The sequence below is a fragment of the Eubalaena glacialis genome, chromosome X (genome assembly GCF_028564815.1).
Source record: "Eubalaena glacialis isolate mEubGla1 chromosome X, mEubGla1.1.hap2.+ XY, whole genome shotgun sequence".
NCBI lineage: Eukaryota > Metazoa > Chordata > Mammalia > Artiodactyla > Balaenidae > Eubalaena > Eubalaena glacialis.
In genome coordinates, this window is record NC_083736.1 from 59630732 (window position 1) to 59702820 (window position 72089).

Sequence of the window (72089 nt, forward strand, 5' to 3'; positions counted from 1 at the left end):
ATTTGAGAACTCTGAGCTTCATTTTTTTCATTTGTGGAAAGGGAAGAACAACTGCTACCTCCTAGAATAGTTGTGAAGGTTACATGAGAGGATGTGCATAAAGCATCCAGCACAGTGCCTGGGACATAGTAGCCATTAGCCAACTGTTGGCACAGTTCCCCCACTTCCTGTATCCCTAGTCCTATCAACACAGTGTGCTGGAGTCTCCAGACGCCAACCCCCTTTTTTCTCCCTGTTTACACTTAATAGATAATGAGAATATGGGAAAACCTGTGGATGCTGGGAATCCATGCCACAATGTCCAAGAGCTGACCATCTCCTGGATAGGGTCAAGTTGTCCAGAGGGGCCCACAAAGTACCCCTCATCCTACCTCCTTTATCAAGCATTGAGACAAGCCAAGCTGCTTTCCAGGATGTCTGATAGCATCAGTGAGTCAGAGAAGTGGGCTTAATATGTAGTTAGGGACACTCTCAGGCTCCAAAACAGGTCTTTGTTTGTCAGAGACAGATGGTATTTGCTTCACACTACTAAAAGGAGCAGCAGATCCCCCTATGAGTCTCAGGTTCAGGCTCAGGTTCAGCCTCAAAGGGTCCTGGAGTAAAAGCCACCCACGAAGTTCCAAACAGGTCCAGAGAAATCCCCAGCCACATGAAAAAAGTTATCCCTCACATTCATATTATCATTTTATAGTTTAGAAAACTTTTCTCACACATGTTAGGTTAGGATTTATATGAATATGTTTGTGTTTAACATAATATAAATATAGTTTATAATAAAATTATAAATTGTATAATAAATATTATATATAATAATAAAGAATATATAATATATAAACATGATATAATTAATATTAATATTATATATATATATTATATATATATATATATATATATATATATATATATATATATATAATATATATATTAAAGAACCAAGGCTCAGAGAACTTTACTTAGTCTGGATCATCATTCAGATGTCAGTTTTAGGCCGTTTGGAAGAAAGACTTACCTAAACTCTTATACAAGATTAGATTTACTATTATTTTCTCTCATAACACCCTATATTTATCCTACAAAACCTTGTATTTTTACCGTGAGATTGTTTGGTGAGTGCCTTTTTCTCTCATTAGAGCATGAGTTCTGGGAGGGTAGGGTTCTGGTCAGTTGCATTATCTTTGGTATCTCTATCACCCAAACCATTTGAAAAATTCTTAAATGGGAGAAGGGGGTTCTTAAAGACCATATAGTCCACCACATTTATAAAGAAGAGCAAAGAAGGAAATTTCCCAAGTTCATACTACAAGCCATGGCATAGCTGGGCCTGGAACTCAGTCTCTTGCCACTGTGTCTAGGGCTTTCTTTAATGAATCTCCAATCTCAATTAATTCTGGGTCCTCAGTCATTAGGCACCAGGGTCAAGGGATGATCAAAGCTTTCAATATTTACATGTCACCTCATTTTCAGGCCTGTACAACAGGAATAATTATTTTTCATTAACAAATATTTATTGAACACCTACTATAAGCAAGGCATTAGGAATATAGTTGTGAATAAGATAAAATCACTGCCCTCATGGAGCTAGGTAGAAGACACAGACAATAAACAAAAATATAAAATGCTAGAAGCAAAGTCAAAAGACGAATGATAGACTAGTGAAAATATTTGCAATTCTTATTATGTACAAAGGGAGAAATCTCTCTAATATATAAAGAAGTCCCAAACACAAGACAAATAAATTAGCAACTTTATAGAAAACTGGATATAACAAACATGGTTCTTGACCTCATGGAACTTGTAATCTAGCGGGAGAACCCCCTTTTCTCCAAGGCTAGGGAGTGGCTGGACTGCATGGTTTTAGGACACCAAAGGAGATGGTGAGTCCTTGAGTAGCTCCTCTCATGTCTTCTTAGGTATACAGCTAATAAAAGTCTAAATCTCAGCTCTGTCACTTACTAAATATGTAACTTTGAGGGAAATTGCCTAATTTTTTTGAGCTTCAGTGTCCTTATTTTGTGAACTGGGAATAATTCTAATTCTACAGGTTTGTTGAGAGGACTAAGTGATATAATAGATGTGAGAGTATGTGGTACATAATAAACACTCAACAAAACTTTTTTCCTTCCATTTCCCACATCTCATTCTGCCTAGAACTGAGAATAGAGGAGCAGTGCCTCTTCTTCTGTGAATATTTAGCTTTTTTTTTTTTTTTTTTTTTGCTTCTTACCATGTAATGTCTGGCCTTGAGAGGAGTTCTCAGTTATACCACTTTCCTGAAATCCCATGAGGTACCTATTTATTAGCTCAATTTTGAGATGGGTAAATGGATAGTCAGAAATATTAGTAATTTAACCAAGTCCCCACAACTGGAAAGTGGCAAACTGAAATTCAAGTCCATGTCTTTGAACTTCAAGCTCAATGCTCTTGTCACTATAGCAAAAGGTCTTGGGTGACAATCTGCAATGCCTGCCACCAGTCAAGCACCCACTTTTAACATCTTTGATATTTTTATTTCCCACTTAATCAAACTGTAACACTCTTTTTTTTAAATTTTTTTATTTATTTATGGCTGTGTTGGGTCTTCGTTTCTGTGCGAGGGCTCTCTCCAGCTGTGGCAAGCGGGGGCCACTCTTCATCGCGGTGCACGGGCCCCTCACCATCACGGCCTCTCTTCCTGCGGAGCACAGGCTCCAGACGCGCAGGCTCAGCAATTGTGGCTCACGGGCCCAGTTGCTCCGCGGCATGCGGGATCCTCCCAGACCAGGGCTCGAACCCGCGTCACCCGCATTGGCAGGCAGACTCTCAACCACTGCGCCACCAGGGAAGCCCAACACTCTTTATGAGTAAGAGACATTAGACCATCTACATCATAGCATTTGCTTTGGGGTTAAAAAAGTTCAGGTTATACATTGGAGATTCTGAACTACCTATTGCCATACACATTGTGATGGTTGACACTCTTTAGATGAGCCTGTGGAAGCTAACATATGCAAATAAGGGACAGGAGCATTAAGGAAAACTGTCTGTGGTGACTAACCCTAGAGAGAAGTATGTAAAAATTGACTACCTCCTAAATCAGTGCTAAACTAAGTTCTAGCACCCTAGTTCTAGAAGATGTTTAGCTGTGGTGTAAGCACAAAGGCTTGGCCTAAATTCTCTTTTTGTCCCCACAAATGCACCATTCTTGCCCTTTGTTTAGTCAGAGGAAACACTAGGAAGATGAAAATGGTCTGTGTGTCAAGTCAGTGAAACCAGGGGAACCCATCCCAGTCTGAATTAGAGACTATATATTTTAAAGAAATGCAGTTTTGTTCCTTCCAAATATATGCAATGGGCTATCACAAGTTTTTCCTCCTTCCTTCCTTCCCTGTCCACAATTGTTGCCTAGGGGTTTTAACCTTTAGGTGGACCATTGTGGAAAATAGATGAGTGGTTGGCTAGTTATTTCTTCAGTTATTTCTGTCATAGATGGAAGCTTCTGAAGGACTCTGATTGGGAGTAAGGTATAAGAAGTGAGGAGCACAACCAGCTTACTTTTCTAAGTCTTTAAACAACTCTCTGGAACTCCTATCTTATCTTATCTACCTTTGTTTTTTTTTTTTTTTTGGTCACACCGCATGGCTTGCAGGATCTTAGTTCCCTGACCAGGGATCGAACCTGTGCCCTCAGCAGTGAAAGTGTGGAGTCCTAACCACTGGACCACCAGGGAATTCCCATTAATTCGTTTATTTTTTTCTTTCCAAGAAGCTAAGCAAGGGTCAGCTCAGCTCAGCCCCTCTAATAGTCATAAATTGGAAATTAATTGAGTTTTTTCTGAATAAGATTGCCCTTGTAGACTGAGATGATAACTGACTTGAATTTGCTATTTCTTAACCAGAGCCATATTATATATTTTTGTAGATTGCTTCAAAATTCCTACCTTTCATAAATTGTCACATAGCATTTGGGCAAGTGACATGACCTCCCTGAACCTCAGCTCCTCTTATGTCAAATGGGGATAATTTTAGTATCTCCCTCATAAGGTTGTTGTGAGGATATTACTAAACTAATACATGCAAAAGGCTTGAGACAATGCCTGGCACTTAGTAAATTCTCTTGGTAGGTCCAAGGTCTTTGCCTGGTTTCTCCCAGAGCACATTTGGTGAGTTGGATAGGCTTTGGGGTGGCTATTGTTCTAGTGCATCTATAGATATTCAAAAATATACTTAAGCTTATATTTACCCTGTTACATCAATGGTCCCTCCATTCACACAAGCTCACCATGTTCTTTCCTACCTCTGCATTTTTACTTGTGTTCTTCTTTCTGTCTGGAATGCTCTTCTCTGACTATTGATCTTATTATCTTTCAAGGCTCTTTTTAAATGCTGCCTCTTCTGTGAAGTCTCTAGTCCACCCAGTTGGAATTAACTTTTCTTTCCATGGCCTAAACTCCAGAATTCCTTGTCTTGAAGATGGAAGAGTATTGCACCACCTGTACATTCTCTGATTTCTCATGTCTCATTGGATAAGTTTCAAACCCTCAACATAATATACAAGGGCTTCCTCAGTTTGGCCTCCTGTTACCTCTTCCACTTTGCTTTGAGCTATTCTTTCCTTTGCTTACTCTATTCCAGACCACATCAGCCTCCTAATCTTCTTGGAATATGCCACATATTTTCCCATCTCAGAGCTTTTACACATGCTGTTTCTTCTGCCTGGAATGGGTTTTCAACAATTATTCACTTGGCTCACCTGTTCTTTTTTTCTTATTCTTCAGTCACACTTCAAAGGTCACTTCCTTTGAGAGGTTTTCTTGACCTATTCAAGCCTTGTGGATTAGGTTCCCTGTGTTCTCCTAGCTTTCTGTGATTCCTCCTTTCTTGTCATATTTACCTGTAATTATTTGTTCAATAGCTATTTTCCACCACACTGCAAGTGCCAAGAAGGTAGGCATCTTATGTGTCTTGTTCTCCTCTGTATCCCAAGTGCCTCGCACCATGCTTGATACTTAGAAAACACTCAATATATATTTGTTGAGTGAATGAATCTAGTCCAGCCTCATTGTAGATATGGCCCATAGAGAGAGGGGGTTTTACTCAAGGTCACACAGATAATCAGTGGCAGAGAATAGACTGTAGTCTGGGTCTCCTGACTTCAGGTGCACTGCTCGTTTCCATACATTCACCTCCACTATAGTATTTGTTCTTTGTACATGCTTATGTATTAATCTGGATCCTGGACTAGGCTGTAAATTCCTTGAGGGCAGGGACTACATTTTATGCTTTTGTTGTCCCACATGGTAACTACTAGCTATGTGTGGTGATTGAACACTGAAAACATAGGTAGGCCATATTGTGGTGTACTGTAAGTTTAAAATACACACCACATTTTAAAGAGTGTAAAATACCTCATTAAAACATTTTTCCATTGTTTACTGGTTAAGATAACATTTTGGATGCATTGGGTTAAATAAAATATACTATCAAATTACTTTCACCTATTTATATTTCAAATTTTTAATGTCGCTATTAGAAAATTTGTGGCTCACATTGTATTTCTATTAGATGTATAATACTGCTCTGCTGTGTATTTATTTTTCCCCTTGGTGCCAACCATAGAGCTTTGCAGCCAGTAAGTGCTCAACACACCCTTGTTGAATAAAGTTGAGCTATAGTTGGTAGGTTAATTGCTGCCACATTTCTTGTCATTGTCACTGGGTTTGTGGGGAACCTCACAGTGAAACCTCTATCCCCAAGCCCATGAGTACATGAAGTTCTTCAGTCTTGGCCTGGGGGTGCCCTGTACATTGCATCAGCCTTTGGATTTCCTTTCAGAGGAAGCCCCAGTGCAATCATACACATAGCAATCACCAGGGTTGGGGTGGAGTGTGTGGACACTGGCTTCTTGCACAGGAAGTGGCCTCAGCTTTGCAGTTGTCCCTGGGGCATTTTCTTGACAAGCTTCCTATAGGAAGTGGGGGTAGGTGAGCAGGGAGTTGAACTCAATGTTGAGGGGGGCTTCTCAGTTCCTTCATGAAAGTGAGGTAAGCTAAGGAATGTGGGGATCTTGGGTTCTTTCATTTGCTTATGCACTGATGCATTCACTTATTCACCTCACAGTTCTGGGGCAACTATTTCATCCTTGGCCCTGTGAAGAAAGGAAGGGATCAGACACAGTCCTATTTGGGGCAGTTCTTGGTCTTTTTGGAGAGACAGACACATAAATGCAGTGTGGAGAGGTTTTTGAGACTAGAGGCAGGCAAAGCCAGGAGCCATTAATTTTGTCAGGAAAGGGGTGGTCAGAGAAAGCTTTCTAGAGACAGTGAGCATCATTATTTTATCTCTCCATCTTTTAAAATCTAGCTAAAATCCTACTTTTCTAAGAACCTTTCTAATCACCACCACTTCCTCACCCTCTGCCCTGGAAGAATCATGTCTTTCTTACCCACTCTTCTGATAGTACTTTGTACCTTCATCAACTTGTCTCACACTGTAGAGATATATATTTCCTTGGGTGCATGCCTGAATCCCTCTCCCCTCTAGCCTGACAATTCCTCAGTATGATGTGGTGACTGATGCTCAGACAGGCTGTGCATGATTTTTCAAGGGCGTACAGTTAATGTTACAGAGATGGGTCTATAATCCAGGGGCTATAACACAGGATCCAAGACACAGGGACTCTGACTCAAAATTCAGTGTTGTTTTTCATTCCAGCACTGAGTGAATAAATGCATGTATCTACAGTGTGGGACCCCCACACTGTCTGCCTGCTCCCCCTACCCAACTCTCTTCTCCCTCATCCCGCCTCATAAGCATGGTCAAGCCAAAGAGCATCCAAAATGGAAGAACTCTATGTCTTTTGGTTGGACAACAGACCTAAAGGAAAAGTCCCGTTTGTGCTGTTGCTGCAAATTGGCCCTTCCAAACACGCTTTGTGTTTGTGAGGCAAAGAGGAGCTCCGAGGAGCCCCATGTCATTTTCTCTAATTCAGACCTTTTGCATAGTAGGCATGATTTGTAGATCCTCCTGGCTCCTAATGTTTTTTTTTTTTTTTTTTAATTCGGATATAGTTATTTTACAGTGTTGTGTTAGTTTCTACTGTACAGCGAAGTGAAGTAGAGTTCCCTGTGCTATACAGCAGGTTCTTATTAGTTATCTATTTTATACATATTAGTGTATATATGTCAATCCCACCTTAATGTTTTTTTTTCATGGATCTACTATGAAGCTGAAGTTGGCCACCATTAATTACTACTTTAAGTGAAGACATTGTTTCCAGAGGGCCCCTGTTAAAAAGCTAGGAGAGTACCTTAACTGATAAGTGAGAAAAAAAACTGAGTGGGTAGCTGAACTTAATCTCTAGGATATGAGTAGGGAGGAAGGGTCCCTCCCTAGAAAAGTGCCCACAGGACAACCCCGACTCCACCACAAGCTTTAGTCAGAAACCAAAATAAAAAGGAATTGAATCTTTCTAGAAGCCAGATCTGGGGAAACTGGTTTCAAGGACTAAGCCAATAAATTATTCTGGTAGAAGGAAGTTTTCTGCAGAGTAGTGTGAGTGTAAGTGAATCCCTATCCCAGGCTGTCCCCTAGAGCCTCTAGACTCTGCATACACAGGAAAGACCATAGTGAGAGAGGGGCAGGTATGGAAGGGGTTATAAAGGAACCAGGGAATGTTTGAGTTGGAGAGGCCACCAAGATCATCTAGTTCAACCTCTGTTGGTTAAATGGGAAACTAAGGGAGGGAACAGAGCTGACAGATCTGGGAGTAGGACACCAAACTCCTGGCTCCCAGAATGTGGTCTTTTCTCTTGAACCCGAATTTATATGACAGCATGTAGCTTGGATAGATTATTCACTGAGGCTTGAGTACTGCCAAGGGTCCTATTTCTTCTATGTAGACTAAGGACTGAGACTTGGGCACTGCAATCATTGACGGTGATCCTGTAAGTATACCCTGAAAGCATTGCAAGAATTGCCTCTCCCATCTGCCATGTCATCAGGATTCATGATGTAGAGCACTGCATAATGGGAATCCAAAGTCTTCCTGGCTGTGAATGGGGACTGCCCAAGGATTGCAAACATAAGGCTCTAGGAAGTCATTCACTTTCTTCTCATAACTGTCATGTCCCTCATGAAGCCTAAAGGTCACAGTTGAACTTAAGTGTCTGGCACTGTCTTTTCCTTCTCAAGGTCAACCACTTTCTTCGTAACCAACATGGGAGAGTAGAAAAAGCCTAACATTTTGAGTCAGAAAGACCTGAGTACAAATTCTGCCTTCTCCATTATTTCCTAGTTTTGTGTCCTTAGGCAAGCCACTTTACTTCTATGTGTCTCAGTTTCCTCACCTATAAATAGGAATAATGATAATACCATACTAGATGATTGTTGATTAAATGAGACAACACATGTAAAACACATAATAAATACTTTCATAGATGTGAATTTTCTTTTTTCTTTCTGTCTGTAAGCTCCCTGGATGCCAGAATGTGACCTGTGGGCAGAGCTGTGCTAGCAGGCCCAGCTTCATAGGCATGTAACCTGTAAACTTTCACAGGGCCTCATGCTTAGAAAGACCCCAAACTTAGCTTAATGTTCTGCTGTTGCCATCTTGAATTTTTAATTTTTTTTTACAAAGGGGCCTTCCTTTTCATTTTTCACTGGGCCCTGCTAATTATGTTTGTGTGCCAGGGGAGATAAAATGGGTGTTTCAGGACCAGGAGGCATTCTGATAGGGTGAGAGAACACATGAATTGGAGTTGACAGAAATGGATTCAAATTCTAGGTATACCACTAATTTGCTTTTTGATATCAGGCATTTCCTTTTATCCCTCAGGGGGTCAGTTTCTCAATTTTAACAATGGGGGTTTTTATTTGATAATGTCTCAGCTTTGACATTCCAGGACTCCTTCAGTAAACCTGGGGAAAACTCCCTGGCCATAGGTCGAGCCTAGGGCAGCCAGGGCTTTCTGCTCAGACTCTCTGCAGCTTGGGGAGTTAGTATCTGTTGGAGTTCAGCTGGCAGTGGGTGAGGACATGGCAGTGAGGACTGTTGCTGCAGTAGGAGACCCTTTCACAACGGCACTCTTTTGTCATTTTGCACCCAGATTTCCGTTGGCTAACCTCAGCCTTATCTTCCTCATTTCTGTTTCCTCTTGAAGACACCAAGGGCCCTTCAAAACATAGGACCTTCCTGCTCACAGCATAAAGCCCAGTTCCCTCTGGCCTCTGCAGGTTGACTCATCACCAGGGAACCTATGCCTCCTACAAGATGAAGGCACCACTCCAGTAACAGGTATAGTATCAACTTGTCCTCTCTGCTTGGATTCCCAAACTGGGGCAGTGTCCATGGCTACCAAATATGGCTTGGATCTGCTCATCCTATTCTCCTTGGACCCTTCTCAGGAATTCTGGATCAAGGGTGGGGGAGAAGAAGTGTCCCATTGGTACCCTTCTGTCCTGGAGCTTATAATGATGAGAAAGGAGAATGACATTTCCTCTCCAAACAGGCTGTTTAGAGGACATCCAAATGGAAGTGGAATGTTCTCTGGAACCAGGATCAGGATATTTGAATAATGGTCCTGGTTTTGCCATTTACTCGTTGTGTATCTTTGAACAAGTCCTTTCTCCATTCTAGGACTCATATTTTTGACCTCTTCTGCAAAGAAGAGGAGGGGAAGGATTAGATGGACAGTGTCTAGAGACTCGTTTAGTTTTTATATCCCTTATTTTGATAGTTTTTAGCCCTCTGTTGGGAAAGGACATGAGAGTGATGCTGAGTAAATATCTCTGGGTGGGGCTGAGCAGGGGGTTGAACTATGCCTGAAAAAAAGTCCATACTGCTCCCAGTATGAGGGGGCCCAACTGGGTCAGTTGCAGGGCAGGTCTTACTGCTTGGTGTGTTAGCCCTCCCAGGGTAGACAGGGAGCAAATGATATTTTATGTAGTATAACAGACCAAGAGAAAACTTTCAGAGACCCTCAGTATCACTCCACGTAGATATCCATCTTTTCTTCCTATGGGTCTGGCCAGCCTTTCTCAGCTGAACCTGCTTTCCTTATATACACTCTGTTGGAGAGGCATGAACTAAAACATCAAATGTGGAAATAAAACCAATATAGTTTCAGCTCAGCCACCGCCTCTTTCCATTAATACTGGGGCAAAATAGTCTATAAGGCTCTTAAACTTCAGGTACTAAGAAAGAACCTTTAACCTCCTCATACCTCTCTTCCTTTTTGATGAAGTCAGAAAGGGCATTCAGGAGGCTGTGGACACCTTCAGTTTATCCAGGTCTTCTCACAGAAGCTGGTAGCCAGTAAGGATGATGATAGAAGAAAGGCATCAGTCCAGTTCTCTCTCTCCCACTACCCTGAACCCAAACTCTATTAATCAGCTTCCTTGATTGGCTTCCACTCACAGCTCCAGGGACTGAGCCAAGGTGCCTGTGAGCTCCTATATGAGAGGCTCTGGAAAGCTCACCAAACACTTTCCTGACAACTTTGCCAGGTAAGTCTTCTTGTCCGCATTTCCAGAGAAGACAACTGAAGCTCAAAGGACAACTGAAGCCTAAAGGAAAACTTTCCCAAAGCCATGATTGGCTAATTAGTGCCCAATGCAGCATTAGAATCTAAGTTTGTCTGATTCTTTCCACTATGCCATATCTGGTGACCAAGACTGTTGCTTTGGCTGAAAAAGCCACACTTCTGGGTGGCTTGGAATGGCTTGGGTAAGTAGAGAGGGAAATGAGGGGACGGAAAATATCATTTAGAGCTTTAGGTTTGAAGTCACTCTCAGATATCAAATTGGAGGAGCATGTCACCTGCTTATCAACATACATTTACCTGAAAGAGTTAAGTTTCTTTTTAATGCACTATGATTTTTTGCTGAAAGACAAGTCCCTCTGCCTTGTCTTAGCTGGGATAAGGCTTTCTGGCCTCATGGGGGCAGTTTTACATTCCTTGGAATGTTTGCCTCTTTTCATGCCAGTATATAATATAAGCCAGCTACTTTCTCACAGATCAACTACCACACCTGGGAAAGGGAGGAATTTAACACGGACTACCTGGAATTTTTAGCAACAGTATCTGGGTATTGCCAAGTGAATTCTCTCAGAAGTTCCAGACCTGATCATGCTCCTGGCAGCTTCTTTATTTCTCTGATGGCTGTGGGTTGAATGATCCCAGTACCTCACTGCCAAGTCCACTGCCTATATTTTGCCTTCCTTTTTGATGTGTCTCCCTTTTCCCAGAGAGATATACAGAGCATGGAGGTAAAAGGACCAGTGAGGAAAACTGGAGGGCACAATGGGATGACATAGGGCACAGCCCCAAACTGTGTACAACTTGTATGATCTTTAGCAACTCTCATCCTCAGTATGAGCCTTCATTTCCTCCTTTATAACATGAGTAGGTGAAACTATATGAAGGTCTTTTTATAGCTGCCATTCTTGAGTCCGGATTGGTTAAGTGCATCATGTTAGGCAAGGCTGAGACCATAAGAAATTCCTGTTTCATTGTCCTGACCCTGTTAAGTCAGTGGTCAATGGCCCTTGCTTTCCTTGTGGTAGTTCAACCACCTTTTTTTTTTTTTTTTTTTTTGGAGCATTTGTTATGTATCAAATACTGACCTAAGGGCTTTACATACATTATTTCATGTCATTCTCACAATAACTTATTAGGTAAGTACTATACTTACACCCATTTTGTGGATGTGGAAAACTAGAGCTCAAAGAGATGAAATGATTTATCCAAGATTTCTCAGCTACTCAATGGAAGAGCCAGAATTCATGCCCGTGCTTAACCTCAAAGCCTATATCCATAGTCATAACACTGTGAGAACATAGACTGAGAGAGTTGGGAAGGTGGGACATGGACATTGACTCTGGGACCTGGTCCTTTCCTGAGGTCAGGGAGGCAGGACAATGACCAAATTGTACATTCTCTGCTGCATAGAGAATCTCATTGAAGCTCCGGAACCCTAGAAATGCCATAGCTATAGGACTCAGGCCTGAGGACACCCCCAGCTGAGCACTGGGGCTTCACCTGCAGTATCAAGTGGGTCTTTCTTACATACCTTAAGGATGCCTCTTCTGGTTAGAAGCCTTATTGCCTATTTTGTTCACTTCCTTATTCTGGTGCTTCAGCTAGTCCCTATAGCCTCTGCAGTTTCCCTGGTGCTCAGGGTGTGACTCCTTTCTCTTTCTTTCCCTCCAGGGCCATATCTCCCAGGAAGATCTTGCCTCCCCACTGAAGCCCCTGGCCCAGCCTCCTGCAGTGCCACGCTCCGTGTATTTGACAAGCTGAGTTAGACACTCCGTGTAGTAGAGTGTCAGTTTGTCAAATACCCCAAGTGCGGCATATGCCTAGCAGCTCCAGGCCAGGACAGTTGAGATACAGCAGATAGACTGACAGCTGGATACAAGAACACACACCAAATACCAACTAAGCTCTCAGAAGTTATTTTCGGTGACTTTGAGGGAATTAAAGCATTGTACCTGAGGGTGTCGGAGGGAAAATGAAGCAGCTCTGCTACACACAGTGGGAGCCCTAGGGGGATACAATAGTCTTGAAAAGGCATACGGGCTCCAGGGATGGAAGTACTCCTTTATTCATTACTTTCTCCCTTCACATTCCCCTCCCAGAGTCCCCTAGCAAGGACATCTGAATTCTCACACAAGCATCATCACAGGGCTTAGACACCCAGTTTCTGGACATTTAACCCTGGCTTCTTAACACACTTTGACCTTACCTATCTCTCTCCTTTTCTTCATGCTTTTTCTCCTCCTGGGAACACCTTCTTCATTTCTCTCTTCTTATCCATTTCTTTCCCATACTTCTTGGCCCAGCCAAAGTCCAGTCTCTCCAAGGACTTTTGAAAGTCAACCTATACTCTTTCCTTCTTCATTCTCAAAGCACTCCTTGCCTGGGTGCTTGTATGTACCCTTTTATCTCCTACTGCCAAATGGTACACCTTGAATTGTTAATGGACTTTTACAGGGGATATTTTTGAATTCCCCACTAGATTGTGAGCTCCTAGAGAACAATACTCTTTCCTTAATTTCTGTCTCCCCATTCCATCCCTACTCCAGGCCCAGCACAGTACTCAGGTAACAGAAAATACTTAATAACTGTTTATTGGTTGATAGACTTTCCACTAGTCTATTAGTTTTGGGCCTTTGGGCCAAATGCTACCCAGGAATTTTGTAAGAAAACAATTAAACTTTGGTCACTGCAGTGCTATAGGGTGTGTGAGGTAATTGCCAACATGGAGGGTTTTTCTTCCTGAGAAATAGGGTCAAGAGTCAGAGGAGGAGGGCAAAAATGTAGACTCAGAGGGCAAGTAAGTTTTGGAATTACTTGGTAACAAAAAGTTATACAGATGCTTTATTGCAGGATTTTTCAGAGACTTTAATATTGTAATGTTCCATTGGAAATCTCCAAGAGAGGGCCATAGAATGAAGCATTTCCCATGTTTATCTGATCATGGAAACTTTTTTCTGTGGGCCATTTCCTGGGTCGGGTGTTCCATGGAACAAAATTTGAGAAATTGCCTTAGAGGAACTTCATATCTTTCCTCTCTTCTGGAGATCTTGTCTTTTTACTCCTCTACTTTTCTCCACCCAACTACCTGCCTAAGACAGGTCCTGTGTTATTATACCATTTTTGTTTAGCCTATCCTGCATATTTGGTCTAGCCGTATACTTAGGACTTTCTCACTGGCTTGTCTTGTATGAAAAAGATTATCAGGTTTTGGGCAGAGATGATCTCTAGACGTTTCCTGCTGCAATAAATATATGCTCCTAGGTCTGTAATTTTATCTTGTTTTATCTTGTTATCTTGTGGCATTTAATCAACTTGCAGTATCAGTGTTACCCTGCATCATAGAAAGAGTTTAGAAGTTTACCTTCATTTTTTTCTACTCTGGAACAATTTATGTAGCAACAACAAAAGGCATATGGGTCCCAGGGATGGATGTGCTCCTTGATTCATTACTTTCGTTCCTTCCTGTAAAGCGAAGGACGCTTTGTTCACTTTTATGTATGATTTTGACTTCTGTAATCAATTCATAGGGGAGCAGCTGCTGGTTAAACCTTAGCTGACCTTGGAATTGCATTGTAACCAAAAGTGGCACATGTCAGCTTCCATAAAGGGTGAAGAAGTTGATTTGACATGCATTACCTGAGGGAAAGGAAACAGTGTTGAACTGACCCAGAACAGTTCCTCTCTGAGGAGACTGATTTAAAGGTGTATTGTGTGTGCACATATACAGACAGATAAACACACACACACACGCACGGCACACACACACTCACACTCCTAGTGCCTATTCCTGTTTGAGAAGAGAGACTTCCCTGTTCTGACCTCTACCACACATTGTAAGAAGGGGCCAAGAGATAAAGACGATCTATGAAGAGTACAACTACTCCAAAGGTTTTAGGATTCTAGGAGGTGGAAATCCTTGAGGGTGATGCATTCATACTTTGGAAAAAGGGGGAGCTCTTTATCTCTGCACCCACAGTCCGCTGAGACAGAAGACAGACTCCTTCTTTTTTAGGTTTCCAATTGACCTGGGAAGAGTCACCCAGGTGGAGCTGGCAGGATGATTAAGAAGGGAATAGAAGGCAGCTGAGTACTGTTTTACCAAATATTCATTGTGTTCCAGTGAGCTCACTGCTGAAATGAGGTAAGGGTAGCATGGGTGGGAAGGAGGAAAAAACAAAAAAGCAAAGGTGCTATCCATACTCCCAGGGCCCCAACCATCTCAACTAGTCTCACTTTAATCACTCTTGGTAGGTCCTTGAGAGAGGACCAATATGACCAAAGTTGCTGTTATGTTTAGATATTTATTGAGCATCAGAAGAATACCAGAGCACTAGACTCACAGTACAGGAGCAGAACTGAACCCTGGCCTGTTACATGACAATCTCAATTAAAAGCTATCTGGCACTAGAGAAAGGGAAGTGATCCTAAACCCAACTGGTTCCCTGAGCTGCCAGAGCTGAGCTTCCCTCTGGTCATTCAGTGGTAAGAGGTCAAAGTTGAGTGGTGTCTGGAGGCATGATGACCAAGTCCTAGTGCTATGGGCACTTCCCTCTGGTGTTTGGAGAGAAGCAATGGAAGCTCCAGGCAGGGATACTAGAACGGCCTAAGGCATGACCCAGCAGCAGGCTTGCTTGAGGTGCATATGGCAACTTCTTAGGCAAAGCCATTCACTCTTAGCAACCCCAATGTTGACAAGGAAGACACTTCCTGGACTATCCAGGAAGAAAGATAGCAGGGAAAGGGGCCATGCAGAATGCCAGGGATGAATAAGCAATTATGTCAACAGACCTTGGCCCAGTAGGACATTTTTAGCAGCTGCTCTTGCCCTTGGTGACCAGAAGCTCATAATCTGGGAGAACCGTGTGCAGCAGGGGAGTGTAGTCACCATTGATCTGGGCGATGATCTGGTACTCCTGGCCCAGGCAAGGCTCATCAGAGTAGTCGTTGTCCAGTGTCTGGGAAGCTGGCTCTTCACTGGAGCAGCCACTTGTGAAGATGGCCACACTCATGGTTTCACCAGGGTCACTGGCCTCCTCGGCATGCACCCTGTGGTCCAAGAGCCCACCACCCATGAGAAGAAACTTGAATCTGGTACCCTGGTTTCCTACTTTTCTGCCCCAATTCTTGCCAACTGACCCGCAGGCACTTGCCACCCAGGGATTCTGGGAATGGAGGGCTAGAGGACCTGAATTATTTTGTGTGTTCACTGGGCCAAGACAGTACCACAGAAGATGCTTCAGAGAGGGAAGAAAGTTGTGCCCTGACCCTGAAGGCCTCTGGGCTTAAGATTGGGTCTGTGCCAAACCCCCTTTCCTCTATGCCAGTGACGAACAAAATTGAGGGCAAGGAATGGGTCAGAAGATAGAAGAGGAGAGGTTATCTTACCTGGCCACTTCACAGACATGCTCTAGAAAAAAAGGAAGAATCAGGTCAGAAGTCTCCATGGGGAGTGAGTAAGGGCCAAGCATGAGTACTTGTCAAAAAGTAAGGGAAGGAGAGACAGAAAGGGGGATCTCAATATGTCTTAGCCTTCCAACAAATAGGAGCTGTTGGGAAGGTGAGTTGAAATACAGGGATGCAGATTTATCAGGGAAATGAAAAGGAAGCACACTTTATCACTGTCATCTTTGACATACTCTGACTCTGGACATTGGGCTGGAGCAGTTGCTTGGTATGGTGGGGGGAGGGACACTGGAACTGGATCCACTCTCCACCCAGGAATCTTGCCAAAGATCCCCAGGGAGTCCTTGTGAGAAACTTGGCAGCCATCCAGAGCCCAGGTAAAAGGGTCCGAATTAGTCTGATGCCTGGGACTTTGGCTTGAGCCATTCCCAAATTCACTTATCCCCACCCTGCACCCAGGAAAGATCCTGGAATAAGTCACCATTCCTCCCTAGTGTCAGTGGAGGAGCAGTATCTACATTCCATGCAGGCTTAAAAGCTCTAGCCTATACAAAGATGGATATCTCTTGGTACTGCCCTCTAGGAGCTTGTAATCTTTCAGAGATGCAACAGGGAATGCATACATTAAACCACAACAAAGCAAACGCGGCATGCTGCAGCAATTTTGCTTTGTGATAGAGCCCTGTATTTCCATGTCTTACCTCCCCAATTGGCCTGGCAGCTACTATACTGTAGGTCTTTTTCATTTTTATATGCCTAATGCGTGGTACATAGTAGGCACTCAATAACTACATGTTAAATTGGATTGATGCCCTAAGGCTGTCTCCCTTATAGAGAGGTAGAAAGCAGGAATTCTGGGAAGGCAATCCAGGAAGGGAAAACTATAAAGGCATGAGGTGTGTGGCCTATTTGCCTGCTTGACTCCAGTGTCTGGAAATGAAAATAAGTATAAAGGTATGGTGGGGATTGACAAGATAAGCCAGAGCCAAATTACAGAGGGCTTTGAATAGAATGCTACACTTTGACCTCTACCCCCTGAGTCATGAGGAGTCCTGGACTGTTTTTGAAAGGAAAATAATCTAATATGATTACAGTTTATATCCAGTCTCATTGAGACTATAATGAATGTTTTCCTTTTAGTACTCCTGGGATTTGTGACCACTTGAGATATCTCCACATCCAAGTTTAGCCTCATGGGTCGTAGCCATGGCAGTTGGCCAAGACCAGAGCTTATACTTGAGACCCAGGATAAGGAAACACTCAAGGCTCCCTTCTCTTTTTTGGTTGGAGAGACCCATGGTAGAAACCAGACGATTTGGGAGTAAGAGCTACTACAAACGAAGAGACACACAAATGCTAGTTAAAATAGCTAGTGCAACAGGAACTGAGGTATAGTTAGGTTTTACTTAGAAATCAACATCCAAATTCTTTTTCCTCCTCTGCTGGCAAACAGACGTTAAATGGCCCTGACAACTACACTGTAATCATGTCACTCCTCGGCTTAAATAATTTTTAGCGATTTTTAATGCAAGGCTTAGAGAAGAAAGTCCAAATTCCTTAACCTGTCATTCAAGACCTTCTATAATCAGGAATAAGCTTTCCTTCCCCCCTATATTTCTCTATTGCTTGGCTACGTGAATTTTCTTTATTGATGACTCCACTCACATTCATATTTCACCATTTTACCCCTTTACTCTTATAGTTTCTCCTTCCTAGACTATTGCTCCCTTTCAAATGGTTTTCATCCTCCAAGGAATGGTTTAAGTCCCGCCTCCTTCTGAAATCCCTTGCTAATTACACTAGCTCTAACTGACTCTCCTGTCCTCTGGATCCCTTTAGCATTGATTGTCTTCTCCAGGCTTTGAGTCCATAGCCTTTATAACTATGTATTGTTATTGATAAACTCCACGCTTCTACCTTGATTCCATCAATCAAATTGTAAGCAACTTGAGGTCAAGGACTGTGACTTCTCCTTCTCTTGCATCCTCATTAGAAAACCCATTACATAGATGCTGTACTCTGTTGGGTACCAAAGATTTGTGAATTAACTTTCATAAGTTGTGTTCTCATTGTTGCCTTGCATGTCTGTCTCCATGGACCCCCTACTCTCACTTTCAAACTAGGCTAGGAGTCCTTTGAAGTGCCTAACATAGTGCTTGATACTGAGTTTATGCTCAACTATACTGCTGAATGAATGAATGAATGAGCAAGAGCCACCCAATCATACTTATCACTCACCCTGCTGGGATGTCTTCCGGAAGACCATGATATAAGTCATGGTGGTGACCACAACACAGCAGAAGGAGATGATGAGAATTATGGCAAAGATGGGCAGGCCATTTCCTAGGAGGTAAAACAAGACCAAGTGATATCTGGTTGAAAACGAGTCTAGCAACAGTGACTCCAAGGATCAGTCCAGACCAGCTCACGCTTCTTTCTTTTCCATCTTCTCCTAAATTTCTTAGCTAGCCAGAGAGACAAACAAAACCCTAAGCCCATGAGAAAGACTTGAGAGAAGCTAGAGACTCCACGTATAAACAAATTATTTCAGACCCACTGGTTGATGACTGATTGGCCTAGGCATTTGAATGACATAGAACATTGTATATAGTGGAAAGTTTCAGATGCAAAGTTCACAGCCAAAAGGGAAGGCTAGAATTCTTAACATTGCCCTTACCTGGCCCAGCACTTGTCTTTCCAACGTAGCCATCCACTTCAGTGGTCCAGCCCTGGGATGAGTTCACTGTGGATGTTGCTATGACAACAAGTGTGTTAGGGTTAGAGGCCTCTCTTCCAGAAAGGAACTGTGAGGTGTAGGGTGACTGCAAAGTTTGAAGTCCTTCTGTGGGTATCTGTGCTAAGCTTTCTGCAATTCCTGGCCATGTCATTGACCACTATTACCATAAAGCGAGGTATCTTAGTTTTTAACTGTTTATGATGGGAAGAAGGCCAATAGAGGGGAGGCAATATACCTAAAGTACTATAGCAAGTCAGACTAGGAGCAAAGCAGAAGTCACAGTTTTCTCTTTTCTCACTTTTCCCATGGGATTATTCAAATTCTCTTCTTCCTTTTGCTTCAGACATTTTCACAAAGAAGAATATATATATTCATGATTCCACTTCATCATGACCCTTAAATCTTTCTTATTTCCATTTCTTTAGTACTAATTTCCTTATGAAGAACACAATGACCTCTTATTACCCATCTGATGGCATTGGGGTTCCTCCCTTGGCTTCTATGAAACCATTTCAGACCTTTCCTACTCCCGCAGAACCCTAGTAAAACTCACCTTCGAAGGGGGATTGCATGGTTGGAGGTGCCTTAGTCTTGGTCTCGAGTGGCTTTGAGGAATCTGCAAGGAAAAGGGATTCCATTCAAGGGCCCTGGCACCTTTGAGTGAACAGTTGAATGCCTTAGGGAAAATGGGAAATAAGTAAGGGCCAGTCAGGTCCTTAATTAATCTGGATGGGAAAAACATTTTGTTTTAACTAACTTCTGATTGAAATTTAGCTATTCATTCTCTTGAGAGGGTCTTAGAAGGATTACAAAGAAGGTGGCTGTGGTGATGTCAGTAAAAATGGTAGAGTAATGACCTCCAAATATTCATTTCTTCACAAAAGCAATGAAATAACTGGCAAACAAATTCATAACTTTTTTCTTTAAGATTTGAGGAAATTAGCCAAAGGTTTACATCAACCCAAGTAGCATTTATGGAAAAAAAACACCCCAGTCATGTTAAGAACAGCGAGCTCTATGGCATTTTAACTTACCCCAGCCCTATCACCCTGCCCCAGGCCAGTAGTAGCCTTGAAAATAAACCCCATTCTAGGTGCTGGAGTGGACAGAGCAGATTTAATTCCCAAACAATTGTCATTATTTGACCTGTGTGGTGGTTCCCTGAAAGACCTGATTCAAAAGGCTTATATTTATTGGTCACCCAGTGCTAAAACTCTCCCCAGGGAAGGGATGTATTTGTCACACAGCTGCCTGAGGCAATAGATAATAGTTGAGGTAAACAAGAAACTAGCCAAAAAACTTTAAAAAAAAAGTAATTAGATGTTCATAGAGACTTTGAAAATCTCTGACACATTCCTGGTAATCTAGAAGACCACAGACATGCCTAGGGTTTTGTGCATGCTGAGGAAAGACATGAGAACATCATAAGTTCTTTCCTCTGGCTAGCCTTGAGGCTCTGCATTAGCAGGAAGTGAAGGCTATAGCACAGTTATAAACTTCCTGGGTAAGTGTTGAAGACATAGTTCAAAAGGCAACAGAGCCCTGGGAGTTTTAGTGGTTCTAAGTATTTAAGGAGATATCTGTCCAATCAGTAGCTGACCACTAAACTACCAAGCAGAGACTTCAGTGGCAATCCATGACAAAGAATACAAGAGACTACTTAAAATTATCTCAGAAAAGTTACTGAACAAACAAACAGCAACTAGTACAATAAGCAGTGCCCAAAAAAAGCCCTGGAGAGAGAAAGGGAGAGTCAGATTTCTAGATTTGCCACATTATATTATTTAAAAAGTCAAATTTTCAGCAAAAATATGAGATATGCAAAGAAACTAGAAAGTAGAGCCCATAAACATATAAAAAAGCAATGAATACAAACCATCCCTGAGGAAGCAGAGATACTGGACTTACTAGACAAAGATTTTAAATCAACTAAATTTGTTAAAAAAGAAATAAACCAAAGGAAAGATTGTGCAAAAATCTAAAAGAATGAGAACAATTCAAGCCAAATAGCAAATATCAATAAAGAGACAGAATTTATAAAACAGGAACCAACTAGAAATACTGGAATTGAAGAGTACAATAACTGAAAGGATAAAAATCACTAAAAAGAAGAAAAATTCACTAAAGCAGATTTAAGCAGGCAGAAGAAGAATCAGTAAACTTGATAACAATTGAAATTAGCCAGTTAGAGAAACAGAAAGGAAAGTGAATGAAGAAAAATGAGTAGCACCTCAGAGGTTTGTGGGACACCTTCAAGTGTACCAACATACACATAATGGGAGCTGTAGAAGCAGAGGATAGAAAAGGGTAGACAAAATATTTTAAGATATAATGTCAAAAAACTTTCCAATTTGATGGAAAACAATCTGCAAATACAAGAAGCTCAATGAACTCCAAGTAGGGAAATATTTTTAAAATTCACACCTAGATACAAACTCAAAAGCCAAAGCCAAAGAGAGAATTTTGAAAGCAGCAAGAGAGAAGCAACTCATCATGTACAAGAGATTCTCAATAAGATTAATGGCTGAGACCATAAAATTCCTAGAAGAAAACATAAGCAGAACACTCTTTGACATAAATAATTGCAGTATTATTTTAGATCTGTCTCCTAAAGCAAAGAAAGCAAAAATAAACAAATGGGAACTAATTAAACTTAAAGGCTTTTGCACAGCTAAGGAATCCATCAACAAAACAAAAAGACTACCTACTGAATGGGAGAAAATATATGCATAATATGAACGATAAAGTGTTAATACCAAAAATATATAGATAGCTCATATAACTCAATATCAAGAAAAATAAATAAATAAAAACAAATAACCCTATTAAAACATGGGCAGAAGACCAGAACAGACATCTTTTTCCAAACAGTCACATGAAAAAATGCTCAGCTTCATTAATCATCACAGAAATGCAAATTAAAATCACAATTAGATATCACCACACACCTATCAGAATGGCTATCATCAAAAAGACCACAAGTAGCAAGTGTTGGTGAGGATGTGGAGAAAGGAGAATGCTAGCACACTGTTAGTGGGAATTTAAAGTGGAGCAGCCACTGTGGAAAACAGTATGGAGGTTTCTCAAAAAACTAAAAATAGAACTACCATATGACCCAACAATTCCACTCCTGGATATTTATCTGAAAGAAGGAAAAACACTAATTCAAAAAGATACATGCTTTTATTTCCATTTCTCTAGGAGGTGGGTCAAAAAGGATCTTGCTGTGATTTATGTCATAGAGTGTTCTGCCTATGTTTTCCTCTAAGAAGTTGATGGTGTCTGTCCTTACATTTAGGTCTTTAATCCATTTTGTGTCTATTTTTGTGTATGGTGTTAGGGAGTGTTCTAATTTCATTCTTTTACATGTAGCTGTCCAGTTTTCCCAGCACCACTTATTGAAGAGGCTATCTTTTCTCCACTGCATATTCTTGCCTCTTTTATCAAAGATAAGGTGACCATATGAGCGTGGGTTTATCTCTGGGTTTTCTATCTTGTTCCATTGATCTATATTTCTGTTTCTGTGCCAGTACCATACTGTCTTGATTACTGTAGCTTTGTAGTATAGTCTGAAGTCTGGGAGCCTGATTCCTCCAGCTCCATTTTTCTTTCCCAAGATTTCTTTGGCTATTCAGGGTCTTCTGTGTTTCCATACAAATTGTGAAATTTTTGTTCTAGTTCTGTGAAAAATGCCAGTGGTCGTTTGATAGGGATTGCATTGAATCTGTACATTGCTTTGGGTAGTAGAGTCATTTTCACGATGTTGATTCTTCCAATCCAAGAACATGGTATATCTCTGCATCTATTTGTACCATCTTTAATTTATTTCATCAGTGTCTTATAGTTTTCTGCATACAGGTCTTTTGTCTCCTTTGGCAGGTCTATTCCTAGATATTTTATTCTTTTTGTTGCAATGGAAATAAAAACAAAAATAGACAAATGGGACCTAATGAAACTTAAAAGCTTTTGCACAGCAAAGGAAACCATAAACAAGACCGAAAGACAACCCTCAGAATGGGAGAAAATATTTGCAAATGAAGCAACTGACAAAGGATTAATCTCCAAAATTTACAAGCAGCTCATGAAGCTCAATATGAAAAAAACAAACAACCCAATCCAAAAATGGGCGGAAGACCTAAATAGACATTTCTCCAAAGAAGATATACAGATTGCCAACAGACACATGAAAGAATGCTCAACATCATTAATCATTAGAGAAATGCAAATCAAAACTACAATGAGGTATCATCTCACACCGGTCAGAATGGCCATCATCAAAAAATCTACAAACAATAAGTGCTGGAGAGGGTGTGGAGAAAAGGGAACCCTCTTGCAGTGTTGGTGGGAATGTAAATTGATACGGCCACTATGGAGAACAGTATGGAGGTTCCTTAAAAAACTAAAAATAGAACTACCATACGACCCAGCAATCCCACTACTGGGCATATACCCTGAGAAAACCATAATTCAAAAAGAGTCATGTACCAAAATGTTCATTGCAGCTCTATTTACAATAGCCAGGACATGGAAGCAACCTAAGTGTCCATCAGCAGATGAATGGATAAAGAAGATGTGGCACATATATACAATGGAATATTACTCAGCCATAAAAAGAAACAAAACTGAGTTATTTGTAGTGAGTTGGATGGATGTAGAGACTGTCATACAGAGTGAAGTAAGTCAGAAAGAGAAAAACAGATACCGTATGCTAACACATATATATGGAATCTAAAAAAAAAAAAAAGGTCATGAAGAACCTAGGGGCAAGACAGGAATAAAGACGCAGACCTACTAGAGAATGGACTTGAGGATACGGGGAGGTGGAAGGGTAAGCTGGGACAAAGTGATAGAGTGGCATGGACATATAAACACTACCAAACGTAAAATAGATAGCTAATGGGAAGCAGCTGCATAGCACAGGGAGATCAGCTCCATGCTTTGTGACCACCTAAAGGGGTGGGATAGGGAGGGTGAGAGGGAGGGAAATGCAAGAGGGAAGAGATATGTGGACATATGTGTATGTATAACTGATTCACTTTGTTATAAAGCAGAAACTAACACACCATTGTAAAGCAATTATACTCCAATAAAGATGTTCAAAAAAAGATACATGCACCCCAATGTTTATTGCAGCATCATTTACAATTGCCAAGGCATGGAAAGAACCTAAATGTCCATCAACAGATAAATGGATTAAATAAGATGTGAGAAGAATGGAATGATATAGAAACAAAGTTTTTATATGCTATTGAAATTAAGGTGGCATGAATTCAACCTAGATTGTAGTAAATTAAGAATTAATGGTAATCCCCATGGTAACCACCAAGAAAATAACGAAAAATATATATGGAAGGAACAACAGAGGAACTACATAGTACACTGTATTATATTTATTTAATACCAAAGACAGAAGTAATGAAGTAATAAAGGAATGAGAAAAGACAAGCTATATAGCAAGTTGGCAGACATACACCCTACCTTACCAGCATTTACATTAAATGTAAATAGTTTAAATTCTCAAATTTAGAGACTGGCAGAATGGATAAGAAAACACAATTCAACTACAAGTTATGTATATTTAGAATTCAAAAGACACAAATGGTTTGTAAGTAAAAGAATGGAAAAAATATGCCATGCAAATAGTAACCAAAATAGAGCTGGAGTAGCTATACTAATATCAAACAAAATAGACTTAAAACCAAAAAGTGTTATTAGAGAAAGAGAATCACATTTTATAATTATAAAAGGATCAATCAATCAAGAAGACACTACAATTATAAATATATATGCTCTTAACAACAGAGCCCCAAAACACATGAATCAAACAGTGACTGAATTTTGGGGAGAAATAGAGAATTAAACAATAATAGCTTGAGATTTGAATACTACACTTTCAATTATGGATAGAACAATTAGACAGAAGATGAACAAGGACATCAAAAACTGAACAATACTCTTAACCAATGGACCTAACAGAGAGATACAGAACACTCTACAAAACAATGGAATACACTTACTTTTCAAGTACGTATGGAACATTATCCAGAATAGACCATATGTTAGGCCATAAAATAAGTCTCAATAAACTTGAAACAATTGTAATAGTGCATCACAATAAAATAAAATTAGAAACAAATAACAGAAGGAAATTAGGGAGATTCAAAAATATGTGGCGATTAAATATCACACTTCTAAATAACCAGTGGGTTAAATAAGAAGTCATTAGGAAATTAGAAAATACTTTCAGATGAATGAAGATAAAAACACAGCATACTAAAACTTATTGGATGCAGTGAAAACAGTACTCAGGGTTCAAATGTAAATACCTACATCAGAGAATAAGAAAGGTTTCTGATTAATAACTTAATCTTCCACCTTAAAAAGAAAATTAAAAATAGAAGAGAAAACTAAACAGAAAATAAAGCAGATGGAAGAAAATAAATATTTAGCAGAGATAAATGAAATAGAAAATAGAAATCAATAAAGAAAATCAACAAAACCAAAATTTGGTTGTTGAAAAAGATCAACATAATTGGCAAGCCTTTAGCAAGACCAACCTACAAAAGAAAGAGAGAGAGAGAGAGAGAGAGAGAGAGAAAGAGAGAAAGAAAGAAAGAAAGAAAGAAAGAAAGAAAGAAAGAAAGAAGGAAAGAAAGAAAGAAAGAAGAAAAAAAGAAAAAAAAGCAGGCTCAAATTATTAAAATCTTTGATGAAAATGGGGACATATCTACTAACTTTGTAGAAGTAAACAGAATGACAAGGGAATACTATGAACAACCATATGACAGTGGATTGACTAAGATATAAACAACAAATTCCTAGAAATCCACAATCTACTGAAAGTGACTAAAGAAGAAGTAGAAAATCTGAATAGGCAGAACTTTAACAAGTAAAAAGGTTGGATTGCTAATCAAACAACTTCACGTAAAGCAAAGGCTAGGCCCAGGTGGCTTCTCTGGCGAATTCTATAAAGGTGTTTTTTTTTGTTTTGTTTTGTTTTGTTTTTTAATGCCAACTCTTCACTAATTCTTTCAAAAAGTAAGTGTCATAACACCTTCCAACTCAGTATATGAGACCAGTATTATCATGATACAAAAGCATAGAATGACATCAAAACAAAAGAGAACTAAGAACCAATATCCCTTATGAATATAGATGCAAAACTCCATAACAAAATACTAGCAAACCAAATCCAGCAGCATATTAAAAGGATTGTGCACCATGATTAATTTATCCCAGGAATGCAAGATTGGCTCAATATTTGAAAATGAGTCAAGGTAATGCAGTCTTTTAATAGAATAAGGACTAAAAGAAACACAAAATCATCTCAATAGACACAGAAAATGAACTTGACACAATCCAATTACCTTTTCATTATAAAAACACTCAACAAGCTAGGAATAAAAGAGGTGGTCTCAAACCAATAAAGGGCATCTACCAAAATAAAGGCATCTATCATCATAATGGTGAAAGAAAGAATATTCTCCTGTAAGATCAGAAACAAGTCAATTATTTCCATTCTTTCCATGCTTATTCACCATTGTACTGTAGGTACTAGCCAGGGAAATTACGCCAGAATAAGAAATAAAACACATCCAAATTGGAAAGAAAGGAATAAAATTATTCCTATTTTCAGATGACAAAATCATACATAGAAAAGCCTCAAGAATCCACAAAACAATGATTAGAGCTAATCAATGAGTTTAGCAAGATTGCAGGGTATAAGATCAATATACAAATATCTGTTGTATTTCTGTACACTAGCAATGAACAATCCAAAATTAAAATTAAGAAAATAATTTTAGAATAAAAGGCATCTAAATTGGAAAGGAAGAAGTAAAATTTTCACTATTTGAAGATAGACGTGATACTATATAAAGACAAACCTAAAGACTACCAAAAATCTTTTAAATCTAATAAATGAATTCAGTAAAATAACAGGACACAAAATCAATATACAGAAATTTGTGGCATTTCTACATACTAATAATGAACTATCAGAAAGATAAATGAAGAAAATAATACAATTTATAGTTGTATCAAAAATATAAAATACTTAGGAATAAATTTAACCAAGATGGTGAAAGACCTGTACAGTGAAAACTGTAAGACACTGATGAAAGAAATTGAAGACATAAATAAATGGAGAGATATCCCATTTTTCTGGATTGGAAGAAGTAATATTGTTAAAATGTCTATACTATAGAAAACAATCTACAGATTTGATGCAATCCTTGTCCCAATTCCAATGGCATATTTCACAGAACTAAAACAAATAATTCTAAAATTTGTGTGGAACCACAAAAAATGCAGAATAACCTAAAACAATCTTGAGAAAGAAGAACAAAGCTGGAGGCATCACAGTCCCTGATTTCAAACTATACTACAAAGCTGTAGTAATCAAAAGAGTATGTTACTGGCACAAAAACAGACACACAGATGAATGGAACAAAATTGAGAGCCCAGAAATAAACTCACACTTACATGGACAATTAATTTATGACAAAGGAGCAAAGATGTGAATAAAGATATCTTGGGTTTTGGAGATTTGGAAGTGATGACTCCAGTTTACAAAGTTATGTTGTGCTAAATAGGGAGAGACAGCCAGTGAAAACTACCTTTTTTAGTAGGTTGGTAGTGGCCATAGGAGAGAGGTGGTGTGGCAGATGAAGAAAACGTTTTTTAAAATAACATACATATGTATGTTATTTACATATATATGTATATTAGGCTTACATAATACATATATTATACATACATACATACACACACACGTACATACATACATTTTAGGCTTATGTAGAGGATAATGGGTGAAGCAGGGAGTTGGAGTAGTTGAGGTAAAGAGCTGAGGTAGAAGGTTTTCTGTGGAGAGAAGAAAGACACATCTTATTCTGAGCCAAGAGAGAATGGGCAGGGAAATATCAAGGCAGAGAGGGTGGTTGATAGAATTCACATCTGAGGGCGGGGGTCTGGATCTTCTCAAAGAAGGAGAAGGTGACCTCATCTTCTGGGAGCAGGGCTGGGGACATGAAATAAGGCAGAAAGTATTCTGAATAGCTGTTACAAGGAATGGAACATAGATGAGCAAATTGATTGGCAAACAGCATGGGGACAGGCAGTGGATGTCACAGAGCATGAAACTAAAGTGGGACCAATGCATCTCTGTGCTTTTTCCAGAATTAAGGAACAGCACAGAGGGTGAAGGGATGGATGAGGAGCTGAGAGCTATGTAGGACAGAGATGAAACAAGTGACCAGACTCATGGGACCAGGTTGAGGTGCAGAAGAGGCAGGTAGAGGAAGCCAAGAGAAAGTAGCTTGGCTTAGAGAGCAGGGAAGGATGTAATTTCTCTGAGCCTCAATTTCCTTATCTGTCAGAGAGCTCAATTGTGAGCACTGCCTAACAGCTCTGTGGCCTGTGAACATGGACTAGATAAGGAATAGACAGGCTGATTGGTTGTGAGCAAGATCCTGCCCAGATGGACTAGAAACAAACTCAGAAAGGTGAGAATGTTCAACTTGTCCCTTTATGAAGTACACATTCTTGGACTTTCTGGCCATGTCTTGCTCTCTCTGCTTGACCAGATTATCGACTCTCAGATAACTGGGCCAGTGTCCATATAATTCTCTCAGAATGAGACTGCCCTTATTCCCACCTAAACTAACAGACCAAAACCTACAGCACACACATCCTCATTACAATTCAACTTTGGGAAACAAATCCTTGCAGGCAAAACAGGAGTCTCAAACCAACATCAGTCTCCTAACCCAAGTGGAAGGAGACAGTTTGTTCACTTTTGTTATACAGAGTTGGCCTCAGAGGATAATAATTTTCAGGTGGCTCTGAGGATAATCTCCTAAAGGCAGTTAGTACTCAACATGTTTTGGGCAATAGAAACCTTATTGAAATAAGTATCTTCCCTTCCAAGGAGATTTCTTGAAAGGTAACAAGACTCATTTGGACATATCACTGCTGGGCTGATCATTTATATCCCAGCCTACAATCTTTTTTTTTTTTTTTTAAAGATTTATTTATTTATTTATATTTATTTTTGGCTGCGTTGAGTCTTTGTTGCTGTGCGCGGGTTTTCTCTAGTTGTGGCGAGTGGGGGCTACTCTTCATTGCGGTGTGCGGGCTTCTCATCGCCGTGGCTTCTCTTGTTGCAGAGCACGGGCTCTAGGCATGCGGGCTTCAGTAGTTGTGGCTTGCGGGCTCTAGAGCACAGGCTCAGTAGTTGTGGTGCACGGGCTTAGTTGCTCCGCGCATGTGGGATCTTCCTGGACCAGGGCTTGAACCCGTGTTCCCTGCACTGGCAGGCGGATTCTTAACCACGGCACCACCAGGGAAGTCACCCAGCCTACAATCTTTATGTAAACAGTTTGTAGTATTCCCAAATAATTCTTTAATAAATAATCTGACCTTGATTAAGCATAGTCAATCTTCATCGAGACTTCAACCAGAACTTGCATTTGGCTTTAGGAAAAAAGAGGGGGGGGGATTTAAAGAAACTACGCAGAGATCTGGGCTTTATTTCATAAAACAAAACCAAACATAATCAACCAACAAAATAACAATAAAAAACACACCAAAGCACAACAAAAACAAACAAACAAAAAGTATCCCAAAGGGTGCCCAGGAGCTGGTATAGGTTCCACCATGAGAGGCAATCAGACATAGTGGAAAGAGCATGAAATCTGAGTACAAATATCGCCTTGAACTTCCAAGCTGTGAGCCCCTGGACAAGTAGGTTTCCCTTCCTGACTCTTAGTTTCCTCTTCTGTAAAATAAGGGTATCTCATGAGATATTTGTGGGATTCAATGAGAAAACATGTGTCAACATCTTGTGCATTGTATCTGGCAAATAAATGTACCTAGTAAATGTCACTTTTCCCTTTACCATCTTCATCTACTTAACCTACAACATGACAGGCATTGTCTCCACCCCTATTGTCCCCAGTCCAGAATTTTTTCTTTGTGATTGAACAACCCAGGACCCCATTCCCACCCTGCCCCAACCTCTCTTCTCTGGAATAAAGGCATATACTGACGTATCTCTGGAACAAGGTAGTCCATTGAAATGCTCACCAGGAAAGAGAATTGCTCACCTTTGACCACAAACTTCACAGTGTCACTGTGCTGCTCAGAGCCTAACCGGCCCTTGGCAGTACAGAAATAGGAGCCTGAGTCTGTCACCACTGCAGGCTTGAAGAGTAATGTACTCAAGACTCCTACTTTAATGGGTTCTTGGTTGTTAGTCTGTTCCTTGTACCAAACATAACTGATGGGAGGAGAACCCCGAGCCTGGCATTGAAGGCTAATCCTCATTCCCTGGGGTACGATGAAGCCATAGTCACTGCCAGTCGTCACTGTGGGCTTGGAAACAGAAACTGCAAAGGGAAGACAAGAGAGGAGGCTCTGGGAAGTTACAAGAGTATGGGAACACAAGTCTGAGTCATCCCCGCTGAGTCTAGGGGTGTGAATATATCTGCAAAGGGAACTAAAAGGAACTCCTGACATGGGGAGGAAAAAGGGAATAGGACAACTTAAATAAAAAGAGCTTCCTTTTGGAAGATTAGGTACCATTTTGTATTATCTGGGGATTTGGGTTATCTGGAGTTAAAACAATCAACTGACTAAAAACAACAACAACAACAAACGGGCTTTGCTGTTGTTTTGCTCAAGTAGAGTTTTTGGATTATCTGCAGTTTGGGATTACCAGGGGTCAGATCTCTGTAAAATTGTCAAGCCAGTTAAGCTTATCTTGACTAATCCATGCATCCCTTTTCCCAGAGCTTCTCTGCCAGCATCTATCCACTCTTCAATATCCTGATCAGATATACTCATTTTTATGGATTTTAAGACTCAGAGTCCAAGGAAGCAATCAAGCTATCGATGCAGGAATTTCTGGGACACTTGAAGGGGTAGAGATTTGAAGGCCAGAAAGCCTTCCCAACATTTATTAAATTCTGCCATGAGAGTGATAACACTGAGGATACTCTGCCTGTCCACTTCCTGTGATTAGCACATATAACTGAAGAGAGACTATGTAAAGGTAAACAAAGGTCTATGGGTTTCTCAGGGTTTTCTAGGATTACAGTCCTCTATCAGGTTTTTGCTTACCAGTACTTTCCTAACACCCACAGTGACTCACGTTTCTGGACACGGAGTTCAATGATCTTATTTCTCACGACTTGGTTGCCATCAGGGGTCTGCCAAGTGACTTCACACGTGTAGTGGCTCCGGTCATCCATCTCCAGGGTATTCAGTTGGAGGGACACATCTCCTGGAACCTTGTGGTTTACATGCAGGCGGCCCCGGTACTTTGCTTGCTGGATATGGTCTCCAGAAGAGTCACGTAAAAAGATGGTGACTGGGCCCGAGCCACGTTCTACCAGCCACTTTACCAAGACTTGTGTATAGCCTTGCAGAGGACCATAGGTGCAGGGAATATTTACATCCCCTTTCCAAGGCCCTGCCACACTCTCAGGCACTTTCAGGATGGGATGGCCTGAAGAGGGGGAACAGAAGAAGGAAGCAGACACAGATGGCACACCCACCTGGGTGCTAAGATGGCAGTGGCAGAGAGGCTTTTGAGAAACACAGCCTTAACTCATACTTTCAGATTCCCCATGCCCTTTTGTTCTCTGCCAGCCCTCCCATCAATCAGAACCAGTCCTTAGAAGGAAAGTCCTTAAGGTTGTTTAGCTCTTGTGAGTTTCAAGTCCTTTTCCTGTCACTGCCTTGCTGTGAGGTGACCCTGGGTAAGTCATCTTTCACCATGGAGGACCTATTTTCTTTGTGTATAATGTAGAGAATCTGAATGGAATGATCTCTAAAGATTCTACAAACTCTAACATTCTGTAAATCCATGAAAGAAACGTCTTTCAACATTTTCCAAAAGAAGTGTGGGAGCAAATGCTGAGCAGTTGGGTCTGAGCTATTTTACTGTATGTAATTATGTACCTGGAGAAATGTGGTGGCTTCAAGGCTCAGAAAGAAAGGGCTATCTGCCCTGCTAATTCCCCATTGCTCCCTCAGAAAGGCTCAGATTTGGTCCTTAGACTAAAGCTCTTTTCTGGAAGGGAGAAAAGAGGCAGACAAAGGACAATTTTGAGGGTGGAAACTTGTGTGAGATGCATTCCTGTTTAACAAAATCTTTAGTTATTGTTAAGTGTTAAACCTGTAATTTGTAAGCTTGACTTTTTTCTTCTGATTTCTATCCTTTCTTTGTTTATTTCCTTTTTGGTTTCTCTGAGTTCTCAGCAAAGGTACATTGGAAAATTTCATCCTGAGGAGGAATGGAGATGAAAAGGTCTGGAGGGGAAAAAGTTCTGAGTATAATCCTAGAGCTGGCTGTGGTAGGAATGATGGTTGGACCAAAGGATGATTGCTTCTTGGCTTGCTGGGAAAGGAAACTAAGGGGGAAAATTTGTGGGTGTTGAGAGAGCTACCACCTTCCATCAGCAATTTCCATCCATAAGCTAATATCTTGAGGATTTTGTGTTTTATTTAACTGGGGTCAGGAGTGAGAGATTGTATTTAGATATGTCTTTATATCCCTCTTAGGAGAGGTTGTTTCAAAGTGCAAGCTATTACTGAATAAAAGTTTTTTATATAGCCCAGGATTCCCAGGCTTCAGTCAAGCAGATGGAAGTTGGGGTGGGGGCTAGCTCCAAGAATGTATTGCCAAGTACCAGGGCTTCTATCAATGGGGTTACTAAAGTTTAACCTTTGGTCTGTGCCCTCACCCGGGACTCTAGTACATAACCAGCATATTTTGGCCAAGATAAAAGCCTTGAATAAAAAATAATAAATAAACATGGATCCATGTTGCTAGGTCCACCACATTCTCTCTGGAGAGTTTCAGACTGGGCAGAGAGAAAAACTCAGATCCACAAATGGGAGCACAATACAGGCAGATTTTGGTTTGCCCTAAAAATGAATTTTGTAATTAATCAGAGCTGTCCATGATGGATTAAGCTGTCTAGGGCAAGTTCTGAGCTTTGTTTAGGTCTTGGACAGCATTATTCTTTAAGGTCTCTTCCAATCTTAGATGGTTCAGTGCTAATAGACTTAATGAAAGCAGAAATTAAATAATTACATGTTCTAGCTGGTGGCGAGCTTTCACCAGGTAGTGGGTTTCACTGTGCTATTGACAGTTCCTGCCTCCATATGCATGCAGATACAGCCTATCATCGTCATGAGCACACATGCCCATGTATATTTTTGCTCACCTGCAAGCACAAGCATACCAGCCTTAAGCCCCTTGAAAACCATTTGACCCTTTCAGTTTAATCTTTCTCCAGCCCTCCCAAATATCCTTCTCCAACTCTGAAAAGTATTCTTATACTTCCCTTCCTTCCAGGGCAACAAAACAGCATTCTGCTGTGAGGACAGCTGGAGCAGCCAAAAATGCCTGCCTGTGAATATATGTGTTTTCCCTTTGACATAGGGGGAGCTGCAAGGTCTGTCCTGTGTTACTCTCTCTGGCAACTTGCTGGAGATTCTCACATAGCTCAATCTGGTCTGTCAAAAACATGGGCAGTCAGTCCCAATTTCCCAGTCTCACTTCTAGAAGTAGGTCAGGCTTCACTTCTCCATCCCAGAATAGGAGAGTGGGGCATAGTTAGTAACAAGACATCCAAGAATGACATATTTTCCCCCTTTTACTCTTTTTCTTCCCTTCTCTTTTATTCCTTTCACCCATTCTTCCAGCTTGCTCCTGTTACTTCTCCTTTTTCTTCTTGTTCTTCTCTCCTCTTACTCTTCCTGTTTCATCAGTAGCATGAAGAGACAGTGTATGGTAGGCACAGGGTATCACAAGAAAGAGGACAATGTACCATTCCTCATGTACCCTGACCTCCAAAATGAAGGTAACTTCAATAGCATAGGTTTATACCTTCCAACTCTTCCTCTGGTGCACAAAGAGCCTAGAGAAACACTGAGTAGGAGCATTGCATCTAGTGAGATCAGGAGGACAGTGAAGGACTGCATGATGTAGTAAGAAGAGTAACACCAATCTAAGTTTAAGGTCTGCCTTACCATATATCTCTCTGTGTGACCTTGGGTAAATTGCTAAGCCTGACTGAGTTTTAGGTCATTATCAGCAAAATAGAGGTAACAGTAAACCTTCCATGGAGTGTTATTATGATGATAAAATGAGCTCATAAGTGTGAAAGCACCTAGCATAGTGGCTGGCATTCAGTAGGTGTGGGATAAATGCTAGTCCTGTCCCATGCCTCAAGAGAAACTTCACATATTTGTATTGATTCTTCTTATCCTAGAAATCCTCAATATGTCTTCCCCAGAGTGGACAGATTCATTAGATTGGATCATTGTCTGCTTTAATAATGACCTGAAGGAGAAGTTAATACATGAGAAAGTAAGGAGTTTGCCTTTCAATTCTGCTGGGACCTACCAAGTTATGGGCAGGTAATAGGTCATCCCTGGGTTGTAAGGAAACCCAAGAGGACACTTTAGTGACAGGACTGGCTTGGCAGCCAATGTGAAATGTTGGCCAAATTAAACAATACTCCTGACTTTCCTGGAAGATTGGGTAGGGGAAAATCTATTTCAGGAAAGTCCCAACCCTTAGGGGGATGCTCTGCCCATTATGGATCTATGCAGACCACCAAATGGTGAGGTACTTGGTACAACAGGGTTTGAAGCATCAGGCAGGAGAGAATTTGGAGACTTCCAGTATGGCATAGCTCGAAGGGCTTTTAGAAACCACTTAGTCACATTCCCTCATGGTACATGTGGACAAGCTGAGGCCCAGAGAGAGAAAGATGCTTACTCAAAGTCACACAGAGAGAAGAGGCAGAGCTGGGCCAGGAGGCCTAGAATGAAGTCTTTCAGCTCCTACACTGCCTTTTTACTTTTTTAACTGATTAATCCACCAGCCACAACAGAAACCAGCAACCCCTTATCTGGGCCTATTTGACATGGTTTAATGGGTGTTATCCTAGGGCTGGATAATATCCTCCTGACTGCCTGAAAAATAATTCCCCCAACTGCCAGCTGCTTTCTGAGAAACCGTTCCCAGAACTTCAGAGCTTAGCTCTCCTCCCTCATGGAAGGATTGAATTTCCTGAAAATATTGCATCCTCTCAGAAGAAAGAAAAGGGCTGAGCATTGACTCAAAGGGCTTTGTTGAAAAAAGTTTTGACTTGAGAAAGAAGGCATATTACTGAGGCCCACTCTGGTCCTGGGACCTGGACTTTGAAAAGCAAAGGTCTGTGGTCTGTGTGATGATACTAAATCAAGGAAAAGCCTAGTTTTGAGGGTGTGGGCCCTTTTATGAGATCCATTATGGGTCCCATCTTGAATTTTCCTTCTCCCATCATCAAACAAAGATGTTGAGATCTTCCAGTGACCCCGCACCTCTGTGTTTGGCTTCTCTCCCCCTCTTGAGATGCTTCCTAGAAAGAGGATTAGCTTAGATAATAGGTATTTATAAAATGCTTATAGTTTTTATAAAATGCAAATATTAGGACTTATTTTTATTGTGATTATTTCAACATATGTTTTAGATCTAGAGGCTTTTTAGAAGTGAAGCCACAGTCCTACAGAGCTGTCCAGCTGACAGGATCTTCTGAGGTCAGCCAAGCTGATCTAACTATATAGATGGGTTGGGGACACTGAGATGAAGGGAGATGGAAAGTGTTATTGGCCGTTCAGTTTGTCCATAGTCTCAGGTCTGTGGTGTAAGACACTCCATGCAAATGGAAGACCTGCTTCCAGGTCTAAAGGACCCTCACAGGCTGTGGAGGGAACAATACACATGCACTCACACACACACACACACACACACACACACACATGATTTAAATTTAACATTTACAAAATGTTCCTCTGAGCTCCAGTCCTGCCTCTTTAATTCCCAGCTCAAATCAACAGATTTGGAGAAGGTAGAGTGGTGCACTCTAAAACATGTTAGATAGTGAAAATATTGTAGTTGTAGAAAGAACGGTAATTTTTAGGAGCATTAACTCTGCTGCTAATGCTCTGTGCCCTGGAGCAAATTATTTTCCTTCTTGGGTGACTTAATTCAGTGTCTCTTCTAACTTTGAGGTTCTAGAATTTAATGGGTCACAGAGCCCCAGGACAAGGTGGTTTAATCTGAGTCAGTTATGGAAAGCTGTGTTCTTTCTAACCACACAAAGGGCACCAAGTTAACACTCATCTAGTCTCTCCCTCTAAGAATATGGAATAAACAGGGGTGCATCAAAGAATCTTTTACCCTATCCTGGATTTCACTTAGCTATTATCAGGCTCAGTTTCCTAAAAAGGCTATTTCAATTTTCAGGGGTATAAATGAGGATGGAGTAAGACCCCACAAAATAATGCTACTATGGGATAGTCAATCCTCTTTTGGGGTATGTGTCCAGCATTAAGCTCCCACAAATAGCCCAGACAAACTGGGCTATGTCCACAGGGAAGTGAGATACCCCAGGAGGTGGTAAGAAACCAAGTCCTGTGAAGAACAGTTGAAGGAGCTAAGGCTGTTTAGCTTGGAGAAGAGATGAATCAAAGGGACATGGTTTCTGTCCTCAGGACTCTAAAGAGCTGTCACAGCATAGAGAGAGAAGATATATTATCTGTGTCTCCAAGAAACAGGGCTGGGGTTTTTGGATGGAAGCCACAGGGAAGTTGATTTAGTTCAACACAAGGAAGAACTTTCTAACAGTTGGAGCTGCCTTTTTAGATGGTCTGGACAAGTAGTGAATTCTCAGTCACTGCAAGAATGTGAACAAATATTCTGAACACCTGTTCATAACAGTGAAAGGTGGATCTAGGTTACTTCTAAGGTCCCATCTAGCTCCTGACAACATTACTTCTTTTGGGGGCTGTATACCTTAACAAGGATCAAAACCTGGGTGTATAGGGGTAAAGGTACAGTGGTAGAATTTCAGGTGAAGGGCAACAGGTGGGGGAGGGATTTGGGTGGCATTGGGCACATTTTTAATGCCCCTGAGATAAGACAAGTACTAGAAAATCATGTGGATGTTTTCCAAGAGAGGATCCTTTCCAATTTCTACCCAAAATTATCTCCTGGCTTCTTCAGTAGACTTCAACCTCCTCCCTCCCTTCTGCCCAAAGCTGAGAGAGTCTGGAGCATTGGCTGAGAACACTCACCTAGTCAGCAGGAGTAGGCTTTCCTCAGTAGGCGTTCAATCCCGCCTCTCCCCACCCACCCAGTTTTTTGCCTGTGCCAGCAGTGGCAGCCAGGCCCCCTTTTGCTACCTTACCATAGGTGACCACCAGTAGGTGGCTCAAGAGCAGTAGGCCCAGTAAGAGCCCCATCACAGCCAGAACCACTTCTGTCCTTTCTTCCAGCCTCCTGCTGTCAAAAAGACTTGAACTCCTGATGGCTTCCAGTGTCTGTGCCTGCTCACTTCCTTTTCTTCCCTATATCTCTCACTCGGACTCCCAGTCCCATCTCACATTCCCCTTCCTTCCCTATTTCAGCACAAGTCACGTGAGCACACCCTTCCCTCCCCTGCCTGGGGTTGGAAGTTTAAGTGTGAGTGAAGCAATTCCTCCCCCTGCTAGACTATTGACTTGACTTTCCCTGGAGCCAATAGGAGTTTCTGGTCTTTGATCTCCCAAGCTGTGTTTCCTCAACAAGACGAGATTGAGGAATGACCTTTGGGATGAGTCTGCTCCCTCCAATATGGGAGTGTTTTCCTTTGTGGTGGGCCCAAGCAGAAAAGATCAACTTTGTTGGCCTATGCAATATTCAGCAGTCATACAGTTAACCCTGTCTGTTCAGACTATGCAAATAAAGAGTGTTGGAGGTGGGTGCCTATGGGCCTCAGAATACAGAGATTAAGTTTATGAAAGACATTTTTATACATCAATGCTTAAATAATTTGTAAGCCCATGAGTAAGACGGTTATGAGGGAATATACCCCCATATCTCATAGAGAAAGCTCTTTGAATTACTTTCTCCAATAGCTCTGCCTCTTTGGTGGTAAGGGTACACATTAGTTCCCATTCCTGCTCACAAGGAATCTATTATTTATTTATTTTGTGGGAAAGTTAAGTCTAGCATCCAATGTACTTGCCAATTGACCTGAGAGTGGTATGCTCTATTAGGTTGATGTTTTCAGTAGCTTTCAATCGGTATATACCCCTGATCTGTGAGAGAGTGATATTAAGCCTTATGGGAAGCTTAATTACTTCTTTTCACGGGCCCCAGAGTGACTGTAAGTCCACCAGAAGTCTACCTCTAGGTTTGGCACTGCCAACAATCCACTAATATTTGAAAATATAAACACATCCAAAAGAAAAATACATCCAACAAATTCATAGTGAAGTGTGAGTAACATCTGAATTTAGCTTTCTTTTTGATTAGAGGGATAGAGAGGCCTTGGTTGGGGAGGCATGAGCTTTAAAGAGAGGGGGAGTGGGACTCCAAAGAGAGACATTATCTCCTCCACATGCTTGTCAAAGCATGTTTACATACAGATGATTTGGGGCTGTGCAAGGGCTAAGAGGAGAGTTCAGAATTTCAGGCCCTGCCATTATCACAAGGAATTCTGTCAAGCCCCTCTGCCTCCCAGATTCAATCCCACTTGTCTGGTTGTCCCTTGATTATTGGTTACCTCATTCAGTCTACCTCACTGGAACTTCTAGTCATTCGTTCCCATAGGGTCCTCACTCAGGGAACTCTGAACTTTGGAGAACCCTCCTTTTGTATTTTCCAACCAACACCCTACCACACTACCACCATTCACATACAAACACACACTCACACACACACACACACACTTCTTCACCTATACAGTCTTTCCCGATGAAGAGCTGGAAGCCCATGCCCCCTTGGACTGGTGTCAATTTCTTTCTGGCCTGGTGATTGTATTTTTGAACTGCCTCTTGCCTCTTGTTAGGATCTCCTGGATCTGAAGATAAAGAAATATCCTCGAGAGCATGCACAGCATTTCTCTAGGGAAGACTTCCAGTCCTGCAGTGGGTTCAGTAACTGTTGAGCAAGAAGAACATTGAAGGTGAAGTTAGGAAGCCCAGAGACAGGCCGGGCTCTGCATCTATTTCATTCTGAGACTTTAGACAAGTTAAATCTCTCTGCGCCTCAGCTTCCCCAATTGTAACATGAGCACTGTTAGCCTTGATATTTGTATCTTTTCTGATCTTTAAAAATCAAACTATAATATACATACAATAACAAGTATAACAATGACAGCTACTATTTCTTAATCATTTGCTCTTCCAGGCACTGTACTAAGCACTTAGTGCAGATTATTTCATTTGGCATTTACAATCACTCAGGTAGGTATGGATATTATTGTATTATTGTACTTACCCTTGTGTCTCTTTTGTCACTCTATTCCCTCTTATGCTGTTATTCTTTTTCTTTGTAGAACTCACTTGGCATGTTGCATATTTACTGGTTTATTTGTTTGTTGTCTGTCTTCCACTCTAGAATGTAAACACTATGAAGGCATGTTCACTGCTATACCCCCAGTGCCTAGAACAGTGACTAACATATAATAGATACTCAGTAAATATTTTTTGATGAAGGAATTGCATAAATCACCATTTTACAAATGAGACTGAGGCCCAGAATAGTGAAATCACTTACCTGTATAGAGCTACCTAGACAAGATCCAAATTGTTAAGCACAGTGTGCATGTACACCTTGGGTTTGGCTGAGCTGGAAGGAAGCAGTGGTGCAAAAAGGAAATCCACACAAATCCTGCTCAAGAACATGCATACACACAAACCCATAAACCCACAAATATCATATATAAACATAGATGCATAGGTACATATGGACACATAGTTATACATATGTGTATATAATGACCATAGGCATAAAATATTAGCACATTGACACACAACACATAAAATATACATGCAGAGATACACAGCACACAGACACACAAAAGAGTCATACAGACATGCAAATATACACAGACATTCACATGGACACAAAAACAAGGATTGAAACACAGATCCATTTATCCAAGAAGAACACAAGCAGACAGTACATGCATATAAGCATGTAAACACACAGATACACACATATAAACATTAACCCAAAGAAACATTTAAAAAGAGGGAGATGTATTTAAAAGTAAACTAACAATAACAGGCCTCACATACTAAGGGATAAGGGAATGACAGAAACTTATTTGTACAATGGGAATACAGAGGTGGTAACAAATCCCATGGACTTCATTGGTCTAAGAAAACTTCTGAGAGGAGCTGGAATGTGGGCTGGGACCTGAGATTTGGTTAACACTGTCTAGGCAAAGAGAATAGGGAAGGAATTCCAGATAAGATAGGTAATGAACAAATGCATATTATTTACCTTCAATGTTCCTGACACTGTTCTAGATACTGGGGATATAGTACTGAACTAAACAGACATGGAGTTTATTTTTCTAGTGGAAAGTATCTATTAAACAAACAACCAAACAAATAAATATGGAAATGAAACGTTATATTATATATGATATGGCTCAGCCACGAAGTCTCAGCATCATAAACACTGAATCTTACTCTTACCAATAAAATTATCTATGAATGTATTGAGATAATGGGAAGACAAGAAATATGCATGAGTTTATGTGCGCAGAACTGGGGTGAATGGATACAGGGGAACAAATGAGAGCTAGATTCTCATCTTCTATAGAAGATAGAAGAAGGAGTAGCAATATAAGCGTGTTATTTAGAGTTATGGAGTCAAAGCTCCCCAAAATCAGTTAAAAGCGTTGATAATGTTTGTCTCTGAGGAGGGAAAAATGTTTTAACAAGCATCATAGAACTATTTGATTGTTTTGATTACATGCATGTTTAACTAGAACATACGTGTGTTGTATATACTGCATCAGGTGGTGATGAGTACCATGAAGTTAAAATGAAGCAGTGCTGTGGGACAATGAGTATGGTAGGAAGAATACTGGACCCCGCAAAATTTTATATGCTAATTCCCAAATTTTGTAACTATGTTAGTTTACATGGCAAAGGAGGATTAAAGTTGCAGATGGAATTAAGGTTGCTAGTTAACTGACTTTAACATAGAGATTATTTTGGATTATCCAGGTGATGTCAGTGTAATCACAAGGGTCCTTAAAAGTGGAAGAGAGGGAGGCAGAAGAGTCAGAGTTACAGGAAAATGTTACTATGAAAAAAAGGTGCAGATAGGTGCAACATTGCTGGCTTTGAAGATGGAGGAGGAGAGCCATGAGCCAATGAATGTGGGTGGTCTCTAGAAGCTGAGAAGGACAAAGAAATGGATTATTCCCTTTCAAAGCCTCCAAAAAGGAATGCAGCTCTGCTCACATCTTGATTTTAGTTCAGGAATATCCCTGGCAGAGTTCTGACCTCTAGAACTGTGAGATAGTAAATTTGTGGTGTTTTAAGCTACTAAAATCATGATAATTTGTTATGGCAGTGATAGAAAATTAAACAGAGAGTAATAAGGTGGCATGTACTCTTGGAGGAAGTAATATTTGAATAGAGACTTGAATGAAGTGAAAGAGCAGGTTTGGCCGATACCTGGGAAAGATAATTCCAGGAAAGGAGGACTGCAAGTGGAAAGATCCTGAGGAGGGAGCATACCTGGCATTTTCAAGTATGTGTGGTTGGAGTACAGTGAATGAAGGGGAGAATTGTTAGAGGATGTAATGGGAAAGGGGATGGTTGAGGGGGAGTATATCATGCAGGGTTTTGAGGGTCATTTAAAGAATTTTAGCTTTTACTCTGAGATAAGGAATGATTGGTGGGATCTGAACATGGGAATGATGTGATCTGTATTGTGTTTTAAAATCATTTCCCTGACTTCTCTATGGTAGACCCTAGAGGGGCAAGGGTAGAAGCAGGGAGACCAATCTGGATGCTTTTGCCACAAATGAGTAAATGTACAATGGTGGCACTTTAATCAGAGTAGAAAGAGTAGATGCCAGAGACTGAGGAAAGAAGAGTGGCTAGGACTTGACAATGTGTCAGAGTGAATCATGGCTAAGTGTAAGGTGCAGATATTGCTCATGTGGTAGATCTGGATGACCTGGGCAACAATAAGGCCACAAATAAAACTCAACAAATTCTGGACGGGGAATTGTGGTTTTTATGAGAAAACAGTTTGGAACCAGCTTTATGGGAATAGAAGTGATAGGACTTCTGCACTGAGATGTCCTCGTAGGGAGAATATGATAGGACTGGAAGTCAGAAGAGAGGTCATGGCTAGAGGGAGATCTTTGAAAATCATTTAGAAAGAGATGATGGTGAAGCCACAGGAGCTTGCCATACCTCTGAGGAGAGTAGAGAAAAGGAGCAGAGAGTCAAGGATGGAGAACCAAGAGTTCCTAGAGGACACCCAACTCCCTCCTTTGCCACTAATTCCAGACCCATACTTAGAATCATTAAAGGTCAGAGCCTAGAGAATCCTTTGAGGTCACCATGGATCGTACATTGCCTCAATTGTACAGGTGGGAAAAACTGAAGCCTAGAGAGAGAATGGAATTTGTTCAAGTCTACACAGTGAAGGTCAGTGTTAGAGGAAGGACTGGAACTCAGACTACTTTTATTTATTTATTTACTTATTTTTTCCACATCTTTATTGGAGTATATTTGCTTAACAATGGTGTCTTAGTTTCTGCTGTATAACAAAGTGAATCACTATACATATACATTTATCCCCATTTCTCCTCCCTCTTGCGTCTCCCTCCCACCCTCTATATCCCACCCCTCTAGGTGGATACAAAGCACAGAGCTGATCTCCCTGTGCTATGCGGCTGCTTCCCACTAGCTATCTATTTTACGTTTGGTAGTGTATATATGTCCATGCCACTCTCTCACTTCTTCCCAGCTTACCCTTCCCCCTCTCCATATCCTCAAGTCCATTCTCTACATCTGTGTCTTTATTCCTGTCCTGACACTAGGTTCTTCAGAACCTTTTTTTTTTTAATGCCATATATATGTGTTAGCATACAGTAATTGTTTTTCTCTTTCTGACTTACTTCACTCTGTATGACAGTTTCTAGGTCCATCCACCTCACTGCAAATAACTCAATGTCGTTTCTTTTATGGCTAATATTCCATTGTATATATGTACCACATCTTCTTTATCCATTCATCTGTTAATGGACACTTAGGTTGCTTCCACGTCCTGGCTATTGTAAATTGTACTGCAATGAATATTGTGGTACATGACTCTTTTTGAATTATAGTTTTCTCAGGATGTATGCCCAGTAGTGGGATTGCTCGGTCATATGGCAGTTCTATTTTTAGTTCTTTAAGGTACCTCCATACTGTCCTCCAGAGTAGCTGTATCCATTTACATTCCCACGAACAGTGCAAGAGGGTTCCCTTTTCTCCACAACCTCTCCAACATTTATTGTTTGTAGATGTTTTGATGATGGCCATTCTGACCAGTGTGAGGAGATATCTCATTGTAGTTTTGATTTGCATTTCTCTAATGATTAGTGATGTTGAGCATCCTTTCATGTGTTTGTTGGCAATCTGTATATCTTATTTGGAGAAATGCGTATTTAGGTCTTTGGTCCATTTTTGGATTGGGTTGTTTGTTTTTATAATACTGAGCTTCATAAGCTGCTTGTATACTGTGGAGATTAATCCTTTGCCAGTTGTTTCATTTGCAAATATTTTCTTCCATTCTGAGTGTTGTCTTTGCATCTTGTTTATAGTTTCCTTTAATGTGCAAAAGCTTTTAAGTTTCATTAGGTCCCATTTGTTTATTTTTGTTTTTATTTCCATTTCTCTAGGAGGTGGGTCAAAAAGGATCTTGCTATGATTTATGTCATTGAGTGTTCTGCCTATGTTTTCCTCTAAGAGTTTTATAGTGCCTGGCCTTACATTTACGTCTTTAATCCATTTTGAGTTTATTTCTGTGTATAGTGTCAGGGAGTGTTCTAATTTCATTCTTTTACATGTAGCTGTCTAGTTTTCCCAGCACCTCTTATTGAAGAGGCTGTCTTTTCTCCATTGTATATTCTTGCCTCCTTTATCAAAGATAAGGTGACCATATGTGCGTGGGCTTATCTCTGGGCTTTCTATCCAGTTGCATTGATCTATATTTCTGTTTTTGTGCCTATACTATACTGTCTTGATTACTGTAGCTTTGTAGTATAGTCTGAAGTCAGGGAGCCTGATTCCTCCAGCTCAATTTCTCTTTCTCAAGGTTGCTTTGGTTATTCAGGGTCATTTGTGTTTCCATACAAATTGTGTAATTTTTTGTTCTAGTTCTGTGAAAAATGCCATTGGTAGTTTGATAGGGATTGCATTGAATCTGTAGATTGCTTTGGGTAGTATAGTCATTTTCAAAATATTGATTCTCCCAATCCAAGAACATCGTATATCTCTCCATCTGTTTGTATCATCTTTCATTACTTTCATCAGTGTCTTATAGTTTTCTGCATACAGGTCTTTTGTCTCCCTAGGTAGGTTTACTCGTAGGTATTTTATTCTTTTTGTTGCAATGGTAAATGGGAGTGTTTCCTTACTTTTCTTTCAGATGTTTCGTCTTTGGTGTATAGGAATGCAAGAGATTTCCGTGCATTAATTTTGTATCCTGCTACTTTACCAAATTCATTGATTAGCTCTAGTAGTTTTCTGGTAACATCCTTAGGATTCTCTATGTATAGTATCATGTCATCTGCAAACAGTGGCAGTTTTAATTCTTCTTTTCCGATTTGGATTCATTTATTTCTTTTTCTTCTCTGACTGCTGTAGCTATAACTTCCAAAACTATGTTGAATAATAGTGGTGAGAGTGGGCAACCTTGTCTTGTTCCTGATCTTAGTGGAAATGGTTTCAGTTTTTCACCTTTGAGAACAATGCTGGCTGTGGGTTTGTCATATATGGCCTTTATTATGTTGAGGTAAGTTCCCTGTATGCCTACTTTCTGGAGGGTTTTTATCATAAATGGGTGTTGAATTTTGTCAAAAGCTTTTTCTGCATCTATTGAGATGATCATATATATTTGTTTGACAATACAAGAAATTAGGAGATTTATTGGGAATATGTGTGATGTACAGTGGGAGCACAGGAGACCAAGACGAAACCTGTAAGTCAGGAAGATGAAACCCAATTTTATCTAAGGGAACCAGTCTTAAGCTTTTAAATTAGTAAATTTCCAGGCCCACAAGCCTTTTCCATTTCTTCCAGAATCTCCATCCCGGTCTGGACTGGCAGGTCTCCTCTACACCCTAGCATATGCACTGTGTACCATAGCCTGGCAGGCTATGCAGTGCTTCTCATCTGGGGGCAATTTGCCCTCCAAGGACATTTGGCAGTGTCTGGAGCACTTGTGGCTGTCACAATGTGGGAGGTGGGTAATGAGGAGAGGGCACTGGCATCTAGTGGGTAGAAGCCAGGGGTGCTGCTAAACATCCTATAATGCACAGGACAGCACCCACAACAAAAAAATTATCTGATCCAACATGTCAACAATGTCAAGGTTAAGGAACCCTGGACAATGGTGATGTCTTCATATTTTATTCTGAGTGAGATGCAAACACGATCACCTTCACCATTTCTGCCTTAATTCAGAACCACCTTCCTTCATCCATCCATCATATCTAATTACAATGTGCGACCAACCCTTCCAAAGGATAATCTTGCTGCCTATTCTACCATTTACGTTGTCACCTTGGCCTTTGGGGTTTGATGTTGGGTACCATTTTCTAAGACAGGACCCTGGCTATTTCCAGTCCAACCCCCAAATCCTCTAAACTTGGGGCTGCACTCCTGAAACATGTTCCCACTGGGCTCATCCCATTTCCACAAATATGCCTCCCGACTACCTCTGCTCCCAAACTTGGTCTCCTGCCTCCACCCTATATTCAGCTAGAAGTGTGGACACATCATTAAAACTACCACTCTCCAAGTCTCTCACCAGAATCCCTCCCTCCCAAAGGTCACATCCTTCAGCACTACATCTCACTTGGGCACAAACACAGGTGGTCCTAACACACAGAAAAAGATTGGGTGAATGGGTGTCACCCACATTTGCCAGCACGTGGCTGGCTCAGGGTACTGACCCAAGGATATGCCTGCACCCAAAAGTTTTGAGTCATTTCCAGTGTCTTACTTTCATTTTTATTTTTTCTCATTGTATAGCACAGGGAACTATATTCAATATCTTGCAATAAAACATAATGGAAAAGAATATGAAAAAGAATATATATATATATGTATAACTGAATCATTTTGCTGTACACCAGAAACTAACACAACATTATAAATCAACTATATTTCAATTAAAATATATATTATATATACACATATAGTTCACTGATTTTTGACAAAGGGGCAAAAGCAATACAGTGGAGCAAAGATAGGCCCCTCAACAAATGCCTCTGAAACAACTAGACATCCACATGCAGCAACATGAATCCAGATACAGACTTTATACCCATCACAAAAAAAAAAAAACTCAAAATGTATCACAGACCCAAATGTAAAACACAAAACTATAAAACTCCTAGAAGATAACATAGGAGAAAATCTAGATGACCATGGATTTAGCAATGACTTTTTTTCTTTTTTTGGGGGGGGGGGTCTAGGAGATTTTTTTTTTTTAATTTTTGAATTTTATTTTATTTATTTTTTTTATACAGCAGTTTCTTATTAGTCATCAATTTTACACACAGCAGTGCATACATGTCAATACCAATCACCCAGTTCACCACACCACCACCCCCACTCCCCTGCCGCTTTCCCCCTTGGTGTCCAAACGTTTGTTCTCTACATCTGTGTCTCAATTTCTGCCCTGCAAACAGGTTCATCTGTACCATTTTTCTAGATTCCAAGTATATGCGTTAATATACGATATTTGTTTTTCTCGTTCTGACTTACTTCACTCTGTATGACAGTCTCTAGGTCCATCCACGGTTCAACAAATGACCCAATTTCGTTCCTTTTAATGGCTGAGTAATATTCCTTTGCATATATGTACCACATCTTCTTTATCCATTCATCTGTCGATGGGCATTTAGGTTGCTTCCATGACCTGCCTATCGTAAATAGTGCTGCAATGAACATTGGGGTCCAAGTGTCTTTTTGAATTATGATTTTCTCTAGGTATATGCCCAGTAGTGGGAGTGCTGGATTATATGGTAATTCTATTTTTAGTTTTTTAAGGAACCTCCATACTGTTCTCCATAGTGACTCTATCAATTTACATTCCCACCAACAGTGCAAGAGGGTTTCCGTTTCTCCACACCCTCTCCAGCATCTGTTGTTTGTAGATTTTCTGATGATGCTCATTCTAACTGGTGTGAGGTGATACCACATTGTAGTTTTGATTTGCATTTCTCTAATAATTAGTGATGTTGAACATCTTTTCATGTGCTTCTTGGCCATCTGTATGTCTTCTTTGGAGAAATGTCTATTTAGGTCTTCTGTCCATTTTTGGATTGGGTTGTTTGTTTTTTTTAATACTGAGCTGCATGAGCTGTTTATATATTTTGGAGATTAATCTTTTGTCCGTTGATTCGTTTGCAAATATTTTCTCCCATTCTGAGGGTTGTCTTCTTGTCTTGTTTATGGTTTCCTTTGCTGTGCAAAAGTTTTGAAGTTTCATTAGGTCCCATTTGTTTATTTTTGGTTTTATTTCCATTACTCTAGGAGGTGGATCAAAAAAGATCTTGCTGTGATTTATGTCAGTGAGTGTTCTTCTATGTTTTCCTCTAAGAGTTCTATAGTGTTCGGTCTCTGATCCCTCTTGAGTCCATTTTTCTGTATGGTGTTAGGGAGTGTTCTAATGTCATTCTTTCACATGTAGTTGTCCAGTTCTCCGAGCACCACCTATTGAAGAGAATGTCATTTCTCCATTGTATATCCTTGCCTCCTCTGTCATGGATTAGTTGACCATAGGTGCGTGGGTTTATCTCTGGGCTTTCTATCTTGTTCCATTGATCTATGTTTCTGTTTTTGTGACAGTACCAAATTGTCTTCATTACTGTAGCGTTGTAGTATAGTCTGAAGTCAGGGAATCTGATTCCTCCAGCTCCGCTTTTTCCCCTCAAGACTGCTTTGGCTACTCGGGGTCTTCTGTGTCTCCATACAAATTTTAAGATTTTTTTCTGGTTCTGTAAAAAATGCCATTGGTAATTTGATATGGATTGCAATGAATCTGTAGATTGCTTTGGGTAGTATAGACATTTTCACAATATTGACTCTTCCAATCCAAGAACATGGTATATCTCTCCATCTGTTGCTATCATCTTTAATTTCTTTCATCAGTGTCTTCTAGTTTTCTGCATACAGGTCTTTTGTCTCCCTAGGTAGGTTTACTCGTAGGTATTTTATTCTTTTTGTTGCAATGGTAAATGGGAGTGTTTATTTAATTTCTCTTTCAGATTCTTCATCATTAGTGTATAGGAATGCAAGAGATTTCTGTGCATTAATTTTATATCCTGCAACTTTACCAAATCCATTGATTAGTGCTAGCAGTTTTCTCGTGGCATCTTTAGGATTCTCTATGTATAGTATCATGTCATCTGCAAACAGTGACAGTTTTACTTCTTCTTTTCCAATTTGTATTCCTTTTATTTCTTTTTCTACTCTGATTGCTGTGGCAAGGACTTCCAAAACTCTGTTGAATAATAGGGATGAGAGTGGACATCCTTGTCTTTTTCTTGATCTTACAGGAAATGCTTTCAGTTTTTCACCATTGAGAATGATGTTTGCTGTGGGTTTGTCGTATATGGCCTTTATTATGTTGAGGTAGGTTCCCTCTATGCCCACTCTCTGGAGATTTATTATCATAAATGGGTGTTCAATTGTGTCAAATACTTTTTCTGCATCTATTTAGTTGATCATATGATTTTTATTCCTCAATTTGTTAATATGGTATATCACATTGATTGATTTGCATATATTGAAGAATCCTTGCATCTCTGAGATAAATCCCACTTGATCATGGTGTATGATCCTTTTAATGTGTTGTTGGATTCTGTTTCCTAGTATTTTGTTGAGGATTTTTGCATCTATAGTCAACAGTGATATTGGTCTGTAATTTCCTTTTTTTGTAGTATCTTTGTCTGGTTTTGGTATCAGTGTGATGGTGGTGTCATAGAATGAGTTTGGGAGTGTTCCTTCCTCTGCAAGTTTTTGGAAGATTTTGAGAGGGATGGGTGTTACCTCTTCTCTAAACGTTTTATAGAATTTGCCTGTGAAGCCATCTGGTCCTGGATTATTGTTTGTTGGAAGATTTTAAATCACAGTCTCAATTTCATTACTTGTGATTGGTCTGTTCATATTTTGTATTTCTTCCTGGTTCAGACTTGGAAGGTTATACCTTTCTAAGAATTTGTCCATTTCTTCCAGGTTGTCCATTTTATTGGCATAGAGTTGCTTTTGGTAGTCTTTTATGATGCTTTGTATTTCTGCAGTGTCTATTGTAACTTCTTTTTCATTTCTAATTTTATTGATTTGAGTCCTCTCCCTCTTTTTCTTGATGAGTCTGGCTAATGTTTTATCAATTTTGTTTATCTTCTCAAAGAACCAGCTTTTAGTTTTATTGATCTTTGCTATTGTTTTCTTTGTTTCTATTTCATTTATTTCTGCTCTGATCTTTATGAATTCTTTCCTTCTGCTAACTTTGGGTTTTGTTTGTTCTTCTTTCTCTACTTCCTTTAGGTGTAAGGTTAGATTGTTCGTTTGAGATTTTTCTTGTTTCTTGAGGTAAGCTTGTATAGCTATAAACTTCCCTCTTAGAACTGCTTTTGCTGCATCCTAAAGGTTTTGGATCATCGTGTTTTCATTGTCATTTGTCTCTAGGTAGTTTTTGATTTCCTCTTTGATTTCTTCAGTGATCTCTTGGTTATTTAGTAACGTATTGTTTAGCCTCCATGTGTTTGTGTTTTTTACGTTTTTTTCCCTGTAATTCATTCCTAATCTCATAGCGTTGTGGTCAGAAAAGATGTTTGCTATTATTTCAATTTTCTTAAGTTTACTGAGGCTTGATTTGTGACCCAAGATGTGATCTATCCTGGAGAATGTTCCATGCGCACTTGAGAGGAAAGTGTAATCTGCTGTTTTTGGATGGAATGTCCTATAAATATCAATTAAACGTAACTGCTCTATTGTGTCATTTAAAGCTTCTGTTTCCTTATTTATTTTCATTTTGGATGATCTGTCCACTGGTGTAAGTGAGGTGTTAAAGTCCCCCACTATTATTGTGTTACTGTCGATTTCCTCTTTTATAGCTGTTAGCAGTTGCCTTATGTATTGATGTGTTCCTATGTTGGGTGTATATATATTTATAATTGTTATATCTTCTTCTTGGATTAATCCCTTGATCATTATGTAGTGTCCTTACTTGTCTCTTGTAACATTCTTTTTTTTTTGAAATTCATGTTCTTATTGATTGATTGATTTATTGATTGATTGATTTATTGATTGATTGATTGCTGTGTTGGGTCTTCGTTTCTGTGCGAGGGCTTTCTCTAGTTGTGGCAAGCGGGGACCACTCTTCATCGCGTTGCGCGGGCCTCTCACTGTCGCGGCCTCTCTTGTTGCGGAGCACAGGCTCCAGACGCACAGGCTCAGTAATTGTGGCTCACGGGCCCAGCTGCTCCGTGGCATGTGGGATCTTCCCAGACCAGGGCTCGAACCCATGTCCCCTGCATTGGCAGGCAGATTCTCAACCACTGCGCCACCAGGGAAGCCCCATTCTTTATTTTAAAGTCTATTTTATCTGATATGAGTATTGCTACTCCAGCTTTCTTTTGATTTTCATTTGCATGGAATATCTTTTTCCATTCCCTCACTTTCAGTCGGTATGTGTCCCTAGGGCTGAAGTGGGTCTCTTGTAGACAGCATATATACTGCTCTTGTTTTTGTATCCATTCAGCAAGCCTGTGTCTTTTGCTTGAAACATTTAATCCATTCACGTGTAAGGTAATTAACGATATGTATGTTCCTATTACCAATTTCTTAATTGTTTTGGGTTTGTTTGTGTGTCCTTTTCTTGTCTTGTGTTTCCCACTTAGAGAAGTTCCTTTAGCATTTGTTGTAGAGCTGGTTTGGTGCTGCTGAAGTCTCTTAGCTTTTGCTTGTCTGTAAAGCTTTAGATTTCTCCATGGAATCTGAATGAGATCCTTGCCGTGTAGAGTAGTCTTGGTTGTAGGTTCTTCCCTTTCAGCACTTTCAGTATATCATGCCACTCCCTTTTGGCTTGTAGAGTTTCTGCTGAGAAATCAGCTGATATCCTTATGGGAGTTCCTTTGTATGTTATTTGTCGTTTTTCCCTTGTTGCTTTAAATAATTTTTCTTTGTCTTCAATATTTGCCAATTTGATTACTATGTGTCTCGGCGTGTTTCTCCTTGGGTTTATCCTGTATGGGACTCTCTGCGCTTCCTGGACTTGGGTAGCTATTTCCTTTCCCATGTTAGGGAAGTTTTCGACTCTAACCTCTTCAAATATTTTCTCTGGTCCTTTCTCTCTCTCTTCTCCTTATGAGACCCCTATAATGTGAATGTTGTTGTGTTTAATGTTGTCCCAGAAGTCTCTTAGGCTGTCTTAATTTCTTTTCATTCTTTTTTCTTTATTCTGTTCTGCAGCAGTGAATTCCACCATTCTGTCTTCCAGGTCATTTATCAGCTCTTCTGCCTCAGTTATTCTGCTATTGATTCCTTCCATGGTAGTTTTCATTTCAGTTATTGTATTGTTCATCTCTGTTTGTTTGTTTTTTAATTCTTCTAGGTCTTTATTAAACTTTTCTTGATTCTTCTCGATATTTGCCTCCATTCTTTTTTCGAGGTCCTGGATCATCTTCACTCTCATTATTCTGAATTCTTTTTCTGGAAGTTTGCCTATCTCCACTTCATTTAGTTGTTTTTCTGGGGTTTTATCTTGTTTCTTCATCTGGTACATAGCCCTCTGCCTTTTCATCTTGCCTATCTTTCTGTGAATGCGGTTTTTGTTCCACAGGCTGCAGGATTGTAGTTCTTCTTGCTTCTGCAGTCTGCCATCTGGTGGATGAGGCTATCTAAGGGGCTTCAGCAAGTTTCCTGATGGGAGGGACTGGAGGTGGGTGGAGCTGGGTGTTGCTCTGGTGTGCAGAGCTCAGTAAACCTTTAATCTGCTTGTCTGCTGATGGGTCGGGCTGGGTTCCCTCCCTGTTGGTTGTTTGGCCTGAGGTAACGCAACACTGGAGGCTACCCAAGCTCTTTGTTGGGGCTAATGGTGGACTCTGGGAGGGCTCACGCCAAGGTGTACTTCCCTGAACTTCTGCTGCCAGTGTCCTTGTCCCCACGGTGAGCCACAGCCAGTCCCACCTCTGCAGGAGACCCTCCAACACTAGCAGGTATGTCTGGTTCAGTCTCCCATGGGGTCACCGCTCTTTCCCCTGGCTCCCAATGTGCACACTACTTTGTGTGTGTCCTCCAAGAGTGGAGTCTGTTTCCCCCAGTCCTCTCAGAGTCCTGCAATCAAATCACACTAGCCTTCAAAGTCTGATTCTCTAGGAATTCCTCCTCCCGTTGCCGGACCTCCAGGTTGGAAAGCCTGAAGTGCGGATCAGAACCTTCACTCCAGTGGGTGGACTTCTGTGGTATAAGTGTTCTCCAGTTTGTGAGTCACACACCCAGCATTTATGGGATTTGATTTTATTGTCATTGGGCCCCTCCCACCGTCTCATTCTCGCTTCTCCTTTGTCTTTGGGTGTGGTGTATCTTTTTTGGTGAATTCCAGTGTCTTCCTGTCCATGACTGCTCAGCAGTTAGTTGTGTTTCTGGTGTTCATGCAAGAGCAAGTGAGAGCATGTCTTTCTACTCCGCCATCTTAGTTCAGGGCTTTGATCATATGGTTTATATCCTTCAGTTTGTTAATATGGTGTATCAAATTGATTGATTTGTGTATATTGAAGAATCCTCACATTCCTGGGATAAACCCCACTTGATCATGGTGTATGATCCCTTTAATGTGCTGTTGGATCCTATTTGCTAGTATTTTGTTGAGGATATTTGCATCTATGTTCATCAGTGATATTGGCCTGTAGTTTTCTTTTTTTGTGGCATCTTTGTCTGATTTTGGTATCAGGGTGATGGTGGCCTTGTAGAATGAGTTTGGGAGTGTTCCTCCCTCTGCTGTATTTTGGAGGAGTTTGAGAAGGATGGGCATTGTCTCTTCTCTAAATGTTTGATAGAATTCACCTGTGATGCCATTTGGTCCAGGAATTTTGTTTGTTGGAATTTTTTAAATCAGAGTTTCAATTTCAGGGCTTATGATTGGTCTGTTCATATTTTCTATTTGTTCCTGATTCAGTCTCAGAGGGTTGTGCTTTTCTAAGAATTTGTCCATTTCTTCCAGGTTGTCCATTTTATTGGTATATAGTTCCTTGTAGTAATCTGTCATGATCATTTGTATTTCTGCATTGTCAGTTGTTACTTCTTTTTCATTTCTAATTCTATTGATTTGAGTCTTCTCCCTTTTTTTCTTGATGAATCTGGCTAATGGTTTATCAATTATGTTTATCTTCTCAAAGAACCAGCTTTTAGTTTTATTGATCTTTGCTACGATTTCCTTCATTTCTTTTTCATTTATTTCTGATCTGATCTTTATGATTTCTTTCCTTCTGCTAAGTTGGGGGTTTTTTGTTCTTCTTTCTCTAATTGCTTTTGTTGTAAAGTTAGGTTGTTTATTTGAGACGTTTCTTGTTTCTTGAGGTACGATTGTCTTGGTATAAACTTCCCTCTTAAAACTGCTTTTGTTGCATCCCATAGGTTTTGGTGCATCGTGTTTTCATTGTCATTTGTTTCCAGGTATTTTTTGATTTCCTCTTTTATTTCCTCAGTGATCTCTTGGTTATTTTGTAGTGCATTGTTTAGCCTCCATTTGTTTGTATTTTTTACAGATTTTTTCCTCTAATTGATATCTAGTGTCATAGCATTGTGTTTGCAAAAGATACTTGATACGATTTCAATTTTCTTCAATTCCCAAGGCTTTATTTGTAACCCAAGATATGATCTATCCTGGAGAATGTTCCATGGGCACTTGAGAAGAAAGTGTTGTTTTTGGATGGAATGTCTTATAAATATCAGTTAAGTCCATCTTGTTTAATATGTCTTTAAAGCTTGTGTTGCCTTATTTATTTTCATTTTGGATGATCTGTCCATAGGTGATAGTGGGCTGTTAAAGTATTCTACTATATTTGTGTTACTGTCAATTTCCCCCTTTATGGTTGTTAGCATTTGCCTTATATATTGAGGTGCTCCTATGTTGAGTGCGTACATGTTTACTATTTTTATAACTTCTTCTTGGATTGTTCCCTTGATCATTATGTAGTGTCCTTCTTTGTCTCTTGTAATAGTCTTTATTTTAAAATCCATTTTGTCTGTTATTACAATTGCTACACCAAGTTTCTTTTGATTTCCATTTTAATGGAATATCTTTTTCCATCCCCTCACTTTCAGTCTGTAAGTGTCCCTAGGTCTGTAGTTGGTCTCTTGTAGACAGCATATATACTGTTCTTGTTTTTCTATCCATTCAGCCAGTCTATGTCTCTTGGTTGGAGCATTTAATCCGTTTACATCTAAGGTAGTTTTTGATATGTATGTTCCTATTCCCATTTTCTTAATTGTTTTGGGTTTGTTGTTGTAGGTCTTTTCCTTCTCTTGTGTTTCCTGCCTAGAGAAGTTCCTTTAGCATTTGTGGTAAATCTAGTTTGGTGGTGCTGAATTCTCTTAGCTTTTGCTGTCTGTAATGGTTTTAATTTCGCCGTCAAATCTGAATGAGATCCTTCCTGGGTAGAGTAATCTTGGCTGTAGTTTTTCCCTTTCATTGCTTTAAATATGTCCTGCCCCTCCCTTCTGGCTTTCAGAGTTTCTGCTGAAGGATCAGCTGTTAACCTTATGGGGATTCCCTTGAATGTCATTTGTTGTTTTTCCCTTGTTGCTTTTAATATTTTTCCTTTGTACTTAATTTTTTATTGTTTGATTAATATGTGTCTTGACATGTTTCTCCTTGGATTTATCCTGTTTGGGACTCTCTTTGCTTCCTGGACTTGATTGACTATTTCCTTTCCCATATTAAGGAAATTTTCAACTATAATTTGTTCAAATATTTTCTCAGTCCCTTTCTTTTTCCCTTCTTCTTCTGTGGCCCCTGTAATTCAAATGTTGGTGCATTTAATGTTGTCCCAGAGGTCTCTGAGACTGTCCTCAATTCTTTTCATTCTTTTTTTCTTTATTTTGCTCTGCAGTAATTTCCACTATTTTATCTAACAGGTCACTTATCCATTCTTCTGCCTAAGTTATTCTACTATTGATTCATACTAGAGAATATTTAATTTCATTTATTGTGTGGTTCATCATTGTTTGGTTGCTCTTTAGTTCTTTTAGGTCCTTTTTAAACCTTTCTTGTATTTTCTCCATTCTGTTTCCAAGGTTTTGGATCATCTTAACTATCATTCCTCTGAATTCTTTTTCAGGTAGGCTACCTATTTCCCCTTCATTTGTTTGGTCTGGTGGATTTTTACCTTGCTCCTTCATCTGCTGTGTATTTCCCTGTCTTCTCATTTTGCTTAACTTATTGTGTTTTGGATGTCCTTTTCTCAGGCTGCAGGTTCGTAGTTCCTATTGTTTTTGGTGTCTGCCCCCAGTGAGTTATGTTGGCTCAGTGGGTTTTGTAGGCTTCCTGCTGTAGGGGACTGGTTCCGGTGTTCTGGTGGATGAGACTGGATCTTGTCCTTCTGGTGGGCAGGACCGCATCCAGTGATGTGATTTGCGGTGTCTTGAATTTACTTGGATGTCTTGAATTTGAATTTATTATGATTTTAGGCAGCCTCTCTTCTAATGGATGATGTTGTGTTCCTGTCTTACTTGTTGTTTGGCATAGGGTGTCCAGCACTGTAACTTGATTGTTGTTAAGTACATCTGGGTCTTAGTGTTGAGATGGAGATCTCTGTGAGAGCTTTCACAGTTTGATATTACATGAGACTGGGAGGTCTCTGGTGGACCCATTTCCTGTACTCATCTCTCCCATCTCAGAGGCTCAGGCCTGACACCTGGCCAGAGCACCAAAACCCTGTCAGCTAGTCGGCTTAGAAGAAATGCGAGAAGAAAAAGAAAGAAAGAAAGAAAAAAAAAATAAAGTAAAACAATTAAAAATATATATATTATTAAAAATAGAAAAATAAAAATGTAATAAAAAAAGAAAGAGAGAACAACCAAACCAAAAACAGAAATCCACCAATGATAACAAGCGCTAAAATCTATACAAAAGCAAAAAAAAACAAAAAACAAAAAACAAAATGGAGAGACAGAACCCTAGGGCAAATGGTAAAAGCAAAGGTATACAGACAAAATCACACAAAGAAGCATACACATACACACTTCCAAAAATAGAAAAATAAAAAAATATATATAAAAAAAGGAAGAGAGCAACCAAATCAATAAACAAATCTACCAATGATAATAACCTCTAAATACTAAACTAAAATAAACATAAAACCAGAAACAAATTACATGCAGAAAGCAAATCCCAATCCTGCAGTTGCTCCCAAAGTCCTCCACCTAAATTTTGGGATGATTTGTTGTCTATTCAGGTATTCCACAGATGCAGGGTACATCAAGGTGATTGTGGAGATTTAATCCACTGCTCCTGAGGCTGCTGGGAGAGATTTCACTTTCCGTGCTTTGTTCGCACAGCTCCTGGGGTTCAGCTTTGGATTTGGCCCCGCCTCTGCCTGTTGGTTGGCTGAGGGCCTCTGTTCCCCCCCCAGACATGAGAAGGTTAAAGGAGCAGTTGATTAGGGGGCTCTGGTAACTCTGGCCTGGGGGAGGGAGGGTTATGGAATGCGGGGCGAGCCTGCAGCGGCAGAGGCCCATGTGACATTGCAACAGCCTGAGGCACAACAGGTGTTCTGCCGGGAAAGTTGTCCCTGGATCACAGGACCCTGGCAGTGGCGGGCTGCACAGGCTCCTGGGAGGGGAGGTGTGGATAGTGACATGTGCTTGTACACAGGCTTCTTGGTTGCTGCAGCAGCAGCCTTAGCATCTCATGCCCATCTCTGGTGTCTGTGCTGATAACTGTGGCTCATGCCCGTCTCTGGAGCTTGTTTAGGTGGTGCTCTGAATCCCCTCTCCTCATGCACCCTGAAACAATGGTCTCTTGCCTCTTAGGCAGGTCCAGACTTTTTCCCGGACTCCCTCCCAGCTAGCTACCTTCAGGCTGTGTTCACACAGCCAACCCCAGTCCTCTCCCTGGGATCTGAACTCTGAAGCCCGAGCCTCAGCTCCCAGTCCCCACCCGGCCCAGTGGGTGAGCAGAGAAGCCTCTCAGGCTGCTGAATGCTGATCAGCACTTATCCTCTGTGCAGGAATCTCTCTGCCTTGCCCTCTGCACCCTTGTTGCTGTACTCCCCTCCGTGGCTCTGAAGATTCCTCCCCGCCACCCCCCGTCTCCACCATTGAAGGGGTTTCCTAGTGTGTGGAAACTTTTCCTCCTTCACAGCTCCCTCCAGTGGGGCAGGTCCCATCCCTATTCTTTTGTCTCTGTTTTTCCTTTTTTCTTTTGCCCTACCCAGGTTCGTGTGGAGTTTCTTGCTTTTTGGGAAGTCTGAGGTCTTTTGCCAGTGTTCAGTAGGTGTTCTGTAGGAGTTGTTCGACACGTAGATGTGTTTTTGATGTATTTGTTGGAAGGAAGGTGATCTCCACATCTTACTCCTCCGCCATCTTGAAGGTCCATCCCAGACTACTATTAACTACATCACACTGCCCCTCATGCTGCTACATCCTCTAATTGTGAAGGTCTGCTCAATCACCCACAGAAATATACTTTGGAGAGGCCCCTTCTAGCCTGGCCAGAGTGGAACTGCTTTGGCTTTACTGAGCCCCAGTTTCTCTCTCTAAAGTATAAAGCCAACAGAAGTGATCAGTCCAGTGGAATAACAAAGAATGCACTTGAAAAATCAAGACTGGACCCATTGACCCTCCAACTCAGATGGTTTATGTATAATTCTAGATATTTTACAGAAAAAATATATTGTGTACATCTTGGTATCTGGGAATGACTTTGTTATTGTTGTGAGTAAAACAAGCTCAATCAAGCTCACACTTTTCAGCATCAAACAGGGTGCCCAGAGAGGGGTATTGATTTTTAGGGACCACCTACCCCAGCCCTTCTCCATTACTTCTAAGAGATGAGTTTATTTATATCTCCAAGAGCAATAATAATATATCACATAATAATATCTATATCTATAATAATATCTATAATTTATTGAATGCTTACTATGTGAAAGTTTCTTGATATCTGTTATCTAATTCACCTTCAAAAGTAAACTGTGACACTAGTTGGTTTTATTGTCCCATTTTTTCATATGGAGATAGATTAAGATTCACTGTCACATAGTTAATAAGTAGCAGAGTTGAAATTGCGGCCCAGATTTGTTTGATTCCAAAGCTCACTCTTTTACTGAACACTTAGAAGAGAAATTTCAAGAGTATATAAGAGAATAAGAAATGAAGCAGAGGGCGGAGCTTCAAGACAGCGGAAGAGTAAGATGCGGATGTCACCTTCCTCCCCACAAATACATCAGAAATACATCTACATGTGGAACAACTCCTACAGAACACCTACTGAACGCTGGCAGAAGACCTCAGACTTTCCAAAAGACAAGAAACTCCCCACGTACCTGGGTAGGGTAAAAGAAAAAAGAAAAAACAGACAAAGAATAGGGGTGGGACCTGCACCAGTGGGAGGGAGCTGTGAAGGAGGAAATGTTTCCACACACTAGGAAGCCCCTTCACAGGCAGAGACTGCTGGTGGCAGAGGGGGGGAGCTTCGGAGCCATGGAGGAGAGCGCAGTAACAGGGACGCAGAGGGCAAAGCGGAGAGATTCCCGCACAGAGGATCAGTGCCGACCAGCACTCACGAGCCCTAGAGGTTTCTCTGCTCACCCGCAGGATGGGTGGGGGCTGGGAGCTGAGGCTCGGGCTTTGGTCAGATCCCAGGGAGAGCACTGGTGTTGACTGTGTGAACACAGCCTGAAGGGGGCTAGTGCACCACAGCTAGCTGGGAGGGAGTCCGGGAAAAAGTTTGGAGCTGCCGAAGAGACAAGAGATATTTTCTTGCCTCTTTATTTCCTGGTGCACGAGGAGAAGTGATTAAGAACGCCGCTTAAAGGAGCTCCAGAGATGGGCGCAAACCGCGGCTATCAGCGCGGACCACAGAGACGGGCATGAGATGCTAAGGCTGCTGCTGCAGCCAACAAGAAGCCTGTGTGAAAGCACAGGTCACTATCCACACCTAGCTCCCGGGAGCCTGTGCAGCCCGCCACTGCCAGGGTCCCGTGATTCAGGGACAACTTCGCCGGGAGAACGCACGGCACGCCTCCGGCTGGTGCAACATCACACTGACCTCTACTGCTGCAGGCTTGCCTCGCATCTGTACCCCTCCCTCACCGCGGCCTGAGTGAGTCAGAGCCCCCGAATCAGCTGTTCCTGTAACCCTGTCCTGTCTGAGCAACAAACAGACGCCCTCAGGTGACCTACATGCAGAGGCAGGTCCAAATCCAAAGCTGAACCCCGGGAGCTGTGCGAACAAAGAAGAGAAAGGGAAATTTCTCCCAGCAGCCTCAGGAGCAGTGGATTAAATCTCCACAATCAACTTGATGTACCCTGCATCTGTGGAATACCTGAATAGACAACGAATCATCCCAAACTGAGGAGGTGGACTTTGGGAACAATGATATATATATATATATATTTTTTTCCCTTTTCCTCTTATTGTGAGTGTGTATGTGTATGCTTCTGTGTGTGATTTTGTCTGTATATCTTTGCTTTTACCATTTGTTCTAGGGTTCTGTCTGTCCAATTTTTTTTTATTACTTAAAAAGGTTTTTATTCTTAATAATTATTTTTTATTTTTTATTTTAATAACTTTACTATTTTATTTTATCTTCTTCTTTCCTTCTTTCTTTTTTTTCTCCCTTTTATTCTGAGCCGTGTGGCGGAAAGTTTCTTGATGCTCCAGCCAGACGTCAGGGCTATGCTACTGTGGTGGGAGAGAAAAGTTCAGAACACTGGTCCACAAGAGACCTCCCAGCTCCACTTACTATCAAACGGTGCAAATCTCCCAGAGATCTCCGTCTCAACGCCAAGACCCAGCTCCACTCAACGACCAGCAAGCTACAATGCAGGACACCCTATGCTGAACAACTAGCAAGACAGGAACACAAATCCATCCATTAGCACCTAGGCTGCCTAAAATCATAATAAGGCCACAGACACCCCAAAACACACCACCAGACGTAGACCTGCTCACCAGAAAAGCAAGATCCAGCCTCATCCGCCAGAACAAAGGCACTAGTCCCCTCCACCAGAAGCATACACAACCCACTGAACCAACATTAGCCACTGGGGACAGACACCAAATACAACGGGAACTACGAAACTGCAGCCTGGGAAAAGGAGACCCCAAACACAGTAAGTTAAGCAAAATGACAAGACAGAGAAACACAAAACAGATGAAGGAGCAAGACAAAAACCAACCAGACATAACGAATGAAGAGGAAATAGGCAGTCTACCTAAAAAAGAATTCAGAATAATGATAGTAAAGATGATCCAAAATCTTGAAAATAGAATGGAGAAAATACAAGAAACGTTTAACAAGGACCTAGAAGAACTACAGAGCAAACAAACAGTGATGAACACCACAATAATTGAAATTAAAAATTCTCTAGAAGTGAGCAATAGCAGAATAACTGAGGCAGAAGAACGGATAAGTGACCTGGAAGATAAAATAGTGGAAATAACTACTGCAGAGCAGAATAAAGAAAAAAAGAATGAAAAGAAGTGTGGACAGTCTCAGAGACCTCAAGAACAACATTAAATGCACCAACATTCGAATTATAGGGTCCCAGAAGAAGAAGAGAAAAAGAAAGGGACTTAGAAAATATTTGAAGAGATTATAGCTGAAAACTTCCCTAATATGGGAAAGGAAAGTGTTAATCAAGTCCAGGAAGTGCAGAGAGTCCAATATAGGATAAATCCAAGGAGAAACATGCCAAGACACATATAAATCAAACCATCAAAAATTAAGTACAAAGAACAAATATTAAAAGCAGCAAGGGAAAAACAACAAGTAACACACAAGGGAATCCCCATAAGGTTAACAGCTGATCTTTCAGCAGAAACTCTGCAAACCAGAAGGGTGTGGCAGGACATATTTAAAGTGATGAAGGAGAAAAACCTACAACCAAAGTTACTCTACCCAGCAAGAATCTCATTCAGATTTGATGAAGAAATTAAAACCCTTTACAGACAAGCAAAAGCTGAGAGAGTTCAGCACCACCAAACCAGCTTTACAACAAATGCTAAAGGAACTTCTCTAGGCAAGAAACACAAGAGGAGGAAAACACCTACAAAAACAAATACAAAACATTTAAGAAAATGAGAATAGGAACATACATATCGATAATTACATTAAATGTAAATGGATGAAATGCTCCCACCAAAAGACATAGACTGGGTGAATGGATACAAAAACGAGACCCGTATATATGCTGTCTACAAGTGACGCACTTCATACCTACGGACACATACAGACTGAAAGTGAGGGGATGGAAAAAGATATTCCATGCAAATGGAAATCAAAGAAAACCTGGAGTAGCAATTCTCATATCAGACAAAATAGACTTTAAAATAAAGATTATTAAAGAGACAAAGAAGGACACTACATAATGATCAAGTGATCGATCCAAGAAGAAGATATAACAATTGTAAATATTTATGCACCCAACATAGGAGCACCTCAATACATAAGGCAAATACCAACAGCCATAAATGGGGAAATCGACAGTAACACAATCATAGTAGGGGACTTTAACACCCCACTTTCACCAATGGACAGATCATCCAAAATGAAAATAAATACGGAAACACAAGCTTTAAATGATACATTAAACAAGATGGACTTAATAGATATTTATAGGACATTCCAACTAAAAAGAAGAGAATACACATTCTTTTCAAGTGCTCATGGAACATTCTCCAGGATAGATCATATCTTGGGTCACAAATCAAGCCTTGGTAAGTTCAAGAAAATTGAAATCGTATCAAGTATCTTTTCCGACCACAACGCTATGAAACTAGATATCAATTACAGGAAAAGATCTGTAAAAAATACAAACACATGGTAGCTACACAATACAGTACTTAAAAACGAAGTGATCGCTGAAGAAATCAAAGGGGAAATAAAAAAAAAAAACCTAGAAACAAATGACAATGGAGACACGACGACCCAAAACCTATGGGATGCAGCAAAAGCAGTTCTAAGAGGGAAGTTTATAGCAATAAACGCCTACCAGAAGAAACCGGAAACATCTTGAATAAACAACCTAACCTTGCACCTAAAGCAATTAGAGTAAGAAGAACAAAAAAACCCCAAAGTTAGCAGAAGGAAAGAAATCATAAAGATCAGAGCAGAAATAAATGAAAAATAAATGAAGGAAACAATAGCAAAGATCAACAAAACTAAAAGCTGGTTCTTTGAGAAGAAAAAAAAATATTGATAAATCATTAGCCAGACTCATCACGAAAAAAAGGGAGAAGACTCAAATGAATAGAATTAGAAATGAAAAAGGAGAAGTAACCACTGACACTGCAGAAATACAAACGATCATGAGAGATTACTACAAGCAACTCTATGCCAATAAATTGGACAACCTGGAAGAAATGGACAAATTCTTAGAAATGCAAAACCTGCTGAGACTGAGCCAGGAAGAAATAGAAAATATGAACAGACCAATCACAAGCACTGAAATTGAAACTGTGATTAAAAATCTTCCAACAAACAAAAGCCCAGGACCAGATGGCTTCACATGCGAATTCTATCAAACATTTAGAGAAGAGCTAACACCTATCCTTCTCAAACTCTTCCAAAATACTGCAGAGGGAGCAACACTCCCCAACTCATTCCACGAGGCCACCATCACCCTGATACCAAAACCAGACAAAGATGTCACAAAGAAAGAAAACTACAGGCCAATATCACTGATGAACATAGATGCAAAAATCCTCAACAAAATACTAGCAAACAGAATCCAACAGCACATTAAAAGGATCACACACCATGATCAAGTAGGGTTTATTCCAGGAATGCAAGGATTCTTCAATATATGCAAATCAATAAATTGATACACCATATTAACAAATTGAAGGAGAAAAATCATATGATCATCTCAATAGATGCAGAGAAAGCTTTTGACAAAATTCAACACCCATTTATGATAAAAAACCCTCCAGAAAGTAGGCATAGAGGGAACTTTCCTCAACATAATAAAGGCTATATATGACAAACCCACAGCCAACATCGTCCTCAATGGTGAAAAAGTGAAACCATTTCCACTAAGATCAGGAACAAGACAAGGTTGCCCACTCTCACCACTATTATTCAACATAGTTTTGGAAGTTTTAGCCACAGCAATCAAAGAAGAAAAAGAAATAAAAGGAATCCAAATCGGAAAAGAAGAAGTAAAGCTGTCACTGTTTGCAGATGACATGATACTTTACATAGAGAATCCTAAAGATGCTAACAGAAAACTACTAGAGCTAATCAATGAATTTGGTAAAGTAGCAGGATACAAAATTAATGCAAAGAAATCTCTGGCATTCCTGTATACTAATGATGAAAAATCTGAAAGTGAAATTAAGAAAACAATCCCATTTACCATTGCAACCAAAAGAATAAAATATCTAGGAATAAACCTACCTAAGGAGACAAAAGACCTGTATGCAGAAAATTATAAGACACTGATGAAAGAAATTAAAGATGATACAAATAGATGGAGAGATATACCATGTTCTTGGATTGGAAGGATCAACATTGTGAAAATGACACTACTACCCAAAGCAATCTACAAATTCAAGGAAATCCCTATCGAACTACAACTGGCATTTTTCACAGATCTAGAACAAAAAATTTCACAATTTGTATGGAAACACAAAAGACCCCAAATAGCCAAAGCAATCTTGAGAACGAAAAATGGAGCTTGAGGAATCAGGCTCCCTGACTTCAGACTATACTACAAAGCTACAGTAATCAAGACAGTATGGTACTGGCACAAAAACAGAAATATAGATCAGTGGAACAGGATAGAAAGCCCAAAGATAACCCATGCACATATGGTCACCTTATCTTTGATAAAGGAGGCAAGCATATACAGTTCAGAAAAGACTGCCTCTTCAATAAGTGGTGCTGGGGAAACTGGACAGGTACATGTAAAAGTATGAAATTTGAACACTCCCTAACACCATACACAAAAATAAACTCCAAATGGATTAAAGACCTAAATGTAAGGCCAGACACTATCAAACTCTTAGAGGAAAACATAGGCAGAACACTGTATGACATAAATCACAGCAAGATCCTTTTTGTCCCAGCTCCTAGAGAAATGGAAATAAAGACAAAAATAAACAAATTAGACCTAATGAAACTTATAAGCTTTTGCACAGCAAAGGAAACCATAAACACGACCAAGAGACAACCGTCAGAATGGGAGAAAATATTTGCAAATGAAGCAACTGACAAAGGATTAATCTCCAAGATTTACAAGCAGCTCATGCAGCTCAATAACAAAAAAACAAACAACTGAATCCAAAAATGGGTGGAAGACCTAAATAGACATTTCTCCAAAGAAGATATACAGATTGCCAACAGACACATGAAAGAATGCTCAACATCATTAATCATTAGAGAAATGCAAATCAAAACTACAATGAGATATCATCTCACACCGGTCAGAATGGCCATCATCAAAAAGTCTAGAAACAATAAATGCTGGAGAGGGTGTGGAGAAAAGGGAACCCTCTTGCAGTGTTGGTGGGAATGTAAATTGATACAGCCACTATGGAGAACAGTATGGAGGTTCCTTAAAAACTAAAAATAGAACTACCATACGACCCAGCAATCCCACTACTGGGCATATACCCTGAGAAAACCATAATTCAAAAAGAGTCATGTACCACAATGTTTATTGCAGCTCTATTTACAATAGCCAGGACATGGAAGCAATGTAAATGTCCATCATCAGATAAAGAAGATGTGGCACATATATACAATGGAATATTACTCAGCCATAAAAAGAAACAAAATGGAGTTATTTGTAGTGAGGTGGATGGAGTTAGAGTGTGTCATACAGAGTGAAGTAAGTCAGAAAGAGAAAAAGAAATACAGTATGCTAACACATATATATGGAATCTAAGGGGAAAAAAAAAAGGTCATGAAGAACCTAGTGGCAAGACGGGAATAAAGACACAGACCTACTGGAGAATGGACTTGAGGATATGGGGAGGGGGAAGGGTAAGCTGTGACAACGTGAGAGAGTGGCATGGACATATATACACTGCCAAACGTAAAATAGCTAGCTAGTGGGAAGCAACCGCATAGCACAGGGAGATTAGCTCTGTGCTTTGTGACCACCTAGAGGGGTGGGATAGGGAGGGTGGGAGTGAGGGAGATGCAAGAGGGAAGAGATATGGGAACATATGTATATGTATAACTGATTCACTTTGCTATAAAGCAGAAACTAACACACCATTGTAAAGCAATTATACTCCAATAAAGATGTTAAAAAATAAAAAGAAGCAGAATGTTTCTGAAAAGCCCAGCAGAGTTTTCAGCAGTCTCATGGAGCCAAGTAGGAAAAACTCAAAGTTTAAGATGGAAGAACAATTTTGGAGTTGATATATCTATACCTTAATTCTGGTGGATGTTATAAACACACACACACACACACACACACAAGACTGGATCCTTTGGTTACATGTATGTAGAAAGAATGGGCAACAAAACAAATAAAAAATGAAACAAGTATATGCCACCAGGTCATTTTTTTTTTTTTTGACGAAAACAATGTTTCTTGTGCTCTGGTTCTTAAGGTGACAGAAAAAAATGAAGTGAGACATTTGTGGTGACTGTGAGTGGGTGGATGTGATATTCACACACTGTCCAAATTTCCTGAGTTTCTTACTTCCATTAACTCTACCCACTGACTTGGAGGGTTGAGCAAGAAACACTGATATCCTAATGTCTAGAAAGATCCCTGGCAGGCTGGGTCTGCTTGTCTTTCCTTTACCCCCCTCGTGAATGGCTTTCAATTTAATTCCAATTCATTTCACCAAAAAGTTTGAAAACTGACTTGTGTCAGGCTTGTCTTAGGTTCCTTACAGTGATTGTATCCCTTATTTAACCCTTAACCCTTAAAGCTATGAGGAAGGTACTAATTTTATTCATATTTTACAGATGAAAGGGGTAAGTCTTATGGAATGTAGATAACTTTCTTGAGGCTCTATAGCTAATTCGAATCAGAGCTGGAAATTGAACCTATGCAATCTGTAGTCAGAGTCCATGTTGTGGCTACCCCTATCCAATACTGTGTCTTGTACTATGAGTTTAATCTCTATAATTCTGGGCCCAGCCAAGGGCCTGGTATGTAGTAGATACTTAGTGTCTGTTAGATTTAACCAAATTGAATGTGGAAGGCGCTATAACTAGGAGTTTAAAGTACTATAAAGTCAGAGGGGAATGAAGAATTAAATCCCCACAGGATCATGAAAGCCTTTGAGGAGAAGGTGGAGACATTTGAAATGGACTTTGAAGACTTGGTAGATCTTCTATAGGAAGAATTGGGGGCAAATGGGGGGTTTCTTCAAGCTCAAGTTCAGGGTGAAGCAGGACCACTTTTACATGGATGGATGACTTCCTTTTCAGCACTTCTAGCCTTGACTAATATGCTAGATTTTAGCCTCAAGATGTGAGAAGCTGTTTTGCCATAGGACAAGGTTTGACCTATGGCACACCAAAAGCTACATAATTGCACACCATGTAATAACATTTCTACTGTATTAAGCATAAGTTTACATTCCCTAAGCACATATCATCTGGAGGGTTTCAAAATATCTGTACCCATATTGGTAGGTAGAAACAAATAAGTTATCATTAAAAGTTCATTAACAAATATGGGAATTTATAGAGTCAGAAAATAGATTCAGTTGTTGCCTAGGACTGGGAGATGGGGGAGGGGATAAGGAGTGACTGCTAATGGGTACAAGTTTTCTTTTGGGAGTTATGAAAATATTCTAAAATTGATTATGGTCATGATTACACTACTCTAAGAATATACTATAATGATTAAATTGTATACATTGAATAAGTAAACTTTATAGTCTGCAAATTATATTTCAATAAAGCTGTAAAAAAGTTCATTATAGTTTTGGAGGAATTTTTAAAGGCCTAAGAAAAAATTTATAATATAATGTTAAGCAATGAAACATAATATGAAACTGTACATTAGCCATGATCTCAATTAGGTTAAAAATATGATGTACTTGCCTATAGTGCTTAAGAAAACTTTTAAGTTTTTGAATTTTCCCATTTTTCCAATGATCATATATTTTCTTTAAAAATTTCTTTTTATAATTATATATGTGGAAATTAAGCATCAAATATTAATACTTGTTTTTAATTGGTGGGCTTAAAATAAGTTTTCTTTTTTACTTGTTACTTTTCAACATTTTCTACAATTAAAATGCGTTATTTTAATAAACAGACGAAACTAGAGCATTTGAAAATATACAATATGCATTGCATAACATCTACCAATAAATAAAAATGATTTATATGAAACAATGAAAAAATTAGCAACCATTAGAGGACAACTTGCACAAGAAGTAATACATTTGGCTAGTTAACACATGGAAATATGTTAAATCTCACTTGTAATAGACAAAAGATGAAAACATTGGATACTGTCCATTGTTGGTGGAGGCATAGGCAAAGAGGACTCTCCCATGGGGATGGCCAGAGTGTAGACTTGTGCCACCACTTTGGAAGGCAATTTGACAATATCTATAAGGATTTTTTAAAAAAACATATTTACTGAGCTTTTGAAGTTTTTAATTAATTTATTTTTTTAATTTTAAAAAAATTTTAAAACTATTTTATATTGGAGTATAGCTGATTAACAATGTTGTGATAGTTTCAAGTGCACAGCAAAGGGACTCAGCCATACATATACATGTATCCATTCTCCCCTAAACTGCCCTCCTATACAGGCTACCACATAACATTGAGCAGAGTTCCCTGTGCTATATGGTAGGTCCTTGTTGGTTATCTGTTTTAAATATAGTTTTTTAAAATAATTTTAAAGATATTCTACAGAGACATTTAGACACGTGTACAATGAAATACAAACAAGGATGTTTATTGCATCATTGATTATAATAGGGAAAATTAGAAGCAACCTAAATACCCATCGATATGGAAGTGAATATGTCCACTGATATGAACTATAATTTAGAATTATTTAAATAATTTAATATAACTTAAATAAATTATAGTTTATCAATACAATAAAGAATATATGAGGCTATATATATATATATATAGAGAGAGAGAGAGAGAGAAAGATCTGTATAGCAGAGCGTTTAATGTTTAATAATGGTCACAATGCTTATTGGCTTGTATTTACACTACAAAAGCAAAAATCTGGGGATCTAAATGTCAAATAACAGAAATCCAATAAAGCCCAATAACTAAAAAATAAAAATAAATAAAAAGAAAGGGGTAAATCTATATGTACAGATACAGAAAGATGTCTACAATATATTCTGAATTGAATAAAGCAAATTTTAAAAAAGAACGTACAAGTCCTTTTAAATATGTATATATATGTGTAGGGTAAATAATAAATTGTAATCTATGGTGTGGATTTACGGGGAACTTTCACTTTGTACTAAGGAGAAGGATTGAATTTTAATCCTAAATCTGCTACTTACTAAGGCCTGGGACCTTATGTAAATTACTCTCCCTCTCTAAGCTCTGTTTTCTCATATGTAACAGAGAGCTAAAATTTGCACATATTTCATAAGGCTGTCTTGAAGATAAAATGGAAAATTCATGCAACTCCTCAATAAATATCAGTTATTCTGCTTTGTATTGTTCTGATTTTTAATAATTTCATGCATTGTTTCTGAAATCAGAAAAAAATGTAAAGAAAAAATAGAAGATCCACAGTCATATAATGGTTTGATGGCTTTGTCACAGTAGCAAGCAAGGTCAGCAGAAATTGTCAAAAACCTCTCTATGGGGAAGAGAATATCCAGTAACCTACAAAGGTGTATGCTGGATGGAAAAGCCTTAGATCTCTGGTCTTAAAGATTATTGGAAACTGAAGTATTTTTACAAGAATTATCCCAACTCTGTCTGTTGTTATATCACTCTGTAGATGATACAGAGGCTCTGAAGTTAAGTAACTTGGTCAGGGTCAAACATAGTGGAACCAGGAATCTAACCGTGTTCTGTGTGCCTCCAAATTTGTGCTCTTTCATATTGTACGACACTGTCCAGATTAGTTCAAGTGGAGAGTGAGTAAACTTTCCCTGGTGCATCCCCTTAGTCCCTGGCACAGCCATCACCTTTCACATACCCAGACTGTTGCTTTGCTTTAGGGATGAGAAAGTGGAAGTAGAACTCCCTATGTTCTGTTCTGGGACATTTCCGGACTGAGCCAAGAGTAGTTATGTGTTCTGCTAGGTCATGGGCTTTCACTGACCACAGAGGTTGAGAACCCTTGGGCAAACCAAATTCTCCTGTCTCACTGGTTTGAAAGCAAAGCAGAAGTGGCAAAAGCTGACAAAGCCCAGCTGGAGAAGGGATGTTGAAATGGACACAAATAACATGCCCTCATGAACATGACCAATAGAAATGTTTTAAATTTAATTCTGTTCCTATGCTTATACTTTCTCCTATCTTATCCCTAATCTTAGAGGTAGTAGGTACTCTTCCTTTTCCTTTCCTCCCCTCTTTCGGGTGCCTCATTGTGCTGCTCTCAACTTTTTATACTTATAGTCAAATTTCTTATTGAGGTTCTGTGTAGCTCACTGCTGGACTCTTAACAGCTTCTCTTCATGGACCTAGCTATCTCAAATTTATCTTTAAATTTATACCAAACACTTTTTTTACCATCTTTTCTCAGTCCTTAAAGCTCTTCACCAACTCCTCCTCTTCATCTGGCTTTTATTATCCATGTCCTTAAACCTAGACTTAAGTATCCCAGATATTCTAGCAAAAGGCAGGTAGGAGTGGGGAACACAAATATAACTTTCTTCTAATTTTTATTGTCTGCTAGAATGTGAGCTCCCTGAGTGGAGGATTTTGTGTACTATGTTTACTGACATCACAAGTTCCTAGAACAGTACTTGGAAACTACTGGGGGCTCAATATATATTTGTTGAGTGAATAAATGAGTGAGCATTCTAAGATCTTGTTCATTCTCTTCCTTTCTAGTGCTCAAATACAAGTCAAACCTGTCCCTAAAGCTTAGAGGTTATATATTCTAAGGAATAAGACTGCAATTTTTCTCAAACACTACTCACTGCTGGAGTTTGTCCATGTACTCATTCATTCAGTTGTTGAGTGCCTACTATGTGCCTGAATCTGAGCTGGTGCCAGAAACACAAAAGTGAGTACAAAATATTCCTGCTTTCAGGACACCCAAAACCCAGAGTGGGACATAGACACAAAACATCTAACTAGTCTTCTAGGCTGTGTATAATTAGTGCCATGTTATATATACACTAACTAGTCCAGGAGAGGAAGGGGGAGTGATCACTTTTAATTCTGTCCTTTAATATCACCTTAAATCCAGTACAGGATATCTTTCCTGTGGCAGCTTAAACCCACTAAAGTATTAGCAGAAAATAGTTAGGTGCCATTTAACATAAGTTTCCATGACTGTTAGCAAGAATGCCCACTTCCCTTAATAATCCTCCCAGCCTTTTATTCTCTATAATATATAATCCCAGTTCTTTTAACCATGCTTCACAAGTCATGGTCTCATGACCCTGAGCACTTTCTGGAGGTCCTTATTAGTTTTTCTTCCTAAGGGCTATTCCAGTAAGCTATGATAGTCAACCTCATGACTGAGAAGTTGGGAAATTAAAGCACTCTCATTTGTGCTGATTGAGATGGAGAAATGTCCTTGATGACCTAATAGTGAAATCAGCCCTCCACTCCCATAGATCAGATCATGGAGCAACTAGGATGATGTAGCAATAGGGTGAAGTTGAGGGACAGAGAGAGCAAGTGAAAGAAACAACCAAGATGGACTTAGAGTCGCCGGAATGCACAGAGTTGAATAGGTCACTAACGCTTGCACTTCCTTGATTGGCTTCTTCATTCTCATCTAGAGGAAAAGTAGTGATATTAAATTTATTACTATGCTACTTTGTAAAGCTCTTCCTGGCTGGTACTACTGACGATAATTTACAAACACGTAGATCTAAAGACCCAGCTACCTGTGGCAAAACTGGGTCAATGGAACTATACCAGTGCTGTGTCATGTGAGGGGGTACTGTCCAACAGTAGATGCTGCTTTCTTCAATATACATTGACCACATAACAACTCAAACACAGCTGTTGCCCATCTTGACTTTGCAGTTAATGATACTTCCATTTGTCTGTCTCCCTTTAATTGTCATAATCTCTCAAAGTGAGAGTTATACATAACTAAGATGTGAAAAAGACATTTTCAATAGCAATTTATTTTTCCAAAGGCTTGATAAATATTTTATATCTTCCAGGTATATATCTTCCAGGTATTACGAAGAAGTGTGTACTACTTATACTATTTTGGGGCACATAGCCATGCTGTTGCTGGTTGAAGGGACTTCAAGGGTTGAATTTTTTCTAATTACTTCAGGGTAAATTCCCAACTTTATGGATTCAGAAATTTACTATTATCAACTTTGATGAATGGTGTCAAATTAATCAGATATATAAAGCAGTGTTTCTCAGTGTTGATTATACTTTAGAATTATCTGGAGGAATTTTAAAAGTCCCAGTGCCCAGATATTACCTCAGACAAATTAACTTGGAATCTTTTGACATGGGTCCCAGACATCAGTATTCTGTAAATCTTCCCAGCTGATTCCAACGTGCAGCCAAGTTTGAGAACCATTGCATTAAAGGAACCATTGCATTAAAGTGACCATTGTGTAAATCCAAATGTAATTTGAGTTACTGTGATGACAGTAAGATATGATTAGCAAGAATTCCAGGGATTACCATTTCTTTTTTCTTCCCCTTTTTTGGTATAGACATGCATAGTAAATACTATCCTGGGAAATCAAGCTAAGTACTACCCTTTGTGAGCATGTGATCAAAGTGTAGAGTCAGGGTCTCATTAGTCATGGGAGGAATTCTTATAATTTGGGAAAGTGCATAAATAAAATAAAGGGTAAGGAGAGATCCTGGAATTAGATAACAGATACCAAATACCCTTCCATCCCAGCAAGCACTAGTATTACTATTACATAATACTATCCTGTATGTAAAGGGATACAATCATATCAACTAATTCTTTGGTATGTTTCTTACTCTATGACTTCCTACTGTGATTTATTTCTTTAATGGAAACCAATGTTAC

General features: G+C 39.9%; 1 protein-coding gene across 2 annotated transcripts; it reads right to left on the reverse strand.

The window, feature by feature from the left end:
* Positions 1-15244: 15244 nt before the first annotated feature.
* On the reverse strand, positions 15245-36965 carry VSIG4 (V-set and immunoglobulin domain containing 4). Of its 2 annotated transcripts, XM_061178852.1 has the most exons (8): positions 36911-36965; positions 30811-31167; positions 29765-30046; positions 19210-19272; positions 18597-18674; positions 18158-18262; positions 15902-15923; positions 15245-15562 (listed from the first exon to the last, which is right to left on the reverse strand). In XM_061178852.1, exons 1-8 carry the CDS (start codon positions 36963-36965, stop codon positions 15325-15327), a joined length of 1200 nt encoding a protein of 399 aa, XP_061034835.1. In that variant the 3' UTR covers positions 15245-15324. The 2 variants fall into 2 exon arrangements, with proteins under 2 accessions (XP_061034835.1, XP_061034836.1); XM_061178853.1 differs by lacking the exon at positions 29765-30046.
* Between the last annotated feature and the right edge of the window lie 35124 nt (positions 36966-72089).

Excerpts from the sequence above, each read along its gene's own strand:
- VSIG4 (XM_061178852.1), bottom strand. The coding sequence starts at position 36,965 with ATGGGGCTCTTACTGGGCCTACTGCTCTTGAGCCACCTACTGGTGGTC. Across the intron at positions 18,675-19,209 it reads CATGCAATCCCCCTTCGAAG|CAACATCCACAGTGAACTCA; the intron begins GTGAGTTTTACT and ends TTGTTGTCATAG. Across the intron at positions 18,263-18,596 it reads AAAGACAAGTGCTGGGCCAG|GAAATGGCCTGCCCATCTTT; the intron begins GTAAGGGCAATG and ends TTTACCTCCTAG.